Below are 72,089 nucleotides of genomic sequence, written 5' to 3' on the forward strand. Positions count from 1 at the left end.
AAAAATTTAAAAATTAAAATACAAAAGGGAAATATGATGCTGGTGCCACGGCTCAATAGGCTAATCCTCCACCTACTGGCACCGGCACACCGGATTCTAGTCCCGGTCAGGGCGCCGGATTCTGTCCTGGTTGCCCCTCTTCCAGGCCAGCTCTCTGCTATGGCCTGGGAGTGCAGTGGAGGATGGCCCAAGTGCTTGGGCCCTGCACCCCATGGGAAACCAGGATAAGCACCTGGCTCCTGGCTTCGGATAGGTGCGGTGTGCTGGCCGCGGCTGCCATTGGAGGGTGAACCAACGGCAAAGGAAGACCTTTCTCTCTGTCTCTCTCTCTCACCGTCCACTCTGCCTGTAAAAAAAAAAAAAAAAAGAAAAGAAAAAAAAAAAGAAAAGAAATATGTAGAAAAAAGAAGTTTGTATGTAATGTTAAAATTTTTATCAATTTAACTATGAGATGTTTTATGAATCCTGATGATTACCACAGAGAATATACCTGCAGAATATATTCAAAGAAAAAATGAGAAAGAATCAAACCGTGTCACTACAAAAAAACCAACATACTACACAAAAAATAGCAGAAAGAGAGGAAAACAGAAAAATATGACAATCATAACATAATGAATAAAACAGTGATATTAACTCTCCTCTATTATTAATTAATAAATTAAATGTAATGGATTAAATGTAAATAGATTAAACTCCTCAATCAAAAAACAGAATAGGTGACTGGATTTTAAAAAATCAAAACTGTGGCTTTTATTGTGGCATAGTTAGTTAAGGTACTGGTTGCAACACAAGCATCTCATATCAGAGTGCCTGTTCAAGTCCCAGTTACTAATCAGATCCACCTTCCTGCTAATGTACCTGGGAAGGTATCAGAAGATGACCCAAGTACTTGATTCCCTGCCAGCACTGTGGGAGACCAGGATGGAATTCCTGGCTTCTGTTTTTGACCTGAGCCAGACCTAGCTGTTGTACCATTTGGGGAGGAAACCTGCGGATAGAAGATTCGCTCTGTCTCCCTCCCTCTCTCTCTCCCTCCATCTCTTTCTCCCACCCTCCCTCCCTCCCTCTCTCTTTCCCTTGCTCCCTCCCTCCCTGTCTCTTTATTCTAAATCATTAAAAATATTTTTTTGAAAAAATCCAATTATATACTATCTAGAAGAAAGTAACTCTGGATATAAATATATAGGCAGGCTGAAAGTGTAATGATGGGAAAACATTAATCCATACAAATGATAATCTAAAGGAAGCATTGGTCATTGACTTGTATGAGACAAAACAGACTTTTAGTACAGCACTGTCAAAAAAGACAAGGATATTATATAATAAAAGGGTTAAATTACCATAAAACATGACATTTATGAGCATATATAAGATACTTCAAATAGTTCATGGAAATATAGAATTAAACATTTATTTTAATTCAATTATTTGAAATCCATGTGTAATTTTCCAAATATGCATTTTTCATGAACTTTTTGAGTAACCATTCTATATACTCAATAGCAGAACACCCACATACATGAAACAACATTGAGATAACTGAAGAGAATTGTTCATAAACAATAGTAATATATTTCAGCACCATACTTTTCATAAGGAAAACATCAATCTGATAGCCAATTAAAAAGAAGGATAACTCCAAAAATAGTATAGATCAATTGTATATAAAGGATATACAGAATATTCTACCACCAACATCAAAATATGTTTTGTTCTGAAGTGCACACAGACTATTTTACAAAATAGCTCACGTTAGCTGTAAACCTACTCTTTTTTTATTTTTTAATTTAATTATATTTAATGAACATAAATTTCCAAAGTACAGCTTATGGATTACAATAGCTTCCCACCCCATAACTTCCCTCCCACCCACAACACTCCCCTCTCCCACTCTCTCTCCCCTTCCATTCACATCAAGATTAATTTTCAATTATCTTTATATACAGAAGATCACTTTAGCATACATTAAGTAAAGATTTCAACAGTTTGCACTCACACAGAAAAACAAAGTGTAAAATATTGTTTCAGTACTAGTTATAGCGTTACTTCACTTTGGACAACACACTAAGGACAGATCCCACATGAGAAGTAAGTACGCAGTGACTCCTGTTGTTGACTTAACAATTTGACACTCTTGTTTATGGCGTCAGTAATCTCCCTAGGCTCTAGTCATGAGTTGCCAAGGTTATGGAAGCCTTTTGAGTTCGCCAACTTCGATCTTCTTCCGACAGGGTCATAGTCAAAGTGGAAGTTCTCTCCTCCCTTCAGAGAAAGGTACCTCCTTCTTTGATGGCCCCGTTCTTTCCACTGGGATCTCACTCACAGAGATCTTCCATTTAGGTCCTTTTTTTTTTTTCCAGGGTGTCTTGGCTTTCCATGCTTAAAATACTCTCATGGGTTCTTCAGCCAGATCCGAATGCCTTAAGGACTGATTCTGAGGCCAGAGTGCTATTTGGGACATCTGCCATTCTATGAGTCTGCTGTGTATCCCGCTTACCATGATGGATCGTTCTCTCCCTTTTTTATTCTATCAGCTAGTATTTGCAGACACTATTCTTGTTTATGTGATCCCTTTGGTTCTTAATCCTATCATTATGATCAATTGTGAATGGAAATTGATCACTGGGACTAATGAGATGGCATTTGGTACATGACACCTTGATGGGATTGAATTGGAATCCCCTGGCACGTTTCTAACTCCACCACTTGGGGCAAGTCCTATTGAGCGTTTCCCAAATTGTACATCTCCTCCCTCTCTTATTCCCACTCTTATATTTAACAGGGATCATTTTTCAGTTAAAATTTTAACACCTAAGAATAATTGTGTGTTAATCACAGAGTTCAACCAATAGTACTAGAACAAAACAAAGAGAAAATACTAAAAAGGATAAAGTATTACATTGTACATCAACAGTCAGGACAAGAGCTGATCAAGTCACTGTTTCTCATAGTGTCCATTTCACTTCAACAAGTTTCCCCTTTGGTGCTCAGTTAGTTGTCGCCGATCAGGGAGAACATATGGTATTTGTCCCTTTGGGACTGGCTTAATTCACTCAGCATAATGTTTTCCAGATTCCTCCATCTTGTTGCAAATGACTGGATTTCATTGTTTTTGACTGCTGTATAGTATTCTATAGAGTACATGTCCCATAATTTCTTTATCCAGTCTACTGTAGATGGGCATTTGGGTTGGTTCCAGGTCTTAGCTATTGTGAATTGAGCTGCAATAAACATTAAGGTGCAGACAGCTTTTTTTTTTTTTTTTGCAATTTCATTTCCTCTGGGTAAATTCCAAAGAGTGGGATGGCTGGGTTGAATGGTAGGGTTATATTCAGGTTTCTGAGGAATCTCCAGACTGCCTTCCATAGTGGCTTAACCAATTTGTATTCCCACCAACAGTGGGTTAGTGTCCCTTTTTCCCCACATCCTCTCCAGCATGTGTTATTGGTATATTTCTGAATGTGAGCCATTCTAACTGGGGTGAGGTGGAACCTCATTGTGGTTTTGATTTGCATTTCCCTGATTGCTAGTGATCTTGAACATTTTTTCATGTGTCTGTTGGCCATTTGGATTTCCTCTTTTGAAAAATGTCTATTGAGGTCCTTGGCCCATCTCTTAAGTGGGTTGTTTGTTTTGATGTTGTGGAGTTTCTTGATTTCTTTGTAGATTCTGGTTATCAACCCTTTATCAGTTGCATAGTTTGCAAATATTTTTTTCCCATTCTGTTGGTTGCCTCTTCACTTTACTGACTGTTTCTTTTGCAGTACAGAAACTTCTCAATTTGATGCAATCCCAGATATTAATTTTGGCTTTGAGTGCCTGTGCTTCTGGGGTTTTTTCCAAGAAGTCTCTGCCAGTACCTACATCTTGCAGAATTTCTCCAATGCTCTCTAATAATTTGATGGTGTTGGTTCATAGATTTAAGTCTTTAATCCATGTTGAGTGAATTTTTGTGAAAGGTGAAAGGTAGGGGTCTTGCTTCATGATTCTTCACGTGGAAATCCAATTTTCCCAGCACCATTTATTGAATAGACTGCCCTTACTCCAGGGATTGTTTTTGGATCCTTGATCAAATATAAGTTGGCTGTAGAAGTTTGGATTGATTTCTGGCGTTTCTATTCTGTTCCATTGGTCTATCCATCTGTTTCTATACCAGTACCATGAGACAGAAATCGAAACAGTAATAAAGGCCCTCCCAACAAAGAAAAGCCCAGGAGCAGATGGATTCACTGCTGAATTCTACCTGACATTTAAAGAAGAACTAATTCCAATTCTTCTTAAACTATTCAGAACAATCGAAAAAGAGGGAATCAGGGAATCCTCACAAATTCTTTTTATGAAGCCAGTATCACCTTAATTCCTAAGCCGGAAAAAGATGCAGCATTGAAAGAGAATTACAGACCAATATCTCTGACGAACATAGATGCAAAAATCCTCAATAAAATTCTCACCAATAGAATGCAACAACACATCAGAAAGATCATCCACCCAGAGCAAGTGGGATTTATCCCTGGCATGCAGGGATGGTTCAATGTGTGCAAAACAATCAACGTGATACACCACATTAACAGACTGCAGAAGAAAAACCATATGATTATCTCAATAGACGCCAAGAAAGCATTTGATAAAATACAACACCCTTTTATGATGAAAACTCTAAGCAAACTGGGTATGGAAGGAACATTCCTCAGTACAATCAAAGCAATTTATGAAAAAACCATGGCCAACATCCTATTGAATGGGGAAAAGTTGGAAGCATTTCCACTGAGATCTGGTACCAGACAGGGATGCCCACTCTCACCACTGCTATTCAATATAGTTCTGGAAGTTTTAGCCAGAGCCATGAGGCAAGAAAAAGAAATTAAAGGGATACAAATTGGGAAGGAAGAAGTCAAACTATCCCTCTTTGCAGATGATATGATTCTTTATTTAGGGGATCCAAAGAACTCTACTAAGAGACTATTGGAACTCATAGAAGAGTTTGGCAAAGTAGCAGGGTATAAAATCAATGCACAAAAATCAACAGCCTTTGTATACACAGGCAATGCCACGGCTGAGGAAGAACTTCTAGGATCAATCCCATTCACAATAGCTACAAAAACAATCAAATAACTTGGAATAAACTTAACCAAGGACGTTAAGGATCTCTATGATGAAAATTACAAAACCTTAAAGAAAGAAATAGAAGAGGATACCAAAAAATGGAAAAATCTTCCATGCTCATGGATTAGAAGAATCAATATCATCAAAATGTCCATTCTCCCAAAAGCAATTTACAGATTCAATGCAATACCAATCTAAATACCAAAGACATTCTTCTCAGATCTGGAAAAAATGATGCTGAAATTCATATGGAGATGCAGGAGACCTCGAATAGCTAAAGCAATCTTGTACAACAAAAACAAAGCCGGAGGCATCACAATACCAGATTTCAGGGCATACTACAGGGCAGTTGCTATCGTAAACCTACTCTTAATACATTTAAACAAAAATCTTTTCCAATCACAGGAATGAAATCAGAAATCAATAGCTAAAGGAAAGCAGGATAATTCACAAATACTTGTATATTTAACAATACATCTTTAAAGAGCAAGTGAGTCAAAGAAGAAATCACAAGTTAAAAGAATATATTTTGATACAAATAAAACAAAGCAATATACCAAAACTTGTACAATGCAGCAAAAGCAGTAGTAAGAAGGGATGTTATCATAGTAAATGCCTACCTTATAAAAGAAGAAAGATTTAAAATCAATAACACAAGTTTACTTCTCAATGAACAAGAGGAAGAACTAAATCAAAAGTTAGCAGAAGAGGGGCCAGCACTTTGGCAGAGCAAGTGAAGCCACCACCAGCAGTGCCAGCATCCCATTTGGCCGCTGGTTTGAGTCCCAGCTATTCCACTTCTGATCCAGCTCTCTGCTGTGGACTGGGAAACAAGTAGGAGATGACCCAAGTCCTTGGGCCCCTGCACCCACATGGGAGACCTGGAGGAAGCTCCTGGCTTCACATCAGTGCAGCTCAGCCATTGTGGCCATCTGGGGAGTGAGCCAGTGGATAGAAGACCTCTCTCTCTCTCTATCTGCCTTTGCCTCTGCCTCTCTGTGACTCTGCCTTTCAAATAAATAAATAAATCATTTTTAAAAAAGTAAAAGCAAGGAAATAAGTATTTATACAAGTTTATATATAGTATTTATATAAATATTTATATAAAATAAGTATGTAATATATGCACTGTGGTAGAGAACAAAAGAGCAATAGAAAGAAAGTCAACAGAGATGAGAGTTGTTGCTTTGTAAAGATCAGCATTCAACAAACCCTTAACTACACTAAGGAAAACAGAGGAAAAATTGACAAAAATCAGAAATAAAAGAGAAGACATTACAACTAATGCACCAGAAATAAAAATTATAAGAAACTACTTCAGATAATATACCAACAAATTAAATAACCTAGAAGAAATGGATAGATTCCTAGAAATATATAACCTACCAAGAGTGAATCATGAAGAAGCAGAAAATCTGAATATACCAATAAAGAATAAGAGGGTTGAATTAGTAATCAAAACTCTCTTAAGACAGAAATGTGGGGCAGGCGTTGTGGCACAGTGGGTTAAAGCCCTGGCCTGAAGCACTGGCATCCCATTTTGGGTGCCAGTTCTAGTCCTGGCTGCTCCTCTTCAGATCCAGCTCTCTGCTATGGCCTTGGATTGCAGTACAAGATGGCCCAAGTCTCTGGGCCCCTGAACCCAAATGGGAGACCTGGAAGAAGCTCCTGGCTCCTGGCTTCAGATCGGCACAGCTCTGGCCATTGCAGCCATCTGGGGAGTGAACCAGCAGATGGATGATCTCTCTCTCTCTGTCTCTACCTCTCTCTGTAACTCTGTCTTTCAAGTAAAATCTTAAAAGAAAAAAGAAATGCATAAACCTAGATGGCTTCACTGTAAGATTCTACCAAACATTTAAAGAATTAAAACTAATGCTTCTCAAACTCTTAGAAAAATCGAAGGAGGAAACACTTCCTAATGCAATTCAACTAACTGGCATTGTCCTAATAACAAATTCAAACAAAGATACTGTGAGGAAACAAAGTACAAATCAAATTCCCTGACAAATATTGATGAAACTCCTCATCAAAATACTAGCAAAGCAAATTGCACAACCTATTAAGAAGACTATACATCATGACCAAGTAGCCTGCATTCTTGCAGTCTGAGGATAAATAAATGTACATATGAAAAGCATTCACTGCAATACATTGCATTGACAGAATGAAGGACAAATACCATATAATCATTTCAATTTATGCAAAAAAGCATTTGACAAAATTCAACACTGTCTCATAATAAATACTAAACAAGCTAGGAATAGATAGAATTGTCTAAGCATAATTAAGTTCATATGCAAAAAGTAGAAAGCCAACATCATTTTCAAGGCTGAAAATCTGAAAGCATCCCCTTTCAAATCACAAACAAGGGCAAAAGCAGGAGTTGCTCAATAGTTGTAGCTTGGCAAGAAGAAAAATTTCTAGAGATCTGTTGCACAACATTGTGTGTAGTTAACAGTTCTGCAATTCCGTGCTGAATTCTAGATAACTGCTTCACAGACTTACTCTTTACCTCAGTAACACTTTAAGCTGTGTTTAACCTGCTCCTGAACCCACCCAGTATGCTTCAAGTTTTACTGTTTTTTTTCCTCTATAAACTTTTTCTCTTTATTTTTAAATTTTTTTAAAAATGAACAAATTTCGTGTATTTCATATATACAGATTTAGTATAGTAATACTCCCCTCCATACCCCTTCCCACCCACGCTCTCACTTTCTGCTTCCTGCATATCCCATTATTTCCTTCAGTTTTTACAATGATCTACTCTCTTTTTTGTATGGATAAGGTTTATCATACACTAAGTAAAGAATTCAACAAATAGTAAGAAGGAAAACAAAAGCTTCCTCAACAGTAGAGATGAGCACTATAAATAATCATCTAATCTCAAAATGTCAATTTCACTCATTTATATTACATTTTTTGGTACTCTATTAGGTACCAGAAATCAGAGAAAACATATGGTTTTTGTCTTTTGGGACTGTTGTATTTCACTAAGTGTAATGGTTTCCAGTTCCATCTATTTTGCTGCAAAAGACAGAATTTTATTATTTTTATGGGTGAGTAATATTCCATTTCCTTATCCAGTCATCAACTGATGGACATCTAGGATGATTCTATTATCTTAGCTATTGTGAATTGAGTTGCAATAAACATAGGGGTACAGATATCTCTTTCATATGCTGACTTCATTTCCTTTGGATAAATTCCCAGGAGTGGGATTGCTGGGTCATATAGTATATTTATTTTCAGCTTTTTGAGGTATATTCATATTGTCTTCCACAATAGCTTTACTAGTTTAAATTCCTACCTACAGTGTATTAAGGTACCTTTTTCCCCACATCCTCGCCAGCATTTATTGTTTGATTATTTCTGCATGAGAACCATTCTAACTGGGGTGAGGTGACACTGCATTGTGGTTTTGATTTGCATTTCCTTTTTGGTTAGTGATCCTGAGCATTTTTTCATGTGTCTGTTGACTATTTGAATTTCATCTTTTGAAAAATGCCTGTGGAAGTCCTTTGCTTGTTTCTTAACGGTATTGTTTTGTTGCTGAGTTTCTTGAGCTCTTTGTAGATTCTGGATATTAACCCTTTACCAGCTCCATAGTTTGGAAATATTTTAACCCATTCTGTCATTTGCCTCTTTGATTTGTTAAGTGTTTCCTTTGCAGTGCATAAGCTTCTTAGCTTTGTGTAACCCACTTGTCCATTTTTTGCTTTTATTGCCAGTGCCTCTGGTATCTTTTCCAAGAAGTCTTTGCCTATGTCAATGTCTTGCAAAGTTTCCCAATGTTCTCCCTTAGTAATTTGATGTTAACAGGCTGATTTAGATTCTTGATCAATTCTGAGTTGATTTTTGTATAAGGTATAGGGTAGAACTTCCTGCTTCTACATGTAGAGAAACACTTTTCCCAGCACCATTTGTTGCAGAGACTGTCCTTTCTCCAGGGATTGATTTTTAGCTCCTTTTCTCAAAGATTAGTTGGATGTAGAATGTGGATGGATTTCTGGAGTTTCTGTTCTGTTCCATTGGTCTATAAGGCTGTTTTTGTGCCAATGCCAGGCTGTTTTGATGATAACTGATTTGTAGTATGTCTTCAAATCTGGGATTTTGAGGCCTCCAGCTTTGTTTCTGTTGTGTAAGATTGCTTTAGCTACTTAGGGTCTCTTCTATTTCTGTATGAATTTTACATCATTTTTTTCTAGATCTGCAACGAATGTCGTTGGTATTTCAGTTGGAATCACATTAAATCTGTAAATGGCTTTTGGTAGTGTGGATATTTTGATTATATTAATTCCATGAGTATAGAAGACTTTTCCAGTTTTCGGGGTCTTCTATTTCTTTCTTTAATGTTTTATGATTTTCATTGTAGAGATCTTTGACATTCTTGGTTAAATTTATTTCAAATTATTTATTTAATTTTTGGTAGCTATTGTGAATGGGATTGATCTTAGCAGTTCTTTCTCAGTCATGGCATTGTCTGTGTATACAAAGGGTATTGATTTTTGTTTGTTAATTTTATATCCTACAACTTTACCAAACTCTCGTATGAGTCTTTTAATAGATTCTTTTGGATCCCCTATATATAGTATTATATAATCTGCAAACAGAGATAATTTGATTTCCTCCTTTCCAGTTTGTACACCTTTGATTTTTTTTCTTACCTAATGGCTCTTGCTAAAATGTCCAGAACTATACTGAATAACAGCAGTGAAAGTGGGCATCCTTGTTTGGTTCCAGATCTCACTGGAATTGCTTCCAACTTTTCCCTATTCAATAAGATACTGGCTGTGGGTTTGTCATATATTGCCTTAACTGTGTTGAGGAATGTTCCTTCTGCAACCGATTTGCTTATAGTTTTTATCATGAAAGGAAGTTTTATTTTATCAAATGCTTTCTCTGCATCTATTGAGATAATCATATGATTATTATTATTCAATTTGTTAATATGATATATCACATTCATTGATTTTCATATGTTGAACCATCCCTGTATACCAGGGATAAATCTCACTTGGTCCAGGTGAATGATCTGTCTGATTTGTTCTTGGATTTGATTAGCTAGTATCATGTTAAGGATTTCTGCATCTGTGTTCATCAGTGATACTGGTCTGTAGTTCACCTTTCTTTGTGTATTTTTTTCTGACTATGGAATTAAGGTAATGCTGGCCTCATAGATGGAGTTTGGGAGCATTCCTCCCTTTCAGTGTTTTGAAAAGCTTGAGAAGATTGGAATTAATTCTTCTTTAAATGTTGGCTAGATTTCAGCAGTAAAGCCATCTAGTCCTGGGCTTGTCTTTGTTGGGAGGTTATTTATTACTGATTCATTCTCTGTCTTGGTTATTTGTTTAGGTTTTTAATGCCTTTATGACTTCAATAGAGAGATTGTATGTGTCTAGGAATCTATCCATTCCTTCTAGATTTTCCAATTTGTGGAATATAGCTGCTTGTAGTAATTACTGATGATTCTTTTTATTTCTGTGGTATCCATTTTAATATATCCTTTTTCATCTCTGATTTTAGTAATTTGGGTCTTCCCCCTCCCTTTTTTTGGTTAAGTGAGTCAATGGTGTAGCATGTTTGTTGAGTTTTTTTAAGAAATTAGCTTTTAATTTCACTGATCATTTGTATTTTTGTTTCAATTTTGTTTTCTTCTTCTCTAAGTTTAATTATTTTTTTCTCCTACTAATTTTAGGTTTGATTTGTTGTTGTTTTTCTAGGTCTTTGAGATGAATTGATAACTCATTTAGCATTTCCAGATTATTGATATAGGCATTAATTGCTATAAACTTCCCTGTTAACATTGTTTTTGCTGTATTTTAGAAGTTTTGATATGTTATATTGTCATCATCTTTCATTTCCAGGAATTTTTGGATTTCCCTTTTTATATCTTCTGTGAATGACTCTCCACTCAGGAGTGTGTTGTTCAGTTTCCATGTGTTATCATATTTTGTAGATATTCTGATATGGTTAGCATATTTGGTAGAGATTCTGTCATGGTGAAGACCTTTTCTGGTCATGTATTACGAGTACTGTGTGCTTCCTGTACTTGGACTTCTCTTTCTTTATCCAAATTAGGGAGGTTTTTCCATTATTTTTTCACGAATAGGCCTTCTAATCCATTCTCTCTTTCCATACCACATGTTGGTTATTTGATAATATCCCATAAATCTTGAATGTTGTTTTTAATTTTTCTAATTATTTCTCCTCCTCCTCCTCTTTCTCCTTCCATCTTTCTTTCTCTGTCCCTATCCCTATCCCTATCCCTATCCCTATCCCTATCCCTATCTCTATCTCTATCCTACCTCACCTCACCTCACTTCACCTCACCTCACCTTAGATCATTTCAGTGAGATATTTCCAATGATTTGTCTTCCAGCTTGGATATTCGTTCTCTGCCTCACCAAGTCTGTTGTTAAGGCTTTCCACTTTAATGTATTGATCTATTGAATTCTTCATTTCTAATATTTCAGTTCAATTTCTCTTCAAAAATAAAATCTCACAGGAAAATTTTTCATCCATGTCATGTATGGAGTCCTTTAACTTATGAAATTGCTTCTAATTATTTCTGAGTAATCATATGATCATTCGTTTGAATTTCCTTTCAGGCATTTCACCAATCTCTTCTTTATTACATTCTAATATTGAAGCATTGTGTTTCTTTGGAGGAGTCATGTTGTCATCCTTGTTTCTTTAATTTCTTTTTTTATCTTTAGGTATTTGTGGAAATACTCATTGTTTTTCTCCTCTGATGGGTTTTATCTTTGAACTATGACTCTGGAGCTTAGTGTAATACGTACTCTTTCAGTGAATACCCAGAGGTGTGTGCTAGGTAGGGCCAGGGAGCTCTCATCAGCGCTCAAGTGTGGGGTGAGAATCCAGGATGACACCTAAGGTAAGCGTGGTAAATCTCTATTATCATCAGGAGAGATGATACGATGACACCTGTTGGCATAATCACAACCTCACTTCCTCTTTTCCAAGGTGATCAGTGACTGGGATTAGCACATACTGGGTACAACCCCCATACATGCCAGCACATGAACAACACAAAGGATCTGTTTGGTCCTTACACAGAGCAAGAAGAGCAAGGAACCCTCTGCAGTAACCGACCATATGCCACCAGGAAGCTCTGAGCCTCTGACACCAGACACAGTAATTGTCTGGAGACCAAGCTATACACAGTACCCTGTCGTGCAGTCTCAGAATTCCCGTAGTCACAACACACAAAGCTTCCACAGTCATGGCACACAGACGATCTTAGCTCTGCGCGCCTGCCCTGTCCACAGAGTGAGCAGAGACATTTCCAGAGTCAGCTGCCGGCGGGTGCTCTGCTTTGGCAGTTTGAGCCTGTGATACGTTTAAAAGATGGAACACCTCACAGTTCCTACGTGGGTTCCCAGCCCCTTTCACCCCTTCTAGCCAGACTCAAAGTCAGTGGGAAATGCAGCTTTTCCCCTCTGATAAAATCCCCTGGTCACAGGAGTGCACAAGAGCCGCTGCAGCCTCCACTGGTGTCAAAACGGTGCCTTCTCCCCACCAGCTGCTGGGCACCCTTGTGGGGGCATGTGGAGAAAGAAATGTGCTTATCTTTTGCTGGATTAGGTGAGTACCCTGTTCCCCACTGGGGCTCCAGGTCAGACTCAAAGACAGGGTGGTCCACAAAGCTCTACCGCAGGCAAAATCACCAGTGGCATGGGCTACCTCAGTCTGCTCTCCCCTCACTCTCCAAAGCTGGCATCTTCTTTAGTTCCTAGCCGCAGGGGTTGCGAGAAGTGTATGTGCTCCTTGTGGGGTGTCCACACTTTCCGCAGCATTTCACGGCATTCTGCTTCCTTTTGTAGAATTTCCGCTACAAACTTCTCTCCAATTTCCCCTGGGGATGCACTCGCTATGCTTTTCTTCTGCTATTTCCTCTGTTTAGAAGCAGCATGTCATTCCCTGTTCAGCCGTCTTGGTGTCAGCTTCTGGTGCTGTCATTCTGACTTTGGGTTCCTTTTAATTCAGTTGAAATTGTTCTTCCTTTATCTTAAGCATCACTCACACACCCCTACGTAATCCAAAATTTCTGTATTTCTGGAGTAAGAAATTCTTTATGAATTAATGTCATCTTCCAATTTCTGAAGGATACGCAATACATCTACCAGTAATTGTAAAAACTGAGACAGATCATTAAGTGACTTGCCCACAATTAGTGGCAAAACTTGATTTTAGATACAAGTCTCTTAACACTTAATAGAATTCTCCTTGTGTTTCCTGAATAATGATGGCTGGGACTTATTTCCTCCAATGTTCCAAGACAAAGTGAATACAATCTTATCCATGAATTTCTCTTAATCTGTGCCATTCATATAGACTCCAGAATGTGCATGAATATGACAGGAAATACTTTCCTGTGAACTAAATTATTATTTTTAATGATCAAATATCTCTTATCAATAGGTATATTTTTCACATGCAAGTATACTGTATATATGTGATATAGATGACACATTTGAGTTTTAACTCTATACCAGATACTTTACTAACAGCTTAACCTGTACCTTTATGTAATTCTCACACTGATTTTTGATGATCAATGATAAGTCTGTTTCAGAGAAAAATGTTGTATGTTTCTGAATTTTAAAACTCTAAAGTTGGATAATCGCTTTTGCTGACACCTTACAAATGAGGAAACTATCACCATGTTTATGTTTATCCAAAGGATCTTCTAAGTAATAGAATTTGAACCTAGTCAGGCTGGCTTTAAAGCCTCATATTGATACCTAAAACTAATCAGTTGGATGAATGAAGTCTACATCTTTATGATGTCACCAAGATATGCAAATATTATGAAAAGCTAAAAAACTCCATGGAGTCCATAGTGCAACTAGGCAGAGTTAAAACTGTGCAAGCAACTATATAAAAGGTTGCTCAGATATCCATTCAAGGCACAGTTATTATGCATCTACTATAACTCAGATACTGTATTATGGGCTAAAAAGATAGAAAGGAACAAAGGAGGGAGAATGATCCCAATCTAACTTAGTGGAGGGACACAGTAAACACATAAGAGCAATAGGTCAGCTCTGGAGTGTGAAACAAGTTGAGCCCTTTTCTTGGAGAAAATAAAATAGAAGGGGCTAAGGATATTAGGGTTATTTTAGGATGGGAAAGGGAGCAATAAGTTATCGTTTTAAAGATTGTTCCAAGAAGATCCTGATGAAAAGAGGACATTTGAGCAAAGATCTGAAGACAATGAAGAAAATGGTCATGGGCATGAAGGCAGTTTTAAGAATGGACTCAGTAATTTGAATGAAAAGATTGAAGATCTATAGTCCATCAGTGCTGCCAATATTAAGTGATAGAAATACCTAGTGTATTGCTTGATAAAATTAGAATTGAAATATCTCAACATTTGGATTCTGAGCCATATCACTCAAATTTAAGAATGAATAAAACAGCTCTTGAAAAAAAAAAAAAAGACGAATAATGAGGTAAGTATAGAAACGTGGTAGGAGAGCCCAGATGATTGAATAGTGAGAAGTTGCACTGACTTCAGCAATAGAGAGATATCAGAAAAACAAAGGGGCCGGCGCTGCGGCTCACTAGGCTAATCCTCCATCTTGCGGCGCCGGCACACCAGGTTCCAGTCCCGGTCAGGGCGCCGGATTCTGTCCCGGTTGCCCCTCTTCCAGGCCAGCTCTCTGCTGTGGACAGGGAGTGCAGTGGAGGATGGCCCAAGTGCTTGGACCCTGCACCCCATGGGAGACCAGGAGAAGCACCTGGCTCCTGCCATCGGATCAGCACGGTGCACCGGCCACAGCACGCCAGCCATGACGGCCATTGGAGGGTGAACCAATGGCAAAGAAAGACCTTTCTCTCTGTCTCTCTCTCTCACTGTCCACTCTGCCTGTCAAAATAAATAAATAAATAATAAAATAAAAAAAAATAAAGAAAAACAAAGGAAGGACCACATTCCCAGGGAACTTACTGAGAAAAGTTTTCAGTGGAGAATGGACAGAACAGGAAAGAGGTTACTCCATGGGACGGTGAGGAGAGAGGACACATTGCTTCTGGCTGTGTTGTGAACCACCTCTTTCATTTCAGGTACCTAAGAAAACAAGAACAAACCAAACCCAAAGTAGAAGGAAAAGAAATGATAAATTTTAGAAAAAATAGAAATTTTTAAACTATGCAGAAAATCAATGAAATGAATGTTTTTTGAAAAAAATTTAAATTGATAACCTTTGGCCTAACTATCAAATAAACAAGCAAGATCCAAATTCATACAATTGGAAATTGAAAAAGATGATACAATTGATGGCACAAAAATACAAAGAATAATTAGGAATTATGACAAACAGCTATATGCCAACAAGAAATCTAGATGAGGTGGACAGATTGTGGGTGGGAAGGACGGTATGGGGGGAAGCCATTGTAATCCATAAGTCGTACTTTGGAAATTTATATTCATTAAATAAAAGTTTAAAAAAAAAAAAAGAAAAAGAAAACCTGAATAACCAATAACCAAGACTGAAATTGAATCAGTAATAGAGTCTCCCAAAAAGAAAATCCCAGGACCAGATGGTTTCATTGCTTAATTTTACCAAACTTTTAATGAAAACTAACATCAATTCTTCTTAAACTATTCAAAACAACTGAAAGAGAAGGAACCCGTTAACACTTAATATGAGAGCAGAATTACCTTAATTCCAAAACCGGAGAAAGATACCAAAAAAGAGAACCATAGACCAATATTCCTGATGAACATAGATGCAAAAGTCTTAAACAAAATACTAAAAAAAAATCAAACAACATATCACAAAGATTATCTACCCAGACCAAGTGGAATTATCCCAGTGATGCCAGGATGATTCGATATATGCAGATTAATAAAAATAATATATCACATCAACGAAAAGAAGGATTCAAAGCCATATGATTTTATTCATAGATGCAGAGAAAGCATTGATTAAACACACCATCCTTTCATAATAGAGAAAAAAAAAAAAAACCTTTAACAATTTTATATAGGGGCCAGCACTGTGGTGCAGCAGGTTAAAGCCCTGATCTGCAGTGCCAGCATCCCACATGGGTACCCGTTCAGGTTCCAGCTGCTCTGCTTCTGTTCCAGCTCCCTGTTAATGTGCCTGGGAAGCAGTGGATGATGACCCAAGACCTTGGGCTCCTGCACCCACGTGAGAGACCCAGAAGAAGCTCCTGGCTCCTGGTTTCAGATCAGTTGAGCTCTAGTCATTGTAACCATTTGGGGGAGTGAACCAGCCGATGGAAGACCTCTATCTCTCTGTGTCTCTACCTCTCTCTCAACTCTGTCTTTCAAATGAATAAAATAAATCTGTGTAAAACGAAGATACCTCAACATAATTAAATCAATAGATGATAAACTCACAGCCAGTATAATATTGAATGGGGAAAAGCTGGAAACATGTGCATGAAGATCCAGATCCAGACAAGGATGCACACTGTCACTACTATTATTCTATATATTTCTGGAAGTTGTTTAGTCATTAGGTAAGAAAAAAAATCAAAGTTTTACAAATTTGAAAGCAGAGAATAAAATTATCCCAGTGTGCAGATGATATGATCCTTTATATGGGGTAACCAAAAGCCTCAACTATGAGGCTATTATAATTCATAATAGAATTTGGCAGAATTACAGTATATAAAATTTACACACATAAATCAGTAACTTTTTTTATATATCAACAATGCTGTAGCTGAGAAAGAACTTGTAAGACCAGTCCCATTCATAATAGCAACAAGAGAAAAATTAAATACCTTGAGATAAGCTGAACCAGATGTGGAAGATCCCTATAATGAAATAAGACCCTGGAAGTACAGGCAATAAAAGCACAACAATTAAAGAGGATGGCTTCAAGCTAAGAAGATTTTTCACAATATAGGATACAAAATGTACAGGCAACTTCAGAATGGGAAACAATATTGCGAACTATGTATCCAATAAAGGATTAATACCCAGAATATAAGGAGCCCAAGTAACTCAACAACAATAAAACAATCCAATTAAGAAACGGGCAAAGAATATGAACAGGCATTTTTCAAAGGATGAAATACAACTTATCAATAGACAGGTGAAAAATGCTCAGAATGACTACCCATTAGGGAAATGCAAATGAAACCACATTGAGATATCATCACACTCCAGATGGAATGGCTATTATCCAAAAGTCAAAAAATAACAAATGCTGGAGAGGATGTGTAGAAGAAAATATCCTAACTCAGTGTTAGTTAGAATGTGAATTTGTATAACCATTATGAAAAGCAGTCAGGAGATGTCTCAGAAAACCAGAAATAGATCTGTCATATGACCCAGCTGTCCCACTTCTGGTAACATATCCAAAGGAAATGAAGTCAGCGTATGAAAGAGTTACTTGCATTCCCATTTTTACAGCAGTTCAACTCACAATTGCTACGATAAGGAATCAACCTAGCTGTCTATCAACCAATGATTGCATAAAGAAAATGCATTGCATAAACACACTGAAATATTAGTCAACCATAAAAATGATGAAGTCAAGATATGTGCAACAAAATGATGAAACTGGAGATTATTATGCTAAGTGAAATAAGCCAGACACAAAAAGACAAATATGATTTCCTCTTATCTGTGGTAGTTCACATATAGAGAGATTATTAAAAAAGTGGATTTCATTTCATTTGGTATATCAATAAATATTGCTTCACTGAATCATACTATGTAAATGACAATATATTCTTCCTTCTCACATTAAAAAAGAAGAAGAAATGAAGAGGGTCATTGTGAAGACTCTCGGGAAACTAAATGTTTTGTTCTTTTGATTCTGTGACTAGAATGAAAAAGCTCATTTTTCTGTATACTTAATGTTTTAATAAAATGTTTTTTTTAAAAAAAACAGATTAACTATAACATATTTGGGAAATTATAACTACAGTCTAGGTTTGGGCTAGTTGACGTTGGAATGTGACTGCCAGCCAGAGGTTAATTGATGGTTAGGCATCGTTAATAAAGGTGATATGCACTAGTATCACATTACACTTGAATTCCTGGAATCATGCTTTAAAAGACACACAAACTAGAGGATATTTATTCACACAAAAATGATGAAGACAGTATCTGTGCATTTAGGATCTGACATAGTTTTATTCCAAGAAAAAAAGCTAGCTCCTTCCCAAAGATACACACAGGGTTAGTAATGATTAAACTACTAGCTTTTTAGAGTTTAGAATTACTTGGAATTGTGGATACTAGTTTATTGATTCAGTCTCAAACTGGCAAACCTAGTTCCTTTGAACAACATTAGAAGGGTTCCAACCTGGCTTTTGGTAGAAAAGTCTTTTATAAATTTTCTGTATTAAGATAACTGCACAGGGGAAGATTTATTGTAGAGCTGGGAAATGGAATCAAATGCAACAAGAGAAACAAACAGGTTGTTTGGAGAATAATAATAATATAGGTCAAAATTGATTGATATTATCAGTTGAATGCCACTAAACAGAAAGGCATTTCACAACATTGGACCTTCATTTGTAAGGGTTAGGAACTGATGGTAACAACATTAAATTGGGATCAATATATACAGTGATCTTTATATAATCCAAATCTTCTAGGAAGATGATTAAAACCATTCAGAATTTTTTTTCAAGATATTAAATTTATAATCAGAAAGAGAAACCATTTCATATACAGTTTCAGCACTACCAACAGTATTACTCTACTAAAGGTCTATCAGCACCTGTCATCATAGAGGTAGTTTTATCCTAAAATCCTACCACATGAAATTCAGAATTAGCCAACTTCTTCAGCCACTGCAGTGTCAGCATCGCACATGTGTGCTGGTTTGAGTCCTCTGCTGTACTTCCAGTTTAGCTCCTTACTAATGTGCTGGGAAAAGCAATGGATGATGGCCCAGATGTGGGAGTCTTGGAGGAAATTCCTGGCTCCTTGCTTAGGCATGGCCCAGTCCTGGCCTTTGCAGCCACATGTGGAGTGAACCAGCAGATGAAAGACTCACTCTCTCTCACTCTCACTCTCTCTAACTCTCATCTCTCTGTATCTCTGCCTTTCAAATAAATAAATCTTATTAAAAAAGGAATAGAAATTTGGAGCAATCAAAATCTACTCAAGACTTTCCTGTAACAATGCTAGCAGACTGTATCTTACTCTTTCTCCTCTATCTAGAGTGACAACTTGAAGATGTACATAAATCCATGTATGTAATGTTTAGCATGTGTTCAGTGCTACAATTCTTCCATCATACCAAATTATTTGTCATTGTTAACTATAAAATAATAGCTCACATTAAAAATAATATACTAAAATCAGATGATTAAATAGATTAAAGTGAACTTATACTCCAATACAACATAGAGTACTATGAATCTCAGGGAAGTATCTCTTATTTGTGTAATGGAATAATAATAGCACTTACCTCAAAGGACCGTTGTGAGGACTACCTAAATAATCCATGTGAAACCCTTAGACTAGTGCCTTGAATACAAAACAATTAGTAAATATTCATAAGCCTTTCTATTAGTTTTAAAATATTTTAGAATACTCCAAAGCCTGTGAAAAACAAATGAAATATAATAAATATGTGAATTAACAAATAAATAAAGGATATGGTATTTAAAGTCAAAGGAAAAAGAATTTTTTTAAAAAACTAGAAAAAAATGAATACCAAGATAAAAACAAAAATGAAGGAAGCCAATAAAATTAAGAGATAGAAGCCAAAATATTTCAAGTTGAGCTACAATTATGGAAAAATCCTTTTAGGGGCCGGTACTGTGGTGCAGCGGATTAAAGCCCTGGCCTGAAGTGCCAGCATCCCATGTGGGTGCCGGTACTAGTCCCGGCTGCTCCATTTCCGATCCAGCTCTCTGCTATGGCCTGGGATAGCAGTAAAAGATGGCCCAGGTCCTGGGGCCCCTGCACCCACATGGGAAACCTGGAGGAAGCTCCTGGCTTCTGGCTTCAGATCGGCACAGCTCTGGCCATTGTGGCCATCTGGGGAGTGAACCAGTGGATAGAAGACCTCTCTCTCTGTCTCTACCTTCCTCTGTAACTCTGTCTTTCAAATAAATAAAGTAAATCTTAAAAAAAAATTCCTTTTAAAATGCCAGGTATAGGGTGGGCATTTGGCCCAGTAGTTACAGTACAGCTGAGGCTGCCCACATCTCATACTGGAGTACTGATTCCACCCAGCTCCCCTGCTGCTGATCCTGCTTCCTGCTTAAGCAGACCCTTAGAAGTACCCAGTGATGGCTCAAGTACTAGGGTCCCTGCTACCCATGTTTAGGACCCAGATTCAGATCCTTTTCCTGGACTAGGCTTTTGACTGGCCCACAAAGGGTCGTTGTGAGCATTTGGGTGGTAAATCAGTAGTGAAATATTTCTTTCCATCTCTCTGCCTTCCAAATTAAATGTAAATAAATAAAATTTCTTTCAAAGTACAAAAATGTGAGGTTGAAACTGCAACAAACTAAAAGCAGATTGAAGTAAGCAGTACTATTCCAGTATTTTAAACAATTCAGAGTTCCTTGAGCTGGAATGTCTCCCACTACTTTTAAGTGAAACAACGATTTGACCCTTATGTTTAAAATCCCTCATAATAATAATAAACAATAGCAATCAACACTTATTAAGTGCTTACTATGTGTCAGGAGCTATTCTAAATCTGTATCTACTACCTCACCTAATATTTACTTCAGGACTAGGAAGTATATATCATTAGTATCTCTGGTTTATAAGTATGAACACTAAGAAAGGTTTTTAAGGGCTTGGCCCAAATGCCCTCTATCATGGGACAGAATCAGGACTTCAGTAATGAAGTTCAAGGTAAAGGAAAAAGAGACATGTGATCTGGAGGTCGTGAAAACCAGAAGTTTGAAGCAAAGAGATAAGCATTTATAGAGAAATTTTGAAATCTTTCTTTTATTTGTCTGCTAACCATCCTATCATCTCTACAGAAATCAACTTTAAAGATCATTGTCCGTTTTCAAGGACTTAGCATCAGATTTGTGGTTTGGTTTGCTTTGATATGGTTTGAGATAAATAAGAATGTTCAGATTGGTCTTTAAATAACAGCAGGATGACTCCACAAGCCCTATTACATGGGGCCATGCAAAGATTAATGAAGGTTGTCAGAGCATAACCACATATTAAAACCAAGATGTTTGCACACATTTTCCACCTCTCCCTCTTTCTTAATTGATCTCTATTTTTGGGCGAGAAAATTATGCAAGTAAACATGACGTGTTCTGTGATTTCATAAATAATTTACAGGAAATCCTTTTGCTATATGATAAGTTCTAAACAAAGAGAGAATGAAGGTCAAGCAGAGGAGAAGTTGCAGAATTTATTTCTTACCTTTCCAGGCTAAATCATGAGCAGAATTTGCAAAGATAGGTAGATAAGACTCTCATCAACATATTCCTGTATATCTTCAGCTCCTTGCTACATCCTGGGCAAAAGGAAGAATAATAACAATAATGGCTGTTTTTACATTTGGTAATCAAGCAAGGAAAATACTTTCAAATTATAATATATGATATTTTCTTTTAGGAATAAGTTGTTTTTCCATTATAATGAGTTTTGTATCATCATGGAACCGAAGTTTTTAGTAGAGTAATTGTAACCGTAAACAAGAGCACATCTTCCCCTTTCCAAGGGTTAACTTTTAGTAAAGACTTTGATTTGCCTATATCAGTAGAGAGTCATACAATTTAATAACTTAAAAAGTGCAGTGTTTTTGCTTCTTATGATCGTCTTCATAATTCCTTCTTATTTGTTTATTGAAGTCAGTATTTAAAAGACAAAATGAAAAAAGAAGATAACATTTGATTCTTATATCTGTCATGTAAATGAAACCTTTTCCAAGTTTGCAAAATAGTGTCTGTTATTGTAATTAGGGTTTGGCAAGCCAATTCAGAGAATAAAATCAAACTTAACCTTTCCCTGAACTGAACTGAACCTTTTGAGATTCATATGAACTTAGGTCACCTCTTCTTGAAGCCTTAAAAAATGTGCTATTTGTTATAACAATGAGTATCAGAAATAGTTCATTGTCATAATTCTATATTAACAAGCCATGTGTCAAACTAGCACAGCTCAGTGTAATATTTCATGCTTCTTGCCTTCTGACCTCTATAATTTTCTTCATGCTAAGTGTCCATAAGTGAAAAATTGATGTGACAATAGGATTGATGAACAGAAATAGCAACAAATCTGGGAATTTTTAAAATTTAAGGAAAAATAAGTTTCTGTTACCAAAGAGAGCCAAAAATCTTCAAAATAATTTATATACTTTCTTACTCCTTGGGAAGATTGGAGACGTACAAGTATGTTAACTATGTGAATGTAGAATTTGAATCCATGATTCTAATAACTTTTATTTATGGTTTGGGATTTTTATTTGTAGGGCCATATTCCTATTTTTTCTTTAAATTAAATTAATTGAGGACTGGTTTTGTAGCACAGCAGGTTAAGCCACCATTTACATAAACATTTCATATCAGAGTGCCAATCTGAGTTCCAGATATACTTGTTCTAATCCAGCTTCCTGCTAATGTATCTGAGAAAGCAACACTTGATGGCCTAAGTGTGTGATGCCCTCCATGTGGGAGACTGGATGGAGTTCCAGGCTCCTAATTTAGGTGTGGCTCAGCCCTGAGCTATTTGGGGAGTAAGTGTACTAATAAATGGAAATTTTCTTTCTATCTCTCTCTCTTTCTCTCTCTCTCTGCCTCTCTCTCTCTCTCTCTTATGCGTGTATGCGTGTGTGTATGTTCTCCAATTAAAAACATCTTTAAAGAAAGCCTTCAAAAATTGCTACTTCTAAAATCTTCTATGACTTCACCTATACTTCCTGCCGATGTATCCTTTATCCTATCTTGTATAAGAATGGATACTTAGAATGGCCGTGGCTCAATAGGCTAATCCTCCACCTGTGGCGCCGGCACACCGGGTTCTAGTCCCTGTCGGGGTGCCGGATTCTGTCCCGGTTGCCCCTCTTCCAGGCCAGCTCTCTGCTGTGGCCTGGGAGTGCAGTGGAGGATGGCCCAAGTGCTTGGGCCCTGCACCCGCATGGGAGACCAGGAGAAGCACCTGGCTTCTGGCTTTGGATCAGCATGGTGTGCCGGCCGCAGCGGCCATTGAGGGGTAAACCAACAGCAAAGGAAGATCTCTGTCTCTCTCTCTCTCACTGTCCACTCTGCCTTTCAAAAAAAAAAAAAAAACAAAAAAAGAATGGATATTTATTCTTTTTCCCCCAAAGAAACCATTTATTTAATAAGTACAAATATCATAAGTACAGCTTCAGGAATATATGGATTCCTCCCATGATACCCATGCTCCCACTCCCACTCCAACTCCCACTCCCACCCCACCTCCTCCCTCTCCCATTCCCAGTCCCAGTATCCATTAAGGAAAAAAAAAATTCCTCAACAATCAAGACAAGGGCTGTTCAAGACATTGCTTCACAATTGTCAGTTTCACATCTATAGATTTCCTTTTAGGTGCTCTACTAGTTATCACAGAAGAGGGAGAACATATGGTATTTGTCACTTTGGGATTGGCTTATTTCACTAAGTATGATGTTTTCCAGATGTATCTATTTTGTTGCAAATGACCAGCTTTCTTTTTTTTTACTGCTGTGTAGTATTCCTTAGAGTATATATCCAATAATTAGTTTATCTAGTCTTTAGTTGACAGGCATTTAGGTTGATTCCATGTCTTGGCTATTGTGAATATTGTTGCAGTACACATGGGGGTGCAGATAACACTTTTATTTGCTGATGTCATTTCCCTTGGGTAAATTCCCAGGAGTGGGATGGCTGGGTCATATGGTAGGTCTATATTCAGATTTCTGAGGTGTCTCCAAACTGATTTCCATAGTGGTTTTACTAGTTTACATTCCCACTCACTGTAAATTAGGATACCTTTTTTCCCACATCCTCACCAGCATTTGTTGTTTGTTGATTTCTGTATGAAAGCCATTCTAACCGGGGTGAGGTGAAACCTCATTGTGATTTTGATTTGCATTTTCTTGATGGCCAGTGATCCTGAGCATTTATTCAAGCTTCTGTTGGCCAGTTGGATTTTCTCTTTTGAAAAATGTCTTTCAAAGTCCTTGGTACTTCTGAACTGGATTGTTTGTTTTGTTGTTGTAGAGTTTCTTCATCTCTTTATATATTGTGGTTTTTGATCCTTTATCAGTTGCATTGTTTGTAAATAATTTCTTCCATTCTGTCAGTTGGCTCTTCACTTTCCTGAATGTTTCTTTTGCAGTACAGAAGCTTCTCAATTTGCTATGATCCTGTTTGTTAACTTCAGTTTCGATTGCCTGTGCCTCAGGGTCTTATCCAAGAACTCTTTGCCTGTGCCAATATCTTGCAGGGTTTCTCCAGTGTTCTCTAGTAACTTGATGGTATCAGGTCATAGATTTAGGCCTCTAACCCATTTTGAATGGATTTTCCTGTAAGGTGTAAAGTAGGGGTCCTGTTTCATATTCCTGCATGTGGAAATCCAGTTTTCCCAGCACTTTTTGTTAAAGAGACCATCCTTGCTCCTGGGACTTATTTTAGCTCGTTGCTCAAATATAAATTGGTTGTAGATGTTTTGATTAATTTCTGGTGTTTCTATTCTGTTCTATCGGTCTGTCCATCTATTTTTGTACCAGTACCATGCTGTTTTAATTATAACTGCCTTGAGGTATGTATTGAAATCTGGTATTGTGATGTCTCCAGCTTTCTTTTTGTTATATAAGACTGCTTTAGCTATTTGAGGTCTCCTGTGTTTCCATACAAATTTCAGCATAACCTTTTCTAGATCTGAGAAGAATGTCTTTGGTATTTTGATTAGTATCACATTGAATCTGTAAATTGCTTTTGAAAGACTGGACATTTTGATGATATTGATTCTTCCAATCCATGAACCCAGAAGACTTTTCCTTTTTTTTGTATCTTCTTCTGTTTCTTTCTTTATTATTTTGTAATCCTCATCATAGAGATCTTGGACATCCTTGGTTAAATTTATTCCAAGGTATTTGATTTTTTGTAGCTATTGTGAATAGGAACGATCTTAGAAGTTCTGTTTCAGCCATGGCATTGTCTGTGAATACAAAACCTGTTGATTTTATGTATTGATTTTATATCCTGCTACTTTACCAAACTCTTCTATGAGTTCCAATAGTCTCTTGGTAGAGTCTTTTGGATCACCTATGTATAGAATCATGTCATCTGCAAATAGAGATAGTTTGATTTCCTCATTCCCAATTTGGATCCCTTTGATTTCTTTTTCTTGTTTAGTGGCTGTGGCTAGAAATCGCAGTACAATATTGAATAGCAATAGCGGGAATGGACATCAGTATCTTGTTCTGGAATCTCAGTGTGAGTACTTCCAACTTTGTGCATTCAGTAGCATGCTGGCCATGGGTTTCTCATAAACTGCCTTGATTGTGTTGAGAAATGTTCCTTCTATACCCAATTTACTTAGAGTTTTTGTCATGAAAGGGTGTTGTATTTTTTCACGTGCTTTCTCTGCATCTATTGAGATAATCATATGGTTTTTGTTTTTCAGTTTTATTAATGTTAGGTGTTTTTATTATTAATGTTTTTGTTAATAATAATTAATGTTAATGTTTTTATTAATGTTAGGTATCACATTGATTGATTTGCAAATGTTGAACCATCCTTGCATACCAGGGATAAATCCCACTTCGTCTGAGTGAATAATCTTTCTGATGTGTTGTTGGATTCCATTGGCCAGAATTTTGTTGAGGATTTTTGCAGCTGTGTTAATCAGAGAAATTGGTGTGTCATTGTCTTTCTCTGTTCTATGTTTCAGGTTTAGGAATGAGTATGATGCTGGCTTCATAGAAAGAATATGGGAGGATTCTGTTGCTTCCAATTGTTTTGAACAACTTGAGAAGTGGAGTTAGCTCTTCAATAAATGTCTGGTAGAATTCAGCAGTGTAGCTATTTGGTCCTGGGCTTTTATTTGTGTGGAGAATCTTTATTACTGATTCAATTTCTGTCTTGCTAATGAATCTGTTTAGGTTTTACATGTCTTCATGGCTCAATTTAGGTATATGGTATGTGTGCAGTAATCTATCGATTTCTTCTGGGTTTCCCAGTTTCTTGGTATACAGCTCTTTGTAGTACTTTCTGATGATTCTTTTTATGTCTTTGATGTCTATCGTTACATTTCCTTCAGCATCTCTAATTTTATTGATTTGAGTCATCTCTCTGCCATTGGCCCATTGTTGTATCAATTTTATTTTTTCTAAAAACCATCGCTTCTTTTTGCTGATCTTTTGTAATTTTTTTGGTTTTATTTTGTTTATTTTTCTAATTTTAATCATTTATTTTCTCCTACTAGTTTTGGGTTTGGTTTGCTGTTTTTCTAGATCCTTGAGATGCATTGGTAGCTCATTCATTTGGTGCCTTTCCAATTTCTTGATGTAGGCACCGATTGCTATAAACTTTCCTCTCAACACTGCTTTTACTATATCCCATAAGTTTTGATGTGTTGAATTGTCATCTTTGTTTGTTTCCAGAAATTTTTGGATTTCTGTTTTCATTTCTTCAATGACCCACTGTTCATTCAGGAGAATGTTGTTCAATCTTCATGTGTTTGCATATGTTCTAGAGATTCCTGAGTTGTTGATTTCCAGCTTCATTGCATTGTAGTCCATGAAGATGCATGGAATGATTTCAATTTTTTTGAATTTGTTGAGAGTTGTTTTATTGACAAGCATGTGGTCAATCCTAGAGAGAGTTCCATGCACAGACGAGATGAATGTATATTCTGCAACTGTAGGATGAAGAGTTCTGTTTAGATATCTGTTAGGTCCATTTGGCTTATAGTATCGATTAAATCTGCTGTTTCTTTGCTGATTTTCTGTCTGGTTGTTCTGTCCATTGCTGAAAATGTGGTATTGAAATCTCCTGTTACTATTGTATTTGAGTATATATCTCCCTTTAAATCACTTAATATTTCTTTTATATGACGAGGTGTCCTATAATTAGGTGCATATATATTTATTATAGTCACATCTTCCTGTTAATTGATTCCTTAATCATAAAATCACATAAAGTGTCCTTCTTTGTCTCTTCAAACATTTTTTTGTGTTAAAGATTATTTTGTCTTATATTAGGATGGCTACACCAGCTCTTGTTTGTTTTCTGTTAGCATGGAATATCTTTTTCCATCCTTTTGTTTTCAGTCTCTGTGCATCTTTGTTGGTGAGATGTGTTTCTTGTAGGTAACAAATAGATGGGTTTTGTTTTTTAATCCATTCAGCCAGTTTGTTTCTTTTAACTGGAGAGTTGAGGCCATTTACATTCAAGGTGACTATTGATAAGTAACAACTTTGCTCTGCCATTTTTCCATAAATATTCCTATTTTTTACTTTGGATTTCCTTTGTACTTTTACTGGGGCTTTCCTTCCTTTACCTTCTTCTATCATGATGACCATGTATCTGTTTTTCTGTGTGCCTCACATCCTTAAGCATCTTCTGCAGGGCTAGATGGGTGATGACAAATTCAGATTCTGTGTCATGAAAGGTCTTTATTTCACCTGAATACATAAATGAGAGCTTTGCAGTGTGTAGTATTCTGGGTTAACAGTTTTTTCTCTTAAGACTTGGAGTATATCTCAACATTCTCTCCTAGTCTGTAGGGTTTTTGATGAGAAGTCCGCTGTGAGTCTAGTTAGGAATCCTCTGAACGTAATCTGGCATCTCTTTAGAATCTTTCTTTACATTTTACTGTGGAAAGTTTGACTACAGTGTTTTGTGGTAAAGATCTTATCTAGTCATGTCTATTAGGAGTTCTATGTGCTTCCTATACTTGGATATCCCTTTCTTATTCCAAATTGGTGACATTTTCTGTTATTTCACTAAAAATACCTTCTAATCCTTTCCCTTTCCTCACCTTCAGGCACTCTTAGAACCAGTATGTTGGGTCATTTGATAGTATCCTGTAGATTCTCAACACTGTTTTTTTAGTTTTCTAATTTCATCTTCTTGTGTTTGGTCTGACTGTATAATTTCCTGTTCTTCATCTTCTAAGTTGGGTATTTGTTCTTCTGCTTCACCAATTCTGTTGTTAAAGTGCTCCACTGTATTTTTTTTTTTGGACAGGCAGAGTGGACAGTGAGAGAGACAGACAGAGAGAAAGGTCTTCCTTTGCCATTGGTTCACCCTCCAATGGCCGCCGCGGCCGGCACGCTGCGGCCGACGCACCACACTGATCCGATGGCAGGAGCCTGGTACTTATCCTGGTCTCCCATGGGGTGCAGGGCCCAAGCACTTGGGCCATCCTCCACTGCACTCCCTCGCCACAGCAGAGAGTTGGCCTGCTCCACTGAATTTTTTATTTGTTCTATTGAGTTATTCATTTCCAAGATTTCATTTTGATTTCTCTTTTAAGATCTGCATTTTGTGGGAGAAATTTTCTTTCATGTCATGTAAGTATTTCATTAGTTCATGCATTTGCTTCTGATTACTTCTAAGTAATCCTATGATCAAGTTTTTGAACCCCATTTCTGGCATTTCTTCAATCTCATCATCTTCACAATCTAGTATTGAGGTGTTGTGTTCTTTTAGGGGTGACATGTTGTCTTCCTTGTTCTTGTTTCATGGATTTATTTGTTATTCGGCATTTGTGGTGATACTCATGTTTTCCTTCATTTTTTGCTGCAGCAGCTTTTATTTTTGGATTATGTCTGATTGTATTAGTAGAGTGCCTGCTTTCAGTGAATACCTAGAGGCATGTGGTGGGCATGGCCAGGGAGCTCTGTTCAGTGCTGCAGGGTGACAGGCATGTCTGAGGTGACACAACCAGGTTTGGTGTGGTAAATCTCTCTTTTTTTAATCAACGAGGAGGTTTTTTCTTGTCTGTTGGTATAGACTCAGCTGAGCTTCTCTCCTCGAAAGAGTTGAGTGCCTGAGCTTATTATTCATCTGCTCTGCCACAAGGACCACACAAAGGATCTGTGCAGTCCTCAGTATAAGCTCAGATTTCCCAGCAATGTCTCTTGCCAGGTAAACAAAGAGCCCTCATCATGTGGAGCCTTCCACAGTGACTTCCCAATGTCCCAGCCACACCATGAATCCTCCCATGCAGTCTCAGTGTTTTCACAGTCCCCCCCACACAAATTTCCCACAGTCACGAGCACCCAGCCCCTGTCTGTTCTCCAAACCAGACTCAAGAGTTTCCACTTGGCTGGTCGCTGGGTGAGAACACAAGCTGGCCCAACTGTTAAGTATGTCCAAAATGGCACCTGCTCTCTGTCTGTTTATTATAGGATGCCTTTGCAGGATGATTTCGGAAAAAGAAAACATACTCCCCACCTTTGTTTTTTATTTTCTCCTCTAGTTTGGCAGGTACATTATCCCCTATGGGGCTCCAAGCCAAATTCCCTTTAGGCTGTTTTTCGCCAGTGGCTTGGGCTGCTGCAGCCTGGTCTCACCTAGCTTTCCCACACTGGTGCAGGGGCTCGCGGCTGGTGGGGTCTTAAGTTGTACAAGTCTTCACCCTCCATGTATATCCACTGTATCCTCCAATACATAGAGTTTCCTCTGCAGTTTTCTCCCTAGCTCTTCCCTGAGACTGCACTCTTCCCACTTGTTTTAAGCTATCTTCTATACTTGAGCAGCAAGCTCCCTCCCTCCCTAGTCATCTTAATCCAATCGCCAGAGGTCATAATTATTCTTAATCTCCAGTTATTCAGTTTGTTTAGTTGGTCTATATTGGTGCTTTTTCTTAGATTTTATATATAGTTCCTGATTTAATTTCCACAGATAGATATTTTTTTCAATTGGGGAAATGAAGCAGCTTCATTTAAAATGATAATTTAAGTTGATTACCAGTATGCTCCTTGATCTTAGGTAGGCCTGACTATAAAGTTTATGCTTTTAATCACCATAAAATAAGCCCTCTGTATTCTTTACTTTATTCCCTATCCATGCTTGATTAATCAAGCAATTTATAATATCTTTTATTTTCTCTTTCTTTTAACTTTTTGAAAGCCCAGTATTGCACTACTCAAATCATGGATCAATCTATTTGTTTTCTCTTCATCTGCTCCTTCATTTAGAAATGTTGTGGTAAATTAAATTCTTATGGACAAAGACCATTTTATTTCAAATGATCTTTCAAACTTCAGTTAGGGACGTAAGTAGGCACAGCCGCACTTTCAATATTTTTCAATTACCTATCCTTCTCATACTCACTCCAGCTGTACAAAACCCATACATTATTCTCCTCTGATTTTCCTCAACTTTTCCTTACTCTTAGGGTCATTTTGGTTCTTTAAAAAAAAAGAAGAAATACATGAACCCAACTTCCAGAGCCATTCCACTGTCATCTTGGTCCCCAAGAACTACATGCTGGGTTCACCTGAACATCAGGCTGAATCCCACACATCTCACTGGATCCTCATGCTTGTCCAGCCCCTGTAGATTCAGGAAACAGATCCACCATAATGCCAGACTGGTGCCCACCAATTCACACTTCAGTTAGGCCCATGCAGATAATCCAGATCCTCACCAGGCTGACCACCCAATGATCTGTGAATATCTGTAGCAGATCTGAACCATGATTGCTTCCTGTTGCCTCACCTCTTTGAATTTCTGGCCAGGGTATCTAGTAAAATGCTCTCCTTGTAGACTTTATAGACTACAAAGCTAGTGACTATTACATAAAGACTGGATGAGTCCGTACATAAATGCACATACTCCAACACAAGACTATAGGGATCATGAAGGATCAGAGAAATGTAATAGAAACACATGACATTACTGAAAGAACAAAATGGACCACAAGTAAAAATAAGCACAAAAACAAAACAAAAGAAATGGAGCTTCCTGACAAAAATTCAAAATAATCATCAGAAATGTCAGTGAGTTATAAGACAACACACATGGATAACTTTTTAAAAATCAGGAAAGCAATACAGGAGCTATAATTACTCCCTGGATAAAGGAAAGTTTCCTCAACAAATTGTTGGGGAAATTGGATCTCTGCATGCAGAAATATGAAACAAGACCCCTACATTACACCCTATACAAAAATCAACTCACAGTGTGTCAGGGATCTAAATCCAAGACCTGAAAACATCAAATTACTGAAGTAAAACATAGGGGAGACATTGCGATAGAGTGGCGTAGGCAAAAAATTCTTGGATAAGATCCTAGAAAAGAGGCAATAAAGGAAAAAAATAGATGAATGGGATTACATTAAGCTAAGAAGCATCTACACTGCAAAGGAAACACTCAACAAAGAGGCAACAGACAAAATGGAGAAAATATTTGCAACCTGTGAAACTGATAATTAATATTCAGGATATAAAAGGAACTCAAGAAATTCAACAACAACAAAGCAAGCCAATTAAGAAATGGGCTAAGGGTATGAACAGGAAATTTTCAGTGCATAAAATATAAATGGCCAACAAGCACATCCAAAGAAGCTCAGGATAACTAGCCATCAGGGAAATGCAAATCAAAACCACAATGAGGTTTTACCTCACAACAACTAGAATGGCTATCATCCAAATATCCAGAAATAACAAATGCTAGTAACTATGTTGGGGGAAAAGGTACCCTAATACACTGTTGGTGGGAATGTAAACTAGTACAAGCATTATGGAAGGCAGTATGGAGATTCCTTAGAAATTTGAAAATAGATCTACCATATGACTTGTCTATCCCACTCCTGGGTAACTACCCAAATGAAATTGAATCAGCATATGAAAGAGTTATCTGTACCCCCATATTTATTGCAGCTCAATGCACAATATCTGAGATATGGAATCAACCCAGATGTCCATCAGCTGATGACTGGTTTTAAAAAAATTGATAAATATACATGATAGAATACTATTGTGCCATAAAAAGGAATGAAATCCTGTCTTTTTCAACAAAATGGATGCAATTGGAGACCATTATTCTTGGTGAAATAAGACAGTCCAAAAATAAAAATACCATGTTTTCCCTGATATGTGCTAATATACAAGGAAAAACTTTATTATATATGAGAAAAATTGATATTTTGAGATTTGATTATTGGTTAAAGTCCTTGTCTATACTCTTAAGGAACAGTGTTTTTTCTGCCTACTACTTGTTGAATTCTTTAGTGCAGAGTTAATCTTGCAATTAGTAAGGAAGGAAGGAGAAGGAATGGTGGATGTGAGGGAGGGAGAGAGGTTACAGTAGGAAGTATCACATGCTTTGAAAACTGTAAATATGAAATACATGAGATTTATTCCCTTGTATAAATAAAAAATTAAAATTACTAATAAAAAATTTTAAATTCATACTAGAAAAAATTTAACAAGTTTGAATATTCATATATTTTGATATAGAACTATTTATATATTTGATTAGATGTGTTAGCTGAGATTTCTTATTTGCTGTACATAAACTGTATGTACATGTAAAATTGGAAAAGAAATCAATGCTCAAAATAGGAAGTTCAACCAAAGGCAAACTATAAAATAAAAAAATTCTAGAGCTGAACAATATAATGACTAAATTTAAAGAATTCAATAGAGAGTTTTGACAACAGACTCAGCCCAAGCAGAAAGTCAGAGAGCTTCAAGACAGATCATTTAAAAATAGTACAACAATAACAAGAATGAAGAAAGCTGACATGACTTATGGGAGCACATCAAGTGAAACAATATACTTATTATGAGGTTCCAGAAGACATGAAGAGAAAGGGGAAGAAAGTCTAAAGAAATAATGAACTAATCCTTCCCTAATCTGAGTAGAGAAATGAAAACCGATATCCATGAATCCCTAAGAACTCCAGATAGATTGGACACAAAGAAGTCTTTACTAAAACATATTCTAATCATTTTCCAAAGTTAAAGACAAAGAGAGAATTGTGAAAGAAGAAAGAGAAAAGGTACTCATCACATAAAAAGGAATCTCAGTAAGTCTGTGAGTAAATTTCTTAGCAGAAATTTGTAGGCAAGTAGAGAGTGTGAGGATATCTTGAAAATGCTTACAAAAAATATTTCAACCAAGAATACCTTACCCAACAAAGCTGTCCTTCAGAAATGGAGGAAAGACAATGATTTTTTGAAACAAAAAAGCTGAGGGATTGTATTACTTCTAGGTGTCCTTTACAAGAAATACGAAAAGGTTAAACCGAAGGATGCTAATTGGTAACATTATATTGCCCACCAGGGTCTGTGATAAAAACAATAAAATAAAATGTTATGGAAATGTGACCAAAATGTTCACTATTTTTAACATCATGCTCTTTAGTCTTAGGAACACATGAATTCCTTTAAAGTTAGAATTATTGCGTCATTCTGGTAAATCAAAGCTTTCTCTTTTTTTTTTTTTTTTGGATCATGAAATGCTTATTTTTTTTATTTGACAGGTAGAGTTAGAGAGAGAGAGAGAAAGGTCTTCTTTCCATTGGTTCACTCCTCAAATGGCCACTACGGCTGGCATGCTGTGCTGATCCAAAGCCAGGAGCCAGGTGCTTCTTCCTGGTCTCCCACGCGGGCCACAGCAGAGAGCTGGACTGGAAGAGGAGCAACCGGGACTAGAACCCGGTGCCCATATGGGATGCCGGAGCTGCAGGTGGAGGATTAACCAAGTGAGCCACAGCACTGTCCCCATGAAATGCTTATTTTTAATATTAGTAATATTGCTTGAAGTGGTTTTTGTTTGCTATATTCAGGTATACTAGTTTACTTTAGGTTGGTAATTACCTGATAAAACTGTTCCCATTCCATTGTATTTAGCTTATTTTGATAAAGAATACCTATTATGGATAACATAGAGTTGAGTTTTTATGTTCCTTACAATATCATAATCTTTGCATGCAACTGAAGCATTCATGAAATATAAATTTCCAAAGTACAGCTTTTGGATTACAATGGCTTTTTCTCCCAATAACCTCCCTCCCACCAATAAGCATCCCATCTCCCTCTCCCTCTCCCGTCCCATTCACATCAAGATTCATTTTCAATTATCTTTATATACAGAAGATCAATTTAGTATATATATATACTAAATAAAGATTTCAACAGTTTGCAAACACACAGAAACACAAAGTATAAAGTACTGTTTGAGTACTAGTTTTGCCGTTAATTCACATAGTACATTAAGGACACAGATCCTACATGGGGAGCAGGTGCACAGTGACTCCCATTGTTGATTTAACAATTGACACCCTTATTTATGATGTCTGTAATCACCCGAGGCTCTTGTCATGATTTGCCAAGGCTATGGAAACATCTTGAGTTCGCCAACTCTGATGTTATTTAGACAATGCCATAGTCAAAGTGGAAGTTCTCTCCTCCCTTCAGAGAAAGGTACCTCCTTCTTTGATGGCCCATTCTTCTGAGATCTCACTCACAGAGATCTTTCATTTAGGTCACTTTTTTTTATTTTTTTGTTTGTTTGTTTTTTTGCCAGAGTCTTGGCTTTCCATGCCTGAAATACTCTCATGGGCTTTTTAGCCAGATCTGAATGCCTTAAGGGCTGATTCTGAGGCCAGAGTGCTGTTTAGGACATCTGCCATTCTATGAGTCTGCTGTGTATCCTGCTTCCCATGTTGGATAGTTCTCTCCTTTTTAATTCTATCAGTTAGTATTAGCAGACACGAGTCTTGTTTATGTGATTCCTTTGACTCTTAATCCTATCATTATGATCAGTTGTGAACTGAAACTGATCACTTGGACTAGTGAGATGGCATTGGTATATGCCACCTTGATGGGATTGAATTGGAATCCCCCGGCACGTTTCTAACACTACCATTTGGGGCAAGTCCAATTGAGCATATGCCGAACTGTACACCTCCTCCCTCTCTTATTCCCACTGTTATATTTAACAGGGATCACTTTTCAGTTAAATTTTAACACCTAAGAATAATTGTGTGTTAATTAAAGAGTTCAACCAATAGTATTAACTAGAACAAAAAAAATACTAAAAGGGATAAAGTATTAAATTGTACATCAACATTCAGGACAAGGGCTGATCAAGTCACTGTTTCTCATAGTGTCCCTTTCACTTCAACAGGTTTCCTTTTTTGGTGCTTGGTTAGTTGTCACCTATCAGGGAGAACATATGATATTTGTCCCTTTGGGATTGGCTTAATTCACTCAGCATGATGTTTTCCAGATTCTAAAATACATAGGCTTAATAATATGAGATTTAATTTTTTCCCATATGTCCTACACACACATTCAACTTGCTTTATTTTGGATATTTTATTAATCATTCCAAATTTTATCGCCTCCAAACTTACTACATGTAATTTTACAGTTCTTTCTGTGTTGTGACGATTTTGGTGTGCACTATAAATCAGAATTTTTTCACTCCTTAGTATGAGGACTTATAAATCATAATTTATCTCTTTTCATCCCTTCAAAATTATAATTCTATTGTTCAGTGACTTCCATTATTCCTTCTGAAAAGTAACTATTGCTATGTTGAGGACAATATGTATTTTGAATTGTTCTCTTTGTCAGATTTTCACTTTAGTTTCAACAATTTTGCCATAAAGAAATGGTTTTCCAAAACTGATGGAGGACATCAAGCTAAGTATTCAAGAAGAACTATGGTCCCAAGTAGTGTAAGTACGAACGACACCACCTCATCACTGACACTTGTCTAGCTTGTTTTCAGCTTTGCTCTGAATCCCTAAATTGCCATTTGAGAGAATATTGTGCATATGTTCCAACATTAACCCTGCTGTCTATACTACTTATTCATTCACGATTCTGATTCTGTATCATCATCTACTCAGGTTCAAATCATACTCCCACAGAAAAAGTACTCATAATCCTATTTCTACAAATTCATAACATAGAATTGAGTTCTTCACTAACTTCGCCTTTACCTCAATTCTTCTATGCTTAAATATTTTTATTGTGAATAAGCTCCCACTGCTACTGTATATTTTATGTCCCATTAATTTTTATGTCTTCATAATATCACTTTCTTCACCAAAGTCTTTCTTTGTAGTTGCCAAGAAAGGGGCCACATTTCAGTCTATAATCAAGTGGACTTAACCCCCATGATCTGGCATATTGATCCCATCTCTTATTTTTTAACTCAGTAACTCCTTGGTTTCTGTGACTCTGTTTGTTCTTATTTCTCTTATCACTCCAAATATCCTTTCTAAATATGGATTGTCATCTCCTTTTCCTATACCCATTCCTAAAAGTGTATTTTTTCTTGATGCTTCTTTACTTAATCATGTTCTCTTCTTACTAAATACTTCTCCCCTAAAAGGCTACATCTTCACATGTAACCTTTAAATGAATAAATTTTTATCTGCCATTGAATTCTTTATTCTAAGTTGCAAGCCTCAATTTTATAATTCACAAAACTTTCATTTTTACCATTAGCTATCTCAATATTAAAAAGTATTAAATAGAACACAGTTTGTTTTGTTCCCTCCCTAAAACTAACCATATCCATAATGCCTGAGATAAACCATCTCATTTCACAGTACCAAGCATCAGGTCCCAAAATTTGGACTCAGCTTTGACTTACTTTCTGTCAGATCCTGATTCTGCTTACTACTGAGCTTTCAAAATTATATCTTAATCTTCCTTTATACTTCCTTAGCTCTAATGAATACTTTTTGAAAAAAAAAAAGTTCTTCCACTTAGTGAATCAAGCACACTGTAATTATTAACTTATTTAATCTCATAACAACCCAATGAGGTGGATGTTGTAATTCTCACTTCAGAGATGATTGAGTTAAGTGATCTAACAGGATTAAACAATAGAGTTGGGCTTGAACATATGGAATTTTGGCTATCAGCTACTAGGCAGGTTGTCCATGCGTTGTGATTTGGTTATTATAAAAGCCTCATAAAGATTCTCTGTCTCTACACAGCCTAATTAAATCTCCAGGTTGTCACTAGTTACCATCCCAATTATAAATCTAATCAACCTAACCATGGCTAAAACTTGTAGTTATTCATTTCTCTTAGGATAAAACAACATTGTAATATAATCAAGCCCTACACAGTTTAACTCTCTTTGGCTGACACTGAGTCTGCCAAGCATGTTATAGTAATCCAAACTAATCTGATTTCTTTTTTCCTGTTCTGAACATTTATCTTTTTTTAAAGATTTATTTATTTATTTGAACATCAGAGTTACACAGTGAGAGAAGGAGAGGCAGAGAGAGAGAGGTCTTCCATCCACCAGTTCTCTCCCCAGTTGGCCACAATGGCCAGAGCTGTGCCCATCTGAAGCCAGGAGCCAGGAGCTTCCTCAGGGTCTTCCAATGCAGATGCAGGAGCCCAAGGACTTGGGCCATCTTCTACTTCTTTCCCAGGCCATTGCAGAGAGCTGGATTGGAAGTGGAGCAGTCAGGACTAGAACTGGTGCCCATATAGGATGCCGGAAATGCAGGTGGCGGTTTTACTCGCCATGCCACAGTGCCAGCCCCTATTTTTTTTAAGATTTATTGAACATTTACCTTGAACTCACCTGTACCCTTCCCTTTTTTGAAATTCTCTTCATTATATTTCTGTGATTAAATTTTTATTTTTCTGTGAAAAATCTTCCTATTGCCCTCAGATTTCTCACACTATTATCAGTGCAGTATTACCAGGCATTATAGCTTGTGTGTTTAGATGTCTTCTAAATACCACCTCTACACATTACTACATTGTGATGACACTTTTTTAGATTTATATATTCCTTAAGAAACAATGAATATATACCAATGAGAACTCAGAATAGATTTTCATAGGCTCTGCCAGAGAATTGCCAGACTATACTGCAAATGCAATGATCTGTCTCATGGAAGTTGAGTGTATTGCGCACTTTATGTCATACTGCTCTAGGACCTCTTTGCTACTTTACTTTATACTCTTGGGAAGACTCTGAACCACCATTGCTGACAGACAATATGTAAATAATAATGCTGGATCTATGAGAGTCTCACAGGCATGGGAAGCCATGACACGGTGGCAAAAAACAATCTAAATGAAAGATCCTGGTGAACAAGACCCCAGCAGGAGGAACAGGCCATCAAGGAGAGAGGCGCCTTTCTCTGAAGGGAGGAAGGAACCTCCACTGTGATACGGCCTTGACTAAACAAGTTCAGAGTCGGTGAACTCAAGGGGCTTCCATAGCCTAGACAGCTCATAGCAAGAGTCTCGGGTGATTGCTGACGTCATAAATAAGAGCGCTAATTGTTAAATCAACAATGGGAGTCACTGGGTACATGCTCCCCACGTAGGATCTCTGTCCTTAATGTGTTTTACTATGAAACTTAAAAACAACACTACTAGTCGAACAATACCCTATACCTTGTGCGGTTGTGTGAGTACAGCCTGTTGAAATCCTTGCTTAGTATATACTAAGTTGATCTTCAGTATATGAAGGTAATTGAAAATGAAACTCGATGAAGGGCAGGATGGGAGAGGGAGTGGGAGAGGGGAGGGCCACGGGAGGGAGGGAGGTTGGGGGGAGCCACAAAAATACAAAAGCTGCACTTTGTAAATTCACATTTATTAAATAAAAAAATAACTATATAACAAAAAAAGAGAAAAAAGAACTTAATACTTTACCCTTTTAGTATTTTTTATGTTCTACTTAAAACTATTGGCTGAACTCTGTAATTAATACACAATTACTCTTAGGTGTTTAATTAATGCTATAACTAGTACTCAAATAGTATTTTACACTTTGTGTTTCTGTGTGGGTGCAAACTGTTGAAATCTTTACTCAATATATGCTAAATTGATCTTCTGTATATAAAGATAATTGAAAATTAATCTTGATGTGAATGGATGGGGAAAGGGAGTGGGAGAGGGGAGTGTTGTGGGTGGGAGGGAAGTTATGGGGGGGGGAGCTATTGTAATCCATAAGCTGTACTTTGGAAATTTATGTCCATTAAATAAAATAAAATTAAAAAAAAAGAAAAGAAAAAAAATAATAATGCTGGATCTGTCAAAAGTAAACAAAGGGAGTTTCATATCAGATGTTAAAAATAACACTTATACATAAATGGTCAATGATGGGCAAGTACTTGGCCTCGCTGTTGTCCTTGAGATGCCCACATCCCATATCAGAGTTCCTCATCCTGAGTCCTTGCTTTGCTCTCAATTGCAGCCTCCTCTTGAGAACAAACTGTTCCTAAAAAGGCTGCAACATATTCAAGAGAGATACATACTAAGACCTGTCTGAGGAATGTCCAGACAGAGCTATTAATCTTACCCACCACGTTAATTTGACGCGCGTAATGTGTAAATAGAGTCTGTTTTGTCTTAGTCATCTGAATCACAGTGGTCTAACTCTGTTATCTATTTCCAGAAATATCCCCCTTAGAATTTGTTAGTAACTTATTTCAGCATTCCCTGCCTCTGTAGATGTTTTTTACCAAGCATGTGTAAAAAAAAATTTCCAACTTAGGAGAAGTTTGCCCCACTTACATAAAGTCAGCCTTTTCAAGCCAAGCCAATATATGTCTACTGTGTAATGATAATGAAAATTTACTGACATGGCATAAATAAATGCTGGCTAGAATTTGACCACTTTGGGACACTTCCCAAGAATCATTGAAAGTTATTGGACTTGTGTCTGCCATGCCTATGTCACTCATATTCTGCTCTGAATAAATCTTACATTAAAGTTTTACAGAGCCTGTTTATTTTCATGACACTGCTAATATACATCTTGAGAAACAGAAAATGATGACTCAACTAGCTGAGTACTGATCAGCAAAAAAAATAGTTGTTTAAAAAAGGAAAATGGCTAACTAGAGGTAATGTGGCTAACAGAAGCATGCAGGAAACTTTCCATATTCTGCAGTGTGTCATAAAGATACCTGTATGCTAAGATAATATAGAAATAGATATGTGAATATAATCAGAAGAAATAATGACTGGAGATATATTCAGGCTTTATTTGCAGAGAATTTTTTAAATGACTATTGTTAATATCAAGAATGCATCTCCACAAGGACAAGATTAATGACTATAGAGTTAGGTAAGAAATGATGCTTTGTTCACATTTATGCTTTAACACGGGTAGCTGGCACCATATATGAGCTGAATAGACATTAATAAGTAATTTGAATTGGCTCCCCACTATGGAAGAAGGTGAGATCACCCAGGGAGCACACAAGAAGAAAGAGAGCCGGAAGGTGCAGCTGTTAAGCATGTGGTTTCTGGATTCAGTCTTTTGATTTCACTTCCCAGCTCTACCACTTTCAAGTTCTGTAACCTTTCCTATATTACCTCTCCTTCAGTGTTTGCTTTAAACAACTCACAGTAAAAGCAGTAATTATTTGTACAGTGTATGTGACAGTTGCATGACATAAGTCATATAAACATGTTCCTGACAGAACATAAGCATTTATTAATTTTTTCAATGAATACTTAGAAGTAAATTGGTAGGGTGGAGACAAGGAGAGAAACCTGCAAAAAAACAAACTGAGGAAAAAGTTTCTACAGGGATAGGAGACCACACGTATGCACACAACAGGAACCCCCAGCCAGGGTACCAAGAGAAGGGTGTTTCCGGAAGGCAGTGAATCAGTAATATTGAATGTGCATAAAGTCAAAGATACTCAGTGGAAATCACTCCTGCCTGGATTTAGGAAAATGGAGGTTTGTGTTGAGTAGTGTAAGACAAATTACAGTGAATTATGAAATGGAAGAGGAAAAAGTGAAGGTAGGGATAATATAACTTTTTCAAAAAATTCGAATCTGAAAGAATAAAAACAAATGATAGCCGAAGGAGCATGGTGGGCACATTAGGGTTTTGGCTGGTTTTGTAAATGGGAGAGATAATAAAAAATGAGGTATTTTTTAAAAAATAATTTTATATGGGATCCCTATATATATATTATTTAGTATATATGTGTATATATAATCCATTCATATAAAGGGATTCAAAATTCAAAAATGTATGATATGAAAAATATTATGCATGGCTTTCAAAACATTTTGCTGCAGATAAACTTAGGATTCAATCCTATTTTACCATGAATATTTTGAATTCCCCTCACATAATAGGCCATTTCCTATACTGACCTACAATAATGTTTAATTTGTAAAGGGTCAGAGTAAGGGATTAACAAAATAATTAGTAATAAAAGAGAATATAACAATATGCTGTAATAAAATTTTGTGTATGCCATCTTTCTCTCCCAAGATACCTTATTGTACTACACTACATTTTCAAACACAGTTGGCTGTGAGCATCTGAAACTGTGGATAAATGGTACTACTTTCTGTTTGAGTTATGTGTCCTGATCAAGACCAAGCAGGTGAAATTCACACACACTCACACACACACACACACACAAACACACAATTCAAAGATACAAACACAAATAGGCATATGTTATTCAAATTTATATATTTGTGTGTATGGGTTTACATAGATGTCATTCATATATATATATATATATATATTTGTGTGTATATGTGTGGACAGAAAGGAAGGAGGGATGGAAGGAGTTGGGGAGCAAGGCAGAGAGGGAGAGAAAGAATAAGGAAGAAGGAAAGAAGGAAGGAAAGGAAAAGAAGGAAGGACACTGTGGTATAAGAACCATCATGATATGTCTACTGTATCATGGAATTTCAAATCTAAAAGGAGAATGTAGGAAATTTAAGTATATAGGGAATTTAGATTAATAACTTTATTATACAAAATAGTAAGTAACAAGCAAGATATCTCACAGGAGCTCTACGTGCAGATTTGGCAGCAAGATATCTCACAGGAAATTCTCCACTCCCAGACATGGGTCTGTGGGTTTCCTGCCTCCGAATTGCAGCAGCAGGCATCGTGGGAGGGTGAAGTGCTTCCCCAAGGACGACTCCTCCAAGCCTGTGCACCTCCCTGCCTTCTTGGGCTACAAGGCTGGCATGAATCACCTCGTGTGAAAGCTGATAGGCCAGGATCCAAGGTGAACAGGAAGGAAGTGTAGAGTCTGAATACCGTGGAAATACCACCATGGTGGCTGTAGACATCATGTGCTCCACGGAAACCCCTCGGGGCCTCCACACCGTCAAGAATCTTTGTTGATTCCGTCAGTGATGAGTGCAAAGGTGCTTTAGAAGAACTGGGAGAGGTAGAAAAAGGCCTTCACCAAGCACTACAAGAACTGGCAGGACAACCTTGGCAAGAAGCAGCTGGAGAAAGACCTCAGCAGCTTGAAGAAGTGCTGCCAGGTCACCCGCATCCTCACCCACACGCCAATGTGCCTGCTTCCTCTGCTGCAGAAGATGACTCACCGGATGGAGATCCAGGTGAACAGTGGCACCATAGCCCTGAACTACGCCGGGCCTGGAACGGCTGGAGCAGCAGATCCCAGTGAACCAAGCGTTTGGTCAGCACAAGGTGATCGATGTCATGGGCATGACCAAAGACAAAGGCTACAAAAGCTCACCAGCTGCTGGCACACGAAGAAGCTGCCCAGCAAGACCCACCAAGGGCTGCTCCAGGTCACCTGTATTGGGGCATCCCACCTTATGCACGTGGCCTTCTCTGTGTCACTGCCTGGGCAGAAAGGCTACCATCATCTACAGAAAGGCTATCGTGCGGTTGTGTGAGTGCAGCCTGGTGAAATCCTTGCTTAGTATATACTAAGTTGATCTTCAGTATATGAAGGTAATTGAAAATGAAACTCGATGAAGGGCGGGATGGGAGAGGGAGTGGGGTGGGGAGGGGCACAGGAGGGAGGGAGGTTGGGGGGGAGCCACAACAATACAAAAGTTACACTTTGTAAATTCACATTAAATAAAAAAATAACTATATAACAAACAAAAAAAAAGAAACAGAAAAAAAAACTTAATACTTTACCCTTTTAGTATTTTTTATGTTCTACTTAAAACTATTGGTCGAACTCTGTAATTAATACACAATTACTCTTAGGTGTTTAATTAACGCTATAACTAGTACTCAAATAGTATTTTACACTTTGTGTTTCTGTGTGGGTGCAAACTATTGAAATCTTTACTCAATATATGCTAAATTGATCTTCTGTATATAAAGATAATTGAAAATTAATCTTGATGTGAACGGAAGGGGAGAGGGAGTGGGAGAGGGGAGTGTTGTGGGTGGGAGGGAAGTTATGGGCGGGGGGGAGCTATTGTAATCCATAAGCTGTACTTTGGAAATTTATGTTCATTAAATAAAATAAAATATATAAAAAAAAGAAAAAAAAAAGAAAGGCTATCTACATCTACAGGATTGGGCAGGGCTACCTGATCAAGGAAGGCAGGCTGGTCAAGAATAAGGCCTCCACCTACTATGACCTATCTGATAAGAGTATCAACCCTCTGGGTGGCTTTGGGCATTACAGTGAAGTGAGCAATGACGTTGTGATGCTAAAAGGTTGTGTGGTGGGGACCAAGAAGTGAGTGCTCACCCTTCACAAGTCCCTGCTGGTGCAGAACAAATGGTCGGCCCTGGAGAAGACTGCCGCTAAGTTCATGGACACCGCTTTCCATTTTGGCCATGGCCACTTCCAGACTGTGGGGGAGAAGAAGGCATTCATGGGACCACTGAAGACAGACAGGATCACGAGGGAAGAAGTAGTATGATATCAGGAACAGACTGTGTAGCTGCTAGCATGGCAATAAAAGTCACTTCCCGGTGAGGGGATAGAAAAAGAGGAAATGGTATTGAGCTCAGAGAGGGAAAGACATAGGGGGGTCAGAGAACCTCCTGGGAGAAGTGACCTTCGTGCTTGGATGTGATGAAGACCTGTCATTTGAATCTACAGGTAGTGGGCTTGTTTCCTTCCAGGTAAAGGAGAAAAGCTTCAGAGAGCACGAGAGGGACAGGACTACCGTGGAAGAAAACTGAGGAATTCTAAGAACATATTTTCTTAGTTCACAGTAATTCCATAACAAGGATATTTTAAGTGGGAGCTGCCCGCACATTTATAGAGAACTACCCTAAATATGAGCAAGTGGGCCAATGGCTGTCACACTTGTTTACTCTCCTTTTTCACAGCTTGGGAAAGCAGAGGCAACTGTGCATAATAACATCCTAGGCAAACCACAGGCCCCTGATAGTGACAAAGTTTCTAACAGAGATCACTGCAACAGAAACTCTAGGGATTAATATGGTTAGCAACAGTAAATATCAGTATAAAATAATATCTTAATAGTAGCATGGATAGGACTACTATTAAGCCTATTAATAATGGCAGAATCAACCATCAAGAACATTATTGTTACTCATAGTAATAACCTTGGTCCTCACCTGGCAATGGCCGTCTTCTGTCTTCTGATTCTAGAGTCTGTGCTGGGAGCACGGAGTGTGGAAGATGAGGCAGCTTTACAATCCAGATATGTTCTACAGTAGAACAAGCCGAGACTAGACAGTGTCTCAAAGACATTTAACGTCCTGGGCAGATATTTGGCATAGCAGTTAAGACAATGCTTGGGACACCCATATCCATATCAGGGTGCTTGAGTTTGAGTCTGGCTCCAGTTAGAACTGCAGTTTCCTGAGAATTCGGAAGCTGGAAAGAATCAGATGTTGGCTCCAGTGTTTGCGTCCCTGCCACCTGTGTGAGACACCCAGACGGAGTTGCTGGCTCCTCTGGCTTTACCCTGGCCTAATCTCAGTTGTTGTGGTGTTTGGGTAGTGAACTAGCAATGGGAGCTCACTCACTCTCTCTTGCTGTCTTCTTACCTAATAAAATAAATAACTAAACAGACAATACAAATAAACCTTTGAAAAAGACATTTCAATTATTTGACGTATCCAAATTCATTTAATGGAAGCCTTTCCCCAATAGTGTTTGTGTAAACCAATTGGAGTGATGAAAGTAGAAGGGGGAAAATTTAATAGCAAAAATTCTCCCAGTCTGCTTGCCCCTCTTTCTACATATGCTGAAAGAATTAGTGCTCCATACAACACTAAATCTAGAACTCATCTAATGCTTTAGCTATGAATGTAGCTAATGATATATTCAGAAGATTACAGGGAATCTTTAAAACTGCTTTTCTGAATCAGTTCACGAATGTTTGTTGGAGCACTTAGAAAAATTGGAAACTGTAGGTTTGCTGGTTGTGCAGAGCTATCAGCTTTGAGCCTGCTGCTGTTTTCAGGTTTCATGAGAAGCCAGACTCAGGGTGAGTCCCGATGGTGGATCCATCATAAAACTTACTCCCACCGCCCTCCGTGGAAGGCTTGCTGGAGGAAAGCATAAATAAGAAGGGAGCAAGAAGGTGGGGGTGGGCAGAGGGTAGAGGTGGTGCGGAGCCAGGACAGCTGTGGGTCATTAGCAGTAATCACAGCCCGCCAGCATGAAAGGAAGCAGAGCGTGAGGGTCCCCTTTTTCTCTCCCTGTAAGAAGCCATCTGGACAAGGCAGTCTGGAATAAACGCAAGTGAGGGAATTTTACTCTGTTTGACTTTAAAGTCCTAGTGCAAACCACGCCTTTGCTTTGGCTTTGAAACTGGGACTGGGAAGCCCAAGAATAAAAGCACACCTCTGGGTCTGCAGCATGTGGTGTTGTCCTAAGTGGAAGTTCACAGCAGAGAGGGCGCTTACTCCCCTCTCTGGGCAGTGCAGAGAGAGTGACTCACTGCAGTGGCCCAGGGCTCCGTGCCAAGCTGCATTCTGTTTTGGGTTGACGGGCCAGCACTATCTTTGCTGTCTGGTAGAAATGTTAATGTGCTTATAATTACCTCTTTCCTTAAAAATGTGGCCCTAATATTTATTTAAGAATAAAAGAAATTGGAGGAAATATTTTCAAGGAACAAAAAAGAAACAAATTCCTAAGTTCCTTTTGGAGTATAAAATCTGCCTATGGCTTCACTTTTCTCTTTTGTCTACAAAGTTTTCTTTATTTCATTCATCAAGGTCATTCTATGTGAAATTTTAAATTACAAAAATAACAAGCTGTTGTAATTATTCACTTAATTGGTGGAATAGGAGTCTACTACTTTTAATTCATTTACAGTCTTTGAAAATCTTATTGTACTTTGAGGATACTATTGAAATCATCTTGAGTTAAAAGTCTGTTTGAGACACTCATTCAATTGGCTAACTTCATTTCTTCTTATGGAGAAGCAATGCGTTCCTCTTTGAAAATTAAGCACAATAATACTCTATAATGAATCACAGAAGAGTTTTAGTAGTCTCCAAGACTACTAAATCAAGTTGCTCTCTTACTGTCATACTGGAGGGTAAAGTTTTTTTGTTACAAGTTTATGCCTACCTTAAAAAGAACCTAAGTAAGGGGAAGATTATTTAAATAATATAAGGATAAACAGGAACACTCAAAGTTAAACTTCAGCTTTTCATAAGTTACATATTGGCCAAAATTGGTTGTCCAGGAGGAAACCTGAGCCATGGTAAAGAACCAGATTCTGTACTGCAGGACACTGTCCAATATCAGAAGTCCCTTTGGCAAATGTATAATGATAGCCCCAATCCTAGGCATTCTCACCCACAAGGAGTAATTTTATTCCTGATGAAATTCCATCTGCCTCTGTATTGAAAATATAACAGATGATTTGAAATTAGAGTAGTAGGACTGAGTTGAGATTGTGACATTAAGAGAAACAGATGATATTTTATGTATTAAACCCAGGAAATAGTCTCTTTATACCACCTCTGCTTTATAATATTTTATAGCATGTTTAATATCTAAAATTTTTATATAAGTTTGTTAAAAAGACACAGTACTCACATACATTTGTTAGAGGCGGAAAAAGCAAATATAATTTTATCCTTTTTTTTTTCAATGTTAATTAAAGAGAATAGTTCATTGTTGTTTTGGTTTCGGTAATAAAGAGCACATGGAATTTTATTTTTCTACTCCTACTTGATAGTATATGTAAAGTTACATATTCAGCTCTGTTTAAATTGATAAGACATGAGGTTAGAAAACTGCTAACATTGCCTTGATGTTCAAAACCTTTTTGTGTGAAGGTTGACTCAGAGGATTATGTCAGTTAGATTTTTTTTTTCCTCAAGATCTAACTGGAGCTTGGTTTACAAAACTGAAAATGAATCCAACAAAAATACGCTGAAAAAAGACTAGCTGTCCTCATTTGTCCTGCTGTCCTCTTTTTAAGCTATTTTTTCCCCCTTCAGTGGTGAAGTTTTTACTTTGGGGTTTCTAAAATGCCATAGCTAGCTGTATTTACATTTTGAATACCTAGTCATGTGGAAGCTTTAATTCTCTATTGACACAGCTTTGAATGACGTGGTCCTTTGAGAGAGAGCCAAATAGAATGTTCTGGGTTTACAAATCGCCGATGCCATCCCTTGTGTGTACAATGGAAAGGAAAAACAAAGTCTTCACAGTAACAGAGTGGTCCCATTGCTGCTAGAATAATTTGTACAACTAAAATAACAATCATTTTAAAGACAATGTTATTGGAATCATATGTGAGGACCCTGTTGTAGTTGGTGTCCGACCAGAGGGAGGACCCTGGCAGAAATAAAAGGTCATTATTAAGAGAAGTTGCAGCAACATGACAGAATAAAAGGAAATGGAAGTCACCGTAGAATCCCCTAGAGACGCTTTTCTGGAAAGGCCTCCTTGAAGCAACTGATGGAGCTTTGGCTATAGGAGTGAGTGGAGGACTGGAAGTTGTGTTCAGGGAGAGAAACTTGCATTTGGCGACCTGGGTGTTAGCGGGGAGTTAGAAGGGCTGGCCTTCCTGACTCCATGAAGAGTGGAAAACCGACTAGGATGTGTCATTGCTTCTTGGGCCAGTTTCCAGCCTGAGAAACAGCTATATCAGGACTGAAATGGCTAACTGCTGTGGCTGAAAAACTTTCGACTCAAGTCTGTATTAAGCCCAAGGCTGGGGGATTCACTTTTCTGTGAAAAATCGCTGTGATCGAGCCGCATCCCCCATTCTGATCGCATACCCAGCTTCCAGCAACCCCTCACCTGCTCTGCCCTTCACTCCTGCTGACCCAGATTCACTTGCCACCCACTGTTCCCGTGACTGCCTTCAGGAAGACCCAGAAACCTATCTTCCATATTTTAAGCATATAATATTTCTAGTCTTAAAATATCCTCTTGGATATTTTTCTTTTAATCTAAAAATAACCAAAACAGGTTTGGTCTCCCTTGAACCTCCTCTTGCTGTAACCTTCCCTTCTCAATAACTGGTACCTCTAGTTTCTAATGCCATGCTAGGGGTCATCGTTGATTAATGTCTTTCTCTCATGCCTTAATTCCTTTTCATTGACAATTCCTGTTAACTCTGCTCCCAGAATCCCTTAGTCTACCTACTTCCACTGTTATCTCTTTAGATAAACTCGCCATGATTAAACCAAGGTAATAATCTTCCCTCTGGAGTCTCTACCGCCCTTCCATCAGACAGCATGCACAGTGATTGTTTAAAAATTTGCATGATATTTTTATCCCTATTTACCTAATACTCCCCAGGTTCGCCCCCTCTGCTCTTAGCACCTATTTAGCCTCTTCACTGTGGCCTGTAAGACTTCCTGAAATTTCTTTCAACTCACCTGTTCAACCTTGCTCTGTGCTAGTCTCCCTGTTGCTCATTTTGGTACAGCCACGCTAGTGTTTTCCTGTTTCTACAACACAGAACACTCGAGCCTAATCATCTAAATAACTTGAAAACAACCAAACCGTGAGACCAGGCGGACTACGGTCAGCTACCACGTTTGTCATCTTTTTGTCTACCTTCAGATCATACTGTTCTCAGGCACAGCTCTCTCCAGTGTGACCCCCGCATGCATCATCACCAGATCCAGTGTTCTCTTCTCATTTTTTATCTGCCTTTCACCTTGCCGAAGCACTGGACATTCTTATATACTTCTGTCCTTCAGAAATTATTTCCATGAGTTTTGCGGGAACTCAATGGCTGTGAGTATGAGAGGAAACTTTCCACATTAAAAACTATGCTGCCAGGGCTGCTAGGTTTTATTTATTCTTCTGTCACTTGTGAAATATATGACCTAGAGAAAGGTACTTAATCTCTCTGGGACTCAATTCTGTCACCTATAAAGTGAAGCAAATATTTGTTGGTGTGATATACATTAAGTTCTTAGCATAGTATGTGATTTAAACATTAAATAAATATAACCTATAATTATTACATGATTCAACCAGCAATTTTTAAAAAAAAAAAGAACTGGGTATAATCACAATAAATACTGAAATCACTATTATTTGATGTGAGAGGAATATTTAAAAACAGTGTTCCAAGACAATCAAAATCCATTTTTTTACTCATTTTGCTTTATTGTCTCTGCATTTGAACTACAGATTGAGTGCAACGTGTTCACAAAATAATAATGATTTAAACTATCTGAGGCCAAAAAGCCAAAATTGTCCCCAGGCTATAATTGTGATAAATGTAAAATGTGTTCTAAGAGAGTGATACACTGACCCAAATTCACTGAAGTAGTTCTAATTATGCTGTTGTTTATTACTGTGACAAATGTTTTGACCACAGGATTGATACTAGAAACAAACAGAGGTTTGGTTACCTTGATGTAAATTTTAAAAGTATGTGGGTTGTGTTTTGACCGAAACATGCAGCTCTAATAATAGTAGAATCATTTTTTAAAAGCCCTAAGAAATATATGGGTAGATAATCTTTTTATCTTTTTTGAAATTATCTTCTAATTGGAAAAAAATTTTCCTAATTATGAAAAGACACAAGATTAATTCTGTAGAAACTGAGATGGCAGAATACCTACAGGCTCCAGGCAACCCTAGGAGAATGCAAACAGCCTCCAGAAAGCAGGTGGCAGAACACGAATGCATCAAAATGATGCGAGAGATTCAGAGAAAGTGAAAAAAAAGGGCCAGCGATCAAAAACTGCTTTATTGATGGCTTTTCAAAAAAAATTTTTGGAGCATTTACTACTTTGAATGCAAACAAGACATCTTTCAGGGTTTAACCCTTTGACCAAAAAAAAAAAAAAAAGCACATATTATTTAGGATCCTAAAAGATAGGAGGGGACAGGGATTGATAGGGCATTTTGCTATCCACACAGGTATGGGTGGCAAGAACTGGATGAGTTTCAGTAAGGAGTAAAAGATACCAGTTTTCCTAGAGGAATCTCACATATAGCACCACTGGCTCTCCAAAATGGCCAGCATGAGCCCAGCCGCAGGACACTCTTGTCCTTTGGCCCATCCAGAATTTCATCTTAGAATCAAGACAGTAAAATAAGCACAACGTTCATAGCAATCCTTATATTTTTCTCTTGTGATTTTTTTTCCCTCCCAGTCTTGCTTTTACCTGTAAATAAACAGTAGCAAGGAAACGTTTCTCAAAGTGGGATCCAATAATCAGTGACATTCCAGGATAGCTGCTAAACCTGAACATTTCTGGACTCCACTCTAGACCTACTAATCTAATTAAGTACCCTCTCCAATTTATTTGCCGTTTGTTTTAAGTTTCCAAAAGACTTGAAATATCAGGAAAGCAGGACCTCTGGCTTGTTCATTTTTAATCCTTCAAAATGCTGAGTATCACTGTTGGCATCTAAGCAGCCATCAGGAAATGTTTGTTAAATAAGATGGATAAACAGTAGTTGAGTTTCAGGCACCAGCACCAACCAGGCAGTTCTCCCAGTATTCTGCAAGTGTTCTCCAGCAAAGCTTCCTACGATGCAGTAATAGGGCCACGGGAACAGCTACTTCACAGGAATACTCCAAGGTCCCACTTAGGCAATTACTATGGGGCTGTTTCCTTTTGACTTACAACGAAGAGCACAGTAACTCCCCTAGGCGTAGTCCTCCAGAAAGGAAGAGAGTCACTTGTAATGGGAAGCATATTAGTTGACTGGGGAGCTCTTACTTAATATCAGAGGAATAAGCTAAGTACTTGGTTGTACATTTTCATCAACTGCTGCTTCTTAGGGAAAGATTTCTTTATAACTTAATTTTGATAATTATCTAAGGAGTTTTGTCATTTACTTTTAGCTCCCAGACACAGATAGTTTAAACATTCAGAATAGTATTATCCGATAGGAAAATGTTTCAATATGCAGCCAATTTCCTACTGGAAATGCTAGCACAAACTCAGTTGCTAATCTTAACATTTGTGTAGCACCTTGGTCTTTTTTGCACATGCCCATCAATAAGATAGTTCCCATTTTTTTAGGTGGAATCAGTGCAGAGCAGTCAGTACCCTTGGTCTCAGGGGCACAATTGTTTGCTTTTGTCTTCTTCATCTGTTATCCATTCTCAGCTGGTCTCAGTGGTTTACATGGCAGTATGACTCAAATCCTCATTTCCCATGTCACCTGGAGCAGACTAAGTACACGTAGGTATGGAATAAGGTATTTTCTGTACCCAAAGACTTAACAGGATACTATGCTTCCTTTTCTTGTAGTGGGTAATGCAGGACATAAAATTTGTCTTTTACATTAAGGGGTTCTAAAGATACACTCTGGACACTGAAACCCTAAAAACTTCACTGTTGCAGCAAGGCCCGGAATCCTCATGGATTTTTTTTCCTTTGGGAAGTTTATTTTTATTGGCATGCAGTTTTTTTAACTTTTATTTAATGAATATAAATTTCCAAAGTACAGCTTATGGATTACAATGGCTCCCCCCCCCATAACTTCCCTCCCGCCCGCAACTCTCCCCGTTCCCACTCGCTCTCCCCTTCCATTCACATCAAGATTCATTTTCATTTTCAATTCTCTTTATATACATACTCCTTGGAGCACATGAGCCGAGACCTTCAGCATACCTTACTCTTCCTGAATGATGCCTTTGATTTAATGGGTCAGGATGATCTACATGATACCCAGATGGTCTAGACCTATTCAGACTGTATTACAACAGAAAATAAAAGAAAAACTGAGACTATATATTGCTATCCATACAGTTTCAGATCCTCTTTTCTAATTAAGGGGAAAAATACACTTCCCTATAACTGGCTGCCTACTACAAACCCAAGGCCATGTTAATTTACTCTAGCAAAGATACTACCTTGGCTGACTCCCACCAGCAAATCTACCCACTTAATAAAATCTATAATCACAGGGATTTTCATGACCATTACCAAAGATTTAATTTATTTGTTCCAGTAGATCCCCTATATACTCTTCAAAGATGTAATACCAATAATTTTGTCTTTCTTTCCTACATCAAAATTCATGCATTTCATTATAACTGCCATTGACATACATAACATAAATATATGCCCTTATTTCTTGTTTCCAGTAAAGTCTTTTTTTTTTTTTTTGACAGGCAGAGTGGACAGTGAGAGAGAGAGACAGAGAGAAAGGTCTTCCTTTGCCGTTGGTTCATCCTCCAATGGCCGCTGCAGCTGGAGCGCTGCAGCCAGCGCACCGCACTGATCCGATGGCAGGAGCCAGGTGCTTATCCTGGTCTCCCATGGGGTGCAGGGCCCAAGCACTTGAGCCATCCTCCACTGCACCCCCTGGCCACAGCAGAGAGCTGGCCTGGAAGAGGGGCAACCGGGACAGAATCCGGCGCCCCGACCGGGACTAGAACCCGGTGTGCCGGCACCGCAAGGCGGAGGATTAGCCTAGTGAGCCGCGGCGCCGGCCAGTGAAGTCTTTTTTTTTAAAGACTTATTTACTTGAATGTGAGTTACACAGAAAGAAAAGGAGAGGCAGAGAGAGAGAGAGAGAGAGATATCGATCAATCTTCCATCCCCTGGTTTACTCCCCAATTGGCCGCAATGGCCGGAGCTGAGCCAATCTGAAGCCAGGAGCCTAGAGCTTCCACGTGGTTCCAGGAGCCTGAGTCTTCCACGGTGGGTGCAGGGGCCCAAGCATTGGGCCATTTTCTACTGCTTCCCCAGGCCATAGCAGAGAGCTGGATCAGAAGTGGAGTAACTGGGACTTGAACCAGCGCCCATATGGGATACTGGCACTGCAGGAGGCAGCTTTACCTGCTACACCACAGCACCAGCCCCTCCAGTGAAGTCTTTGACATAACTTTATCTGCTACTGAGCCATTTCTCTATTACTTTTCTCAGAAGAACTCACAGATCTTCTATACCCCATTTCTTTCCAACAGGTCCTCCTTAAACACATTCCAAACAACTTTAGCCACATCAATCTGCCCAAACTTCTCCTTTCAAAGGGGACCAATCTCCAGCCTAGTCTACTATAAACTGACCTCATTAAGATCTGGAGCAAATGATCTCTCTCTCTCTCTCTCTCTCTCTCTCTGAATGTATTTTATTCACCCACTTTTTTTTTTTCTTTCTACTCACTGCCTTCTTGGTATGATTGGTGGTAGTTCTGTCACCCATTCTCTCTTGACTTTCTTTTCACTGCCTTGCTCATTAATGCAGTCTCATGGCATAGATATTACCTGTATGATAATCGACACACAATTTATATCTCCATACTGGGCCTCTCTTAAATTCAGGAATTCTGTACTTACCTTCCACTAAATATATCCACAAGGATGTCTAATACTCATCTAAAAGTCAATGAATTCAGAACCAACTTCTGAACTCATCTGCAGACTTCTAAATCTCAATAAATAGAAACTCTTTCCTTTGGGAAAAGGATTTTATTATCCTCTTGACTTTTATTTTTGTTTTAGAACACACATAGTTTCTTTCAGGAAATCCTTGTGGCTCAGCCTTCAAAACGTATCTAAAATTCAACCATCCCTTTAATGTCCTCTTGATTTGAGCCATCATCTCTCACCTGGACTTACCACTGGCCTTGCTGCATCTACACTTACTTTAATGTATCATCCACATAGGTTATGATATTCCTTAGCCATAAACCTTGCAAAGCTCTTCAGTCTCTATAAAATAAAAAAAAAAACTGTGCTTTCATAAAACCCACTATGATGTGTCCCCCCCCATTACTTCTTTGATTCACTCCTCTCCTCATTCATTCCTCTCATTACTGTTCTAGAATAATTCCAGCAGATCCTATCACAGGACATTTGTCCTCACTATTGACTCTGGTTGAAATACTCTTCCTTCAGCTCTTCCAAAAATTTCCTCATGTGTCCTTTCTCCATTGTGTCTTTTATGATTACCCTATTTAAACTGAAATCTACTGCCATTGCCCCATGACTCTTGCAATGGTGATCTCCATTAATCTGCTAAACCATTTCTTGTTCCATTAGCATTAACCATAATTTTATATACTATGGTACTATATATACATAAGTACAGCATATTAATTTTTAGTTAGACTCCTAATTCACTTTTTCAGTGATCACAAAATTATTAGACCAATGCCTAGCACAAGAGGGGTTCAGAAATTTGAATGAATGAACTTTACTAAAGTTAATAGAGACCTGCATAAACAGGTTTTCCATGAAAAAATATAACATCACACCGATCTCAGTTCTCCCCAAATTTGCAAAAGTGCAATCCAAAACAATTGTTTTTTTTTAATCCAAAATTGAATCAAGATTATTACAGACAATCAAAAAAAGAAAAATAAGGTTGGAGTGGCATTGTCACTTACCTATATAAATAGATCAATTTAAGTGGCAACTTGGAATATCATAAAAATCTCCTTGCAGATTGCATAAAAGACAGAAGAAATCCATATCATAAGGAAAATTCTCATTTCATAAAAACTAACTCTAGGTTTCTTTATGGTCTAAATATGAAAAAAACTAAGGAATTTAGAAGAAACATAAGAGACTATTATCATGACATAGGTGTAGAAAAACATTTCTGGGGCCAAGACACCAGAATCCCACGTGGGCCCCAGTTCAACTCCCAGTAGCACCACTGTCAATCTAGCTCCCTGCTAATGCACCTAGGGAAGCAGCAGAAAATGGCCCAAGTGCTTGGGTCCCTGAACCCATGTTGGAGACCCAAATGAAGTTCTTGGCTCCTGGCTTAAGCTCAGCCCAGTTCTGGCCATCGTGGCTATTTGGGGAGCGAACCAGAGGATGGAAGATCTCTCTCTGTCCTCCCTCTCTGTAACCCAAAGCCTTTCAAATAAATCAATAAATCTTTCAAAAATAAAATAAAAGATAGAAACATATTTTAGTAAAGACTTCAAAGGCACAGAACACAAAGGTAAAAATTTATAAATGTGACTACACCACAAGAAAATACATATAACAAGTCTCATCTACTTAGATACAATATTGACAAAATGTTCAATGGATGAAAGTTATTATTTATAATATCTATTTTAAGTGATTAAAAATCTATAAGAAAAGGAAATCTCATAAAGAAAAATGAGCAGAGGTTTCATAGATGAATAAAGACCCACACAAATGTAGAAAGATCAAAATTATGGAGTGGACAAATTACAATAAGATCATTTTTATAGGCATCTAGTGATAAATATTAAAATGTCTGTCAATACAATGAGATGGTGAGCATGTTAATTGGTTCTAAGTTGGAGAACAGTATGAAACATCTAATGAGAGTGAAAAGTGTGTACCTTGTGGCTTAGCAACCCCACTAGGCACATCCCCTTGAGAAACCATTACCCTGTATTCAATGGAATACCTAAAGAAATTCCCTGGAGGACTGATTCAGCTAGAGGTTGATGACAGAACAGGAATTTGTAATTGAAGAAGATAAATTCCTAAACTGAGATATTTAAGGTGAGCCATTTTGAAATGAGACGGAAAATGTGGTAGATGGTTGCAGTGAACTTTATAACAATGAAGGGAACCAAAGCCAAGATATGCCAAGAATCCTTAATGAGGCTGGAGGCAGACTACAATCCAGGAAATGGAATTATGCTAAGAAATATAGAGCGTTCCCCCCAGAAAGGCAGATATTAAATAGACTCATGTAAGAGCAAGACTTTACACTTCAAAAGAGAAGTCATTTTGTTTGCAAAATAATAACATGAAAATTGGTTTGTGAATCAGAAGAGAGTGCAGACTGTCAATGGAAAGATTTGAAAGAAAAAGGGGATGATGAAAAATAAGTCCAGTTTGGGTTATTGGGCATTTTTTGTATGTCACTTTTTTGCAGCCCTCCATTTTTTCCATGTGTCTTTATTTTCACTTGTAAAGATAGATATTTTGTGTTAGCAAATATCCAGAATCATATCCCCAGCCTTTCCAGTGTTTTGATTACAAATGTATGTAGAACAAGAATAATGATAAAAGCAGAGACCAGACCTGACAGGCAGATATGCAGCTTCTTCATCACTTGTATATATTTAAATAGGAAGTTATAACTTGATCAATCACTTTTGTTTGAATTTGAAGATGCTGTAGGATGAACCAATGCCCACGCACTATAGAAATAACAGTACACATCTTTTATCTTCACATTTTCATTTACTGTCTTCCTTGCATAACAGATTTGGAATAAATCCATCAATTTAATCTGGAATGCTGGAAGGAAGGAAGGAGAAAAGAAACAAAGAGACAAGGAAAGAAAAAAAAAAGAATGTGTTTCAATAACTCTATTAAACTGGGTCATACATTGAGATTAACATTTGAGGGATTCCAACCTTTCAAATGATACTATTGTAAAATTGTAGTGTTATAAATGGATCACACTAAAAAACAGAGAAAAGAATAGAAATTAAATAGAAGAGCAAGTAAGTGGTAGTTTATAAGAACCTGTTTTGGCAACCCACTATACACTCAGGCTCTCTGTCCCCTAAAATGTCACATACTAGAAAAAGTACCTTTCCTGATTTTTCCTTTACCTACTGTTCCTACTCTTACATCTTACTAGATGAACCAAAAAATGATTAAATATATTGACTTTAAATATATTTACTTGAATATATTACTTGCTCATATATACAGTTAAAATCTTGAGATTTTTTAATATCTGGTTTCACTTACATTTATGAAAAATTTAAGGCAATTATTTTTGGATACAGATACCTCGTAGAAACCGTGGACTATAGACCCATCTGGAATCTGGGACCTTAACTGGTACCTGCTTCCCTCTTTTCATGTACAGATATGGAACTTGGAACAGCCACATCCTGACAACATGATAACAAATTTAAAATGCATTAATACAGATAGAACATAAATTAGTAGTTTCCTGGGGCTCTAAGAAGAAAGGAACGAATTATAAGTTGATATAAATGATACTATGAGGAAATTAAAATGTACTAAAATTGATTAATTTTATGGCTGTACCACTTGGAAAACATTAAAAATCTTTTATTTGTACACTTGAAATACATGACTTTTTGATTTGTAAAGTATATATCAATAAAGTCATTAAAATGTTATTTAAAGTAAAAAACATATTTTTATTATCAGATTTATAACAGATGTAGAAGAAAAATGTACTAACATAGTCCAAACACTTGTACAGAGAAAATAAAAATACACTGTTGTAAGGTTCCTCTACTATCCATGAAATGATACAATGCTTCATAAAGGTAGCTATGATAAATTACAGATGTATACCACACTTCTTAAAACAACTATTAAAAATACAAACAAAAGGTTATAACTAATTAGATACTAATTGACAAAAAAAATCAGTTTTAAAAATAGCTAATTCAGGTGCTGGTATTGTGGTGTAACAGGTTAGGCTGCCACCTGCAATTCTTGCATCCCAGATGGGCATCAATTTGAATCCCAGCTGCTCCACTTCCAATCCAGCTCCCTGCTAAATATCCTGGGAAAGCAGTGGAAGATGGCCCAAGTGCTTGGGCCCCTGCACCTATGTGGGAGCGTGGAAGAAGCTCCTGGCTCCTGACTTTGGCCTGGCCCAGCCCTGGCCATTGCAGCCATTTGGGGAGGGGAGTAGCAGATGGAAAATGCCTCCCTCTATCTCTCCCTCTCTCTCTAACTCTGCCTTTCAATAAATAAAATAAATCTTAAAATAAAAATGAAAATAGCTAATTTAGAAGAAGGCAGAGTAGATACAAAGGAAAAAAGAAACAGGACATGTGGAAAACAAATAATAGATATTTAAACACAAAAATAATGATAGCAACATTAAACATGAAAGGCACAAATACCTCAGTTAAAAGGCAGAGATTGTCAGGTGAATAAAAAAGCAAGACTCAGCTGTATACTGCCTATAAGAATCAGCTTAAACTATGAACATGAAGATTGAAAACAAAAGGATCAAAAAAGAATCAAAATCAACATGAAAAGAAACCAAAATCAAAATCAGCAATCAAAAGAAACATGAAGTATCTACATTAATATCAGGGGAAGATGAGCTGAGAGTGGAGAACATTATCAGGAATAAAGAGAAGTCAATTCATAAAAAGTACACTGCAATCCAAAATTTTTGTTCTTAATAGCAGAGATTCAGAATATATAAAGAAAATACTTGATAGATATGTGTTAGAACATATTCATAGAGAGGGCAGTCAACAATTGAATCTTTCTCTTAAAATTGAAAGGACACAGATATACAAAATTAGGTAATGTATCAGAAACTTGAACAACTTTCAGTCAACTCTACCTGACTGGCATTTGTAAGACAGTTCACACGAAAGGAGCAAAATGGCAATTCATTTCCAGTGTGTGCAAATACATACCAAGGAAAACTATATTGTGGCCCATAAAGAAAAAAGCTCAATATATTTAGAAGTACACAAACCATACGGATATATTAAGAGAAATAAATATATAAAGAGAAATTAAGTTAGAAATCAATAATAAACATCTATCTAGAAAATCCCTAAATATTTATAAAATAAATAATATACTTCAAAATAACCCATGGGTCAAAGAAGAAACAGGAAAACTGAGGGTAATAGATTTATGGGATTAAGTTAATGTTTAAAAGGAAATGGCAGTCAAAATCAATGACCAAAGCTGGGGCACTTAAAAGCATAAATCAAATCCAGACTAAGTGTAAATAAGAAGTAATTAAGATAATTATAATAACTATATCACAACTCCTATATCAATTTAATTACATCAATATAGTGGTCTTTCTACTTGTTGAATTTGTTTAGTGGAGCATTAAGCCTGTGGCTATAAAGTAGATTGAAAGTATGTTACCATAAAAATTAAAAGAAAAAAAAACAGGAAGGAAGAAGAAGGGAGGGTGGGGAGCATCTTGTGCTTAAAATTGTATATATGAAATTCATGAATTCTGTTCTCTTTATATAAATAAATTTAGGGAAAAAATCAATTTAAGAATTGGTCCGATAATCTATACAGACAGCTTATCAAAGATGATACATCAATGGCAAGTAAACACTTGAAACAGATGCTCAGTATCAGTATCATTAGGGAAACGCTTATTGAATCCATAGAAAAGGACACCTTAACACATCTATTGGAAGGCAGCATTAAACAAAAGCTGACATTAACAAGTGCTGACAAAGATGTTTAGAGCAACTGGAATTCCTCATATATAGCTAGCCTAAATGCAAATCAGTAAAGCTACTTTGGAAACAGTTCCTCATCTTTTGATAAAATTAACAAATTTACCATATGATCCAACAATCCTACTCCAAAATAGGATCTTAGAGATACAAATACATACACTCACATTGTCTTAACAACCAAAAACTGGAAACAACAAAAATTTCCTTTATGTGCAGACTGGATCAACAAGGTGTGGTTATCCATAAAATGAAATACTGCTGAAGTTTTCTCAAGTGCATGATGCGAAGTGAAAGAAGGCAGACTCAGAGGGTGGCACGATGCTTTGCATTTATGATTGCTGGAAAGGGCAAAACTATGGGGACAGAAATCAACTCAGATTGGGTTTGGTAGACAGGGTGATCATAAAGGACCATGGGAGAAACTTTGGAGTGTGGTGATTTTTTTTTTTAAAGATTTACTTATTTGAAAGGCAGAAGCCTCGGGAGAGAGCTGTTCCATCTGCTGGTTCACTCCCCAAATGGCTGCAATGGCAGGAGCTGGCCTGATCCAAAGCCAGGAGACAGGAGCTTCTTACAGGTCTCCCACGCAGATGCAGGGGCCCAAACACTTGGGCCATCTTTCATTGTATTCCCAGGCCATAGCAGAGAGCTGGACAGGAAGTGGAGCATCTGGGACTCAAACCAGCGCCCATATGGGATGCCTGCAGGCAGTGGCTTTACCTGCTGTGCCACAGCGCCAGCTCCTGGTAAATTCTTTATCTCAATTTTGCTAGTACTCACATTATTGTATATGTTTGTCAAACGTAACAGAATTATAAATAGGTAAAATATTATATGTTAATAATAAAAAAGTCAGCTTCGTTTTTCATATACTAAAATAATTTCTATAAAAATAGCACTGACAAATCTAATGAAAAGTTCTAAAATATGATATACTCAAAATCACAGCCTAGGAGGTTATTTGTTATTCCCAAATATTAAGATCACCACCAAGGCAAGACTATACAGACTTGATCATCAGTGTTTGTGGATTTTGTATTTGTAAATTTTCCTACTTATTAAAATGTATTTTTTAAAGATTTTCTTTATTTATTTGAGAGGTAGAGTTGGACAGTGAGTGGAAGAGACAGAGACAAAGATCTTCCTTCCATTGGTTCACTCCCCAGATGGTCACAATGGCCGGAGCTATGCTGATCCCAAGCCAGGAACTTCTTCCCGGTCTCCCATGTGGGTGCAAGATCCCAAGCACTTGGGCGATCTTCCACTGCTTTCCCAGGGCATAGCAGAGAGCTGGATTGGAAGAGGGGCAGCCTGGACTAGAACCAGCGCCCATATGGGATGCCAGCACCACAGGCAGAGGATTAACCTACTGCGCTACAGGGCTGGCCCCAAAATGTATTTGTAACCTCAAAATCAATACTTCCAGTGCTTTCATGGTCTTTTGTGGGTATGTATAGAATGGCAAGAAATTGAGCCACCTAATGTGTACATTTCCATCTAAATTTGAACAAGCCAGTGCTTTGTCTTCTTGTTTATGCTGCCATTCTTTAAACAGGTGTTCTTCTCCTGGTCTGTTTTGTTACAAATTTCTCACATTGTCATACCTTTTTTTGGTGATTTTGCATTTTCAAAATGCCCCTCAAGCAGAACATGAACTCTCTAATGTTCATAAACACAAGAAGGGTAATTTATCTTTTTATTAATATAAAGAGAACAGATTACAAGTAGTTCATAGATACAATTCTAAGAATATAGGGATACTTCCTTTCTTTTTTCACTTCTGTGATAACCTATTTCTTTTTAGATTTTATTTATTTATTTGAGAGGTAGAGTTAGAGAAAGGGAGAGACTGAGAGAAAGTTCTTCCTTTCCCATCCTTCCTTCCTTCTCCTACTTCTTCCATCCACTGATTCACTCCCCAAATGGCCACAACGGCTGGAGCTGGGCTGATCTGAAGCCAGGAACCAGGAGCTTCCTCTGAGTCTCCCATGCAGGTGCAGGGGCCCAAGCATTTGGTCCAACTTTGGCTGCTTTCCCAGGCCATAACAGAGAGCTGGATTGGAAGAGGAGCATCTAGGAATAGAACCAGTGCCCATATGGGATGCTGGCACTGCAATCAGAAGCTTAGCCCACTATGCCATAGCACCAACCCTGATAATCTATTTTTAATTTACTTTAGTCTATAAGTTTAATGTTCTACTAACTAGAGAGATTAAAAAATTAAAAATAGAACCATCACTATTCAACAATGGCTATAAACAATAATCAAGTCCAATGTCCCAGATGTCAATCCCCCTCATATATATTAATTTTTTTCAATACTCCGTAAATTAGCTATCAGAAAACATGTGGTTTTTGTCTTTTAGATTCTGGCTTGTTTCACTAAGTATGTGGTCTCCAATTGCATCCATTCTTTTTGATGGCTGAGTAGTATTCCATAGTGTATAAACCACATTTTCTTTATCCAGTCATCTGTTGATGGATATCAGGGTTGATTCCGTATCTTAGCTATTGTGAATTGAGCTGCAGTAAACATGAGGGTATGCATAACTCTTTCATATGCTGACTTCACTTCCTTTGGGTACAGTCCCAGGAGTGGGATGGCTAGGTCATATGATAGATCTATTTCCAGATATGAGGCATCCCCATACTTTCTTCCGTAAAGGTTATACTAGTTTTCATTCCCACCAACAGTGGATTTGGGTACCTTTTTCTTCACACCTTCACCAGCATTTGTTATCTTTTGATTTTTGGATGACAGCCATTCTAACTGGGGTAAGGTAAATCCTCATTGTGATTTTGATTTGCATTTCCCTGATGGCTAGTGACCCTCAACATTTTTTCATGTGTCTGTTGATCATTTGTATTTCATCCTTTGAAAAATATCTGTTCATGTCCTTTGCCATTTCCTAACTGGATTGTTTATTTTGTTGTGGTTGAGTTTCTTATATATTCTAGATATTAATCCTTTATCAGATATATAGTTTGCAAATATTTTTCCCATTCTTTCAGTTGCCTGATTACTTTGTTGAGTGTTTAATTTGCCATGTGGGAGGATAATGTGTCTTATGTTTTAATTTACTTATATCCAATTTAAAGTACATCTCTACCTGTAGATTAATTCTTCAATAAACATGTAATATGCACACTGTAATACATTTACTATAATCTTTCTATGTAAAATAGCATCTATTTAATATGTTCCTGTTTCTGCTTCTATATTTGAAATTAAAGTATATAACTGTAGAAGATTAATAAATAAGTATTTGATTTTGAATTGAATGCTTTTGTAATATGGAGTTCAGAACCAATTGAAATAATCTGAGTTTTTAAAAGTCCCAGCTTCTGAAGCAGACACTAGTTTCCTAGTTTGACAGAGATTTAGCTGTGAGTAACACAGCCCCTCAGGATTTGAGGAGCCATGTGGGGCTCCAGCACCCAGTTGTTGCAGGGAAGTGAAGGCGCTCTTTATTCTTGTCTCAGTCAATGAGGAATTTTCACACAGACAGGTACAGTGAGCCAAGGGAGACTGGTTGAGAGCAAGAAACCTGCAGTCAGGAGGGCAGATCCAAGGGAGGGGCTGCCGCAGACGCTTGCCAGTGTTGCTGCTTTATCCGCAGTCGTTCTCTCTGATAGACCCCTTTCTGAACAGCAGACCTAGGTTTAACCCATCACGGGGAGAGCAGGATGACAGCTATCACAGGGCAGGGGTTGCTACCCTCTTTAGCCTTCATAACACTAAGTACAGTTAACCCACCTAACTGCCTGTGAGCCCGGCTAACTCTTCACACTGTCAGAATGCCTGTCCAGTCCTGTCTCTGATCTTTATTCTGGCTTCCTGCAGTGTCATCCTGGAAGGTAGCAGGCGATGACTCAGGTGCTTGGGTTCCAGTCTCCTGGCTCTGGTCGGGCCCAGACCTGGCTGCTGCTGGCACTTGGAGAGTCAGCCAGCGGAGGGGAGCTCTGTCTGTCTCCCTGCCTGTCTCTTTCCAACTCTCTGCCTTTCAAATAAAGAAAAAATAAATTAAAAATAAAAGTGTTTTGCCTAGCACCTGACAGAACCATAGCCTCTAGTCCTGGCTCTTAGTCACTACAAGATTGCTACACTGGCATGATGTCCCTCTTCTTTTTCTTTTGGTAAGTCAATACTGATTTTTAAAGATAGTCCAGACTTTTCAAGATCAAGCATCTTATTCATTACGGTTTTCATCAGCTTGCCTTTACAGCCGACAGATTTAGTTGGGGAAGACATATTTCGGAAGTTCTTCTCACTGTGGAATTATGTCAGACATGATAGCATTCCTTCTGCTTATTACCCTGTTCAGTAGTACTCATTTGTGTTATTAATAACAATTAACTGCCCTTCTTAAATAAAACTTTCTATAATGCATCTTCTGTGGAGTGGGCAGTCGTGAGAGGAAGTAGTTCCTGGTGTGTCGTTGTAACCATCTAAATATACATTCTCCACTTTACACAAGGAATTAATAGAAGGCTTGCTATGAGTGCCTGACAAATATGAGTAATAAAAAACATGGACCCAGGCCGGCGCCGCGGCTCACTAGGCTAATCCTCCGCCTAGCGGCGCCGGCACACCGGGTTCTAGTCCCGGTCGGGGCGCCGGATTCTGTCCCGGTTGCCCCTCTTCCAGGCCAGCCCTCTGCTGTGGCCAGGGAGTGCAGTGGAGGATGGCCCAGGTGCTTGGGCCCTGCACCCCATGGGAGACCAGGAGAAGCACCTGGCTCCTGGCTCCTGCCATCGGATCAGCGCGGTGCGCCGGCCACATCGCGCTGGCCGCGGCGGCCATTGGAGGGTGAACCAACGGCAAAAGGAAGACCTTTCTCTCTGTCTCTCTCTCTCACTGTCCACTCTGCCTGTCAAAAAAATAAATAAATAAATAAATTAAAAAATTAAAAAAAAAAAAAAAAAAAAAAAAAAAAAACATGGACCCAGCAATCCAAAACCAACGTGATCTGATGGTCTTGCTATTGCCATGGGACCACCTCTGTATATACGCTTTCTCCTCAGACTCATGCCATCCTCTGTTCAGTGGTACAGGAGTATATTTTTTGCTGTTTTCTGTGGGCTAACTATGGCTATTCTTAAGAGATAACAAATATAAAATATTCAGTATAGCAAATAAAGTGATTTAGGAAAGTCGACAATAAATAACTGAAAATTGTTATTCTAAATCCAAAACAATTAATTTAAGCCATGATGAGAAGAGGATCCTGACTTTTATTCTTTGTCTATTATGCATAGTTCTTAATTCCTGAATTCCTTATTTCATTAGAAGTACTTACACCTGTAAAATGTAAATATATATATATAAACTATATATATATATGTATATATACATGTGTGTATATATATATATATATGTAAACTAATTAATGCCGTTCAGAAGAAAGAATCAACTCACCACATTTAGGAAGAGGAGTACTGTGTCCCAAAGGGAGTTCTTGTTCATTATATGCCTTTATGTACCCCCTTCTCTTTTTTAATATTTATTTATTTTGAAAGAGAGAGAATCATCCATCTGCTGGTTCACTTCCCCAGATGGCCACAATGGCCAGCACTGAGAAAGGCCAAAGATAGGACCCAAGAGCTTCATCTGGGTCTCCCACGTGGGTGGCAGGGGCCCAAACACCTGGGACACCCTTCATTGCCTTTCTCAGGCTGCTATATGAGAAGTGGGGCAACCAGGACACGAACCTGCACCCACATGGGATGCTGCCATTGCAGATGGCAACTTTACCTGCTGCACCACAATGCTGGGCACTGTTTACTCACCTCTTTCAGGTACAGTAGGTCCATCTGTCTGTTGATCACCAAAGTATTCTGCCAAATAAAGGAAAATAGAGCCATTAACTTTATGAAATGTAGGCATCAATAATCAAGAGGAAAGTGAGCATTATTTTAAATTGTGGAAGATATACAACAGCTGTTTCCAATGGCAGACAAAATGAAACTTAAGTGGCAGGGCTAAAAATCGCAGATGTATAATATCACTCAGACATTGGGTGTTTACTGTCCATTTTCAAGGGAACACACAGTTTATTATTTCCTTCAATGTCATTAATCACGTTTCAAGATATGGTCATATTTCTGTATCCCATCTTGTCCTCCAAATTGATTTATCTTGAAGTACAATTAATGACTCTTCAATCTACTTCAAAAACAAAATTGTGTTTTCAGAAAATAGTTCTCTTTCCTTGAAGAATACAAATTATAGGACTGTACAAGACTGAAATCTATAATAGACGACCAATTAACTTGTTTGGACCTCAAGTGTTTTTGGCTAATACTATGATGTTTCAAAGTCAGCATTCTATTAATAAACAAAAAGAAATCAAATAGAAACAACAACCAATTTGGGAATTATGCTGTTTTCTAATTCCATAGTTTTTTTTTCCTTTTTTCACATGGAGAGTTGCCATAAAAAGAAAGATTAAAAACTTGCTATTCCTTTGGAATAAAGTCTGAAGTGGCATGACCCCAGGGAGCGGAGGACTCTGGGTTTGTCGTGGCTCTCCTGTGCTCTTGTATAATGAGACAGAGTACAGGCTCTCTTTTTGGCTATGGACAAGCTAGTCACTTTTGGATTAATACCAGCCAGTAAATTTGATTTTAAAATCGACCACAATTTTTCATTGACATTTATAGGCAGAGACAGATGTTAACTTGTAATAAATTTGAAAGCATAATTCCATTTTCAGAGCATGAACCAAATATGAACTTTCCAATGCTACTCTCCCGTTCAGCTGTAACTTTTCACCAGTTAGTATAATTCAGCCTAATAATTTACTAGAGATTGTTCCAGTTTAAATTAGTTGAAATACTGCAATACTGTATTTTAAGTTTTACTGAAATACAGTTTAAATGCTAGAAAACACAACCATTATAAAATGAATAATTCACTGTTCTGTTAGTATGTGTCCAGAATTGTGCAGCTATCACAAAAATCTAATTTTAGGACATTTTAAAACACCCCTGAAACAAACGCCATGCCCGTTAACAGTTAATCTAATCTCATTTCCCATCCTTATACAACTACTTTCTATCCGTAGTTTTGCCTATTCGGGTCATTTATATAATAGAGTCATGCAAATTGTGATTTTTTTTTTGGAGACAGCTTTTTTTCACTTAGCATTATGTTTTCAAAGCTCATCCATGTTGTAGCATAAATCAGTATTTCATTTGTCTCTGTGACTAATGTTCAATTTTATGTATATACCACATAATATTAATGCATAAATTGATGTACATTTGGCATGCTTCTATTTACTGTCAACAATAAATAATAGTACTGTAACGTTTGTGCTCAAGATAATATATGAAATATAGGTTTTTCAGTTCCGTTGGTTATGTACCTAGAAATAAACTTTCTTAGTTTCATGATAACTCTACATTTAACACTTTAGAAAACTATCAGATTATTTCTCAAAGTAGTTGCACAAACTTTACATCCCCAACAATAAATTATAGATGCTTCCATTTTTCCAAACTCCTTACAACATTTGTTATTCTCTCTCTATTTGACTGTACTCCCCTAGTGAATGTCAAGTGGCATTTCATTGTGACTTTGATTTACATTCATTAGGAATAATGTGGAACATTTTCAGATGCTTATTGTCCATTTTTATGTCTTTTTTTAATTTTTTTAATGTCTAGTCATTTTTTTAATTTTATTTGACAGGTAGAGTTATAGACAGAGAGAGACAGAGAGAAAAGTCTTCCCTCCGTTGGTTCACTCCCCTAATGGCCACCACGGTCAGTGCTGCACCAATCCGAAGCCAGGAGCCGTGTGCTTCCTTCCAGTCTGCCATGCGGGTGCAGGGATCCAAGCACTTGGGCCAACTTCCGCTACCCTCCCGGGCCACAGCAGAGAGCTGGACTGGAAGAGGAGCAACCGGGACTAGAACCCAGGGTGCCGGCACCACAGGCGGAGGATCAGCCAGGTGAGCCACAGCGCCGGCCCATTTTTATGTCTTCTTTAGAAAAACCTTTTTTGACATCCTTTGTGCATTTTTAAGATGTACTATTTCTCTTTATTGTTGTTATATTTTCGACATGTATGGTCTTTTATCAGATAATTATTTACAAATGTTTTTGCTCACTTAGGTTTTCTTTTTTTTAAAAAAAAAAAAAACTTTTATTTAATGCATATAAATTTCCAAAGTACGACTTATGGATTACAATGGCTTCCCCCCCATACCGTCCCTCCCACCCACAACCCTCCCCTTTCCCACTCCCTCTCCCCTTCCATTCACATCAAGATTCATTTTTGATTATCTTAATATACAGAAGATCAGCTTAGTATACATCAAGTATGGATTTCAACAGTTTGCTCCCACACAGAAACATAAAGTGAAAAATAATAGATGATTTTTTTTAAATGATGATGAAATCAGAGCAGACCTATTGTCATGTTTAATCCCAGTGAGAGTCAAGTTGGGAATTGATAATTTCTTTTTTTTTTTTTTTTTTACAGAGGATCAGTTTAGTATGCATTAAGTAAGGATTTCAACAGCTTGCACCCCCATAGAAACACAAAGTGAAATATATTGTTTGAGTACTCGTTATAGCATTAAATCTCAATGTACAGCACATTAAGGACAGAGATCTTACATGAGGAGTAAGTGCACAGTGACTCCTGTTGTTGACTTTACCAATTGACACTCCTGTCTATGGCATCAGTAATCTCCCTATGCTCCAGTCATGAGTTTCCAAGGCTATGGAAGCCCTCTGAGTTCTCCGACTCTTATCTTGTTTAGACAAGGTCATAGTCAAAGTGGAGGTTCTCTCCTCCCTTCAGAGAAAGGTACCTCCTTCTTTGATGACCTGTTCTTTCCACTGGGATCTCACTCGCAGAGATCTTTTGCCAGAGTGTCTTGGCTTTCCATGCCTGAAATACTCTCATGAGCTTTTCAGCCAGCTCCGAATGCCTTTAGGGCTGATTCTGAGGCCAGAGTGCTATTTAGGACATCTGCCATTCTATGAGTCTGCTGAGTATCTCACTTCCCATGTTGGATCACTCTCCCCTTTATTTACTCCATCGGTTAGCGTTAGCAGGTACTAGACTTGTCTATGTGCTCCCTTTGACTCCCAGTCCCTCCACCATGACCAACTGTGAACTGAAACTGATCACCTGGAACAGTGAGATGGCATTGGTACATGCCACCTCGATGGGATTGAATTGGAATCCCCTGGTATGCTTCCAACTCCACCACTTGGGGCAAGTCAGCCTGAGCATGTCCCAAATTATACATCTCTTCCCTCTCCCATTCCCACCACCATGTTCAACAGGGATCACATTTCAGTTAATTTTCAACACTTAAGAATAACTGTGCATCAATTACAGATCTAAACCAGTCATATTAAGTAGAACAGATAAAAAAACTACTAAGAGGGATAATGTATTAAGTTGTTCATTAACAGTCAGGAGTCCCAAAGGGACAAATACCATATGTTCTCCCTGATCGGTGATGACTGACTGAACACCAAGAGGGAAACCTGTTGGAGTGAGGTGGACACTATGGGAAACGGTGGCTTGATCAGCGCTTAGGTTTTCTTTCTTCATTTATATAAAGGGTGTGAGTATCATGTATTTCATGTGTACAGTTTTAACAGTGTAATGATACTTCCCACCCTACCTTCCCTCACTCACTCCTACCTTCCCTCCTCCTCCTTATTTTTCCTTCAAGTTTACAATGATATATTTTCAGTTTAATTTTGTTTTTAAATTTGATTTAATGAATGCATTTTTACATAGATACAGCTTTAGGAATATAGTGGTTTTTTCCCCCATACCCTCCCACCCAGTTCCCATCCCACCTCCCTCTCCCTCTCCCTCCCATCTCCTTCTTCATTATGGTTCATTTTTAGTTTGAGTTTATATACAGAAGACCAACTCTATGCTATTCATAGACTTCAACAATTTGTACCCACACATAACATATAGAGTACAGTTTGGGGAGAGAATTTGCAGTCGATTCTCATATTACAATTCAATAGGGACAGAGGTCCTACATGGGGAGCAAGTGCACAGTGACTATGGTTGTTTCTTTAACACTCTTTTTTATGATGTCAGTGATCATCCGAAGCTCTTGCCATGGGTCGCCAAGGCTGTGGAAGCCTTTTGTGACCATAGGCTCCATCGGTATTTGGACATGGCCGTAAGCAAAGTGGATGTTCTCTTCTCCTTTCAGAGAAGAGTGTCTCCGTATTTGATGACCCTCTCTTTCCTCAGAGATCTCACAGAGATCCTCTGTGTAGGATATTTTTTGTCACAGAGTCTTGTCTTTCCATGCCTGAAATTCTCTCACATGCCTTTCAGCCTGACCAGGAAGCCTTAAGGGCTGATTCTGAGGTCAGAGCATTTATTTGCTGCAAATGTCATTCTAGGAGTCTGCTGTGTGGACTGCTTCCCATGTTGGTCCTTCCTTCCTTTTTAATTCTATTATTTTTACCAGGTACTTGAAGTTATTTATATCATCCCTTTTAAACTTAGACTGATCTGTCTGTTGCCTTTAACATTTAATATGATCATTCTAACAGTGAAGGTGGTGTTTATACCACCGATTCTTATGGGTTTGGAACCCCATGACTAGTTCTTAGGCTGTACCCTGAGAGGTGAGTCTGTATGACTGTATGCAGAACTATACTGTTTTACAGTTTTAGACTACCTTCTCCATCTCTTATTCCCTCTCTTCTTTTTAACTGGGATCTCTTTCCAATGCCTTAAAATACATATAATTAACTGTGTGTTACACAGAGAGTTCAGCATATAGTATGAAGTAGAAAAATGAGAGAGAAAGAAAGAAAACAGAGAAAAAAACCAACAAAACAAAAAGGATATATACAGTAAAAAGTAACAATGGTAAGCTGTCCCTTGACAATCACATCAAGGATTCTTGAAGACATTGATTCTAAAAGTGACAATTGCACTTCTATAGCTTTCATTTTAGGTGTGCTATTAATTCTCTCTAATCAGGGAGAATATATGGTGTTTGTCTGTTTGGGACTATGTTATTTTACTAAGTATGAGGTTTTCCAGCTTGCTCCATTTTGTTGCAAAGGACTGGATTTGATCCTTTTTTACTGCCATGTAGTATTCCGTAATGTACATACCCCACAATTTCTTTATCCAGTCTTCAGTTGATGGACATTTAGGTTGCTTCCATGTCTTAGCTATTGTGAATTGAGCTGCAGTAGACATGCAGGTGCAGACAGTTCTTTGGTTTTCTGATTTCATTTCTCTTGGGTAAATTCCCAGGAACAGGATGGCTGGGTCATACAGTAGGTCTATATTCAGACTTTTGAGGTATCTCCATACTGTTTTCCACAGTGGCTTTACTGATTTACATTCCCACCAAAAGTGGGTTAGGGTGCCCTTTTCCCCACATTCTCTACAATATTTGATGTTTGTTGATTTCTGTATGAGGGCCACTCTAACTGGGGTGAGGTGAAACCTCATTGTGGTTTTGATTTGCATTCCCTTGATGGATAGAGATCCTGATAATTTTTTCATGTGAATTTGATTTTCCTATTTGAATTTCCTATTTTAAAAAAGGCCCTTTAAAGTCCTTGGCCCATCTCTTAAGTGGGTTGTTTGTTTTGTTACTGTGGAGTTTTGTGATCACTTTATAGATTCTGGTTATTAATCCTTTATCAGTTGTGTAGTTTGCAAATAATTTCTCCTATTCTGTCAGTTGCCTCTTCACTTTCCTGACTGTTTCTTTTGCTGTAGAGAAACTTCTCAATTTGAGGTAATCCCATTTGTTCATTTTGGCTGTGACTACCTCTGCCTTGGGTCTATTCCAGGAATTCTTTGCCTGTTCCAATGTCTAGAAGGGTTTTCCCTATGCTCTCAATTAATTTGATGGTGTCGTGGCATAGATTTAGCTCTTTAATCCATGTGGAGTATTTTTGTATATGGTGTAAGGTAGGGGTCTTGCTTCATTCTTTGACATGTGCACATCCAGTTTTCCCAGCACCATTTGTTGAAGAGGCTGTTCCTGTTTCGGGGTTAGTTTTAGCTCCTTTGTCGAATATGAGTTGGTTGTAGATGTTTGGATTGATTTCCAGTGTTTCTATTCTGTTCCATTGGTCTATCCATCTGTTTTTATACCAGAACCAGGCAGTTTTGATTATAACTTGAGTTTGTCATAAATTGCCTTAATTTTGATTAGAACTGCCCTTGTAGTATTTCTTGAAGTCTGTTATTGTGATGCTGCAGCTTTGTTTTTATTGTATAGGATTGCGTTAGCTATTGTCTCCTGTTCCTCCATATTAATTTCAACATTTTTTCTAGATCTGTGAAGAATGTCTTTGGTATTTTGATTGGTATAATGTTGAACCTGTAAATTGCTTTTGGAAGAATGCACATTTTTATGATATTAACTTCCAATCCATGAACATGGCATATTTTTCCTTTTTGTGTGTGTGTCTTCTTCTATTCATTTCTTTAACATTTTGTAATTTCATCATAGAGATCTTTGACATCCTTGGCTAAATTTATCCCAAGGTACTTGATTGTTTTTGTGGCTATTGTTAATGGGATTCATCTTAGAAGTTCTTTCTCAGCCATGGCATTATCTATGTATACAAAGGCTGTTGATTTCTGTGCATTGATTTTATATCCTGCTACTTTAGCGAACTCTTCTATGAGTTCCAGTAGTCTCAGTAGAGTCTTTTGGGTCCCCTGTATATAGAATCATGTCATCTGCAAATAGGGATTGTTCGACTTCCTCCTTTCCCATTAGTATCCCTTTGATTTCTTTTTCTTGCCTGATGG

General features: G+C 37.8%; 1 pseudogene; it reads left to right on the forward strand.

Annotated features, from left to right (window-relative positions):
- The first annotated feature begins 14,577 nt into the window (after positions 1–14,577).
- On the forward strand, positions 14,578–44,311 carry LOC138845088 (large ribosomal subunit protein uL3-like; annotated as a pseudogene).
- Positions 44,312–72,089: the final 27,778 nt, after the last annotated feature.

Source organism: Oryctolagus cuniculus, chromosome 13 (genome assembly GCF_964237555.1).
Source record: "Oryctolagus cuniculus chromosome 13, mOryCun1.1, whole genome shotgun sequence".
Classification (NCBI taxonomy): domain Eukaryota; kingdom Metazoa; phylum Chordata; class Mammalia; order Lagomorpha; family Leporidae; genus Oryctolagus; species Oryctolagus cuniculus.